This window comes from Oncorhynchus mykiss, chromosome 25 (genome assembly GCF_013265735.2).
Source record: "Oncorhynchus mykiss isolate Arlee chromosome 25, USDA_OmykA_1.1, whole genome shotgun sequence".
Taxonomy (NCBI): Eukaryota; Metazoa; Chordata; class Actinopteri; order Salmoniformes; family Salmonidae; genus Oncorhynchus; species Oncorhynchus mykiss.
In genome coordinates this window covers 37,294,491-37,366,579 of record NC_048589.1, presented here as the reverse complement: position 1 = coordinate 37,366,579, position 72,089 = coordinate 37,294,491, and the positions used below count along the sequence as shown (strand labels likewise).

Sequence of the window (72,089 nt, the reverse complement as noted above, 5' to 3'; positions counted from 1 at the left end):
TCTGTCTCTATTGCGGTTCTGCTGGTCATTTTGTCACTTCATGTCCAGTAAAAGCCAGAGCTCATCAGTAAGCGGAGGGCTACTGGTGAGCGCTACTACTCCTGTCTCTCCTTCAAGATCCTGCACTACCTTGTCGGTCCATCTACGCTGGACCGGTTCGTCAGCTTCCTGCAGTGCCTTAATAGACTCTGGGGCGGAGGGCTGTTTTATGGACGAGACCTGGGCTCGGGAACATGACATTCCTCTCAGACAGTTAAGGGAGTCCACGGCCTTGTTCGCCCTGGATGGTAGTCCTCTCCCCAGGATTCAGCGTGAGACGCTACCTTTAACCCTCACTGTTTCTGGTAATCATAGCGAAACCATTTCTTTTTTGATTTTTCGTTCACCTTTTACACCTGTTGTTTTGGGCCATCCCTGGCTAGTTTGTCATAATCCTTCCATTAATTGGTCTAGTAATTCTATCCTCTCCTGGAACGTCTCTTGTCATGTGAAATGTTTAATGTCTGCTATCCCTCCTGTTTCCTCTGTCTCTTCTTCACAGGAGGAGCCTGGTGATTTGACAGGGGTGCCGGAGGAATATCACGATCTGCGCACGGTGTTCAGTCGGTCCAGGGCCACCTCTCTTCCTCCACACCGGTCGTATGATTGTAGTATTGATCTCCTTCCGGGAACCACTCCCCCCCGGGGTAGACTATACTCTCTGTCGGCTCCCGAACGTAAGGCTCTCGAGGATTATTTGTCTGTAGCTCTTGACGCCGGTACCATAGTCCCCTCCTCCTCTCCCGCCGGAGCGGGGTTTTTTTTTGTCAAGAAGAAGGACGGGTCTCTGCGCCCCTGCATAGATTATCGAGGGCTGAATGACATAACAGTTAAGAATCGTTATCCGCTTCCTCTTATGTCTTCAGCCTTCGAGATCCTGCAGGGAGCCAGGTTTTTCACTAAGTTGGACCTTCGTAACGCTTACCATCTCGTGCGCATCAGGGAGGGGGACGAGTGGAAGACGGCGTTTAACACTCCGTTAGGGCACTTTGAATACCGGGTTCTTCCTTTCGGCCTCGCTAACGCTCCAGCTGTCTTTCAGGCATTAGTCAATGATGTCCTGAGAGACATGCTGAACATCTTTGTTTTCGTTTACCTTGACGATATCCTGATTTTTTCACCGTCACTCCAGATTCATCTTCAGCACGTTCGACGTGTCCTCCAGCGCCTTTTAGAGAATTGTCTTTTTGTGAAGGCTGAGAAGTGCACTTTTCATGCCTCCTCCGTCACATTTCTCGGTTCTGTTATTTCCGCTGAAGGCATTAAGATGGATCCCGCTAAGGTCCAAGCTGTCATTGATTGGCCCGCCCCTAAGTCACGCGTCGAGCTGCAGCGCTTTCTCGGCTTCGCGAACTTCTATCGTCGTTTCATCCGTAATTTCGGTCAGGTGGCAGCTCCTCTCACAGCCCTTACTTCTGTCAAGACGTGCTTTAAGTGGTCCGTTTCCGCCCAGGGAGCTTTTGATCTCCTCAAGAATCGTTTTACATCCGCTCCTATCCTTGTTACACCTGACGTCTCTAGACAGTTCGTTGTCGAGGTTGACGCGTCAGAGGTGGGCGTGGGAGCCATTCTTTCTCAGCGCTCCCTCTCTGACGACAAGGTCCACCCATGCGCGTATTTTTCTCATCGCCTGTCCCCGTCGGAACGTAACTATGATGTGGGAAACCGCGAACTGCTCGCCATCCGGTTAGCCCTAGGCGAATGGCGACAGTGGTTGGAGGGGGCGACCGTTCCTTTTGTCGTTTGGACTGACCATAGGAACCTTGAGTACATCCGTTCTGCCAAACGACTTAATGCGCGTCAGGCGCGTTGGGCGCTGTTTTTCGCTCGTTTCGAGTTCGTGATTTCTTATCGTCCGGGCTCTAAGAACACCAAGCCTGATGCTTTATCTCGTCTCTTCAGTTCTTCAGTAGCCTCCACTGACCCCGAGGGGATTCTCCCTGAGGGGCGTGTTGTCGGGTTGACTGTCTGGGGAATTGAGAGGCAGGTAAAGCAAGCGCTCACTCACACTCCGTCGCCGCGCGCTTGTCCTAGGAACCTTCTTTTCGTTCCCGTTCCTACTCGTCTGGCCGTTCTTCAGTGGGCTCACTCTGCCAAGTTAGCCGGCCACCCTGGCGTTCGGGGTACGCTTGCTTCCATTCGCCAGCGTTTTTGGTGGCCCACCCGGGAGCATGACACGCGTCGCTTCGTGGCTGCTTGTTCGGTCTGCGCGCAGACTAAGTCCGGTAACTCCCCTCCTGCCGGCCGTCTCAGGCCGCTGCCCATTCCCTCTCGACCGTGGTCTCACATCGCCTTAGATTTTGTCACCGGACTGCCTTCGTCAGCGGGGAAGACTGTTATTCTTACGGTTGTCGATAGGTTCTCTAAGGCGGCTCATTTCATTCCCCTTGCTAAGCTTCCTTCTGCTAAAGAGACGGCACAAATCATCATCGAGAATGTTTTCAGAATTCATGGCCTTCCGTCAGACGTCGTTTCGGACAGAGGTCCGCAATTCACGTCTCAATTTTGGAGGGAGTTTTGCCGTTTGATTGGGGCTTCCGTCAGTCTCTCTTCCGGCTTTCACCCCCAGTCTAACGGTCAAGCAGAACGGGCCAATCAGACTATTGGTCGCATCTTACGCAGTCTTTCTTTTCGCAACCCTGCGTCTTGGTCAGAACAGCTCCCCTGGGCAGAATACGCCCACAACTCGCTTCCTTCGTCTGCGACCGGGCTATCTCCTTTTCAGAGTAGCCTCGGGTACCAGCCTCCGCTGTTCTCATCTCAGTTCGCCGAGTCCAGCGTCCCCTCCGCTCAGGCTTTTGTCCAACGTTGCGAGCGCACCTGGAAGAGGGTCAGGTCTGCACTTTGCCGTTATAGGACGCAGACTGTGAGGGCTGCTAATAAGCGTAGAACTAAGAGTCCTAGATATTGTCGCGGTCAGAGAGTTTGGCTCTCCACTCAGAACCTTCCCCTTAAGACGGCTTCTCGCAAGTTGACCCCGCGGTTCATTGGTCCGTTCCGTATTTCTCGGGTCATTAATCCTGTCGCAGTTCGACTTCTTCTTCCGCGATACCTTCGTCGCGTCCACCCGGTCTTCCATGTCTCCTGTATTAAGCCCGTTCTTCGCGCCCCCGCTCGTCTTCCCCCCCCCCCCCCCCCATCCTTGTCGAGGGCGCACCCATCTACAGGGTCCGCAGGATTTTGGACATGCGTCCTCGGGGCCGTGGTCACCAGTACCTCGTTGATTGGGAGGGGTACGGTCCTGAGGAGAGGAGTTGGGTTCCCTCTCGGGACGTGCTGGACCGTGCGCTGATCGAGGATTTCCTCCGTTGCCGCCAGGTTTCCTCCTCGAGTGCGCCAGGAGGCGCTCGGTGAGTGGGGGGGTACTGTCATGTATTGTCATGTAGTGTCTCTGTCCTTTCCTTTCACCCTGTCTCCCTCTGCTGGTCGTATTAGGTTACCTTTTCTCCCCCGCTTTCCCCCAGCTGTTCCTTGTCTCCTCCTGACTACCTCGTCACCCCGTTTCCCACCTGTTCCCTTTTTCCCTCTGATTAGTCCCCTATATCTCTCTCTGTTTTTGTTCCTGTCCTTGTCGGATTCTTGTTTGTTGTGTTTCATGCCTGAGCCAGACTATCGTCATGTTTGCTGTAACCTTGTCCTGTCCTGTCGGAATCTGCCGGTCTATCTGAGCCTACCTATGTTTGGTTATTAAAGAAGCTCTGTTTAAGTTAGTTCGCTTTTGGGTCCTCATTCACTCACCGTAACAGTCGGAAAATGTTATAGTTAGGGATGAAAATGTCAGTGTTTTTGGTGGTCTTCCTAAACCAAGATTCAGGCTTCTAATGTTAACATGCATGAAAGATAAGGTAGTCACCTGGAATGCATTTAAATTATCAGGTGCACCTTCTTAAAAGTTAATTTGAGGAATTTATTTATTTATTATTGTGTTTGAGCCAATCAGTTGTGTTGTGACAAGGTAGGGGGGTATACAGAAGATAGTCCTATTTGGTAAAAGACCAAGTCCATATTATGCTTCACAGAGTGCTTCACAGAGTTCAAGTAACAGACACATCTCAACATCAAATGTTCAGAGGAGACTGTGTGAATCAGGCCTTCATGGTTGAATTGCTGCAGAGAAACCACTACAAAAAGGAAACCAACAAGAAGAAAAATAGCTTGAGCCAAGAAATACAAGCAAAGGACATTATACCAGTGAAAATTTGTCCTTTGGTCTTATTAGTCCAAATTTGAGACTTTTGGTTCCAACTGTCATGTCTTTGTGAGATGCAGTGTGGCTGAACGGATGATCTCTGCATGTGTATTTCCCACCGTAAAGCATGGAGGAGGAGGTGTTATGGTGTGGGGGTGCATTTCTGGTGACACTGTCTGATTTATTTAGAATTCATGGCATACTTAACCAGCATGGCTACCACATCATTCTGCAGCTATACACCATCCCATTTGGTTTGGGCTTAGTGGGACTATCATTTGTTTTTCAACAGAACAATGACCCAACAAACCTCCAGGCTGTGAAAGGGCTATTTTACCAAGAAGGAGAGTGACGGAGTGCTGCATCAGATGACCTGGCCTCCACAATCTACCGACCTCAACCAATTTGAGATGGTTTGGGATGAGTCGGACCGCAGAGTGAAGGAAAAGCAGCCAACAAGTGCTCAGCATATGTGGGAACTCCTTCAAGACTGTTGGAAAAGCATTCCAGGTGAAGCTGGTTGAGAGAATACCAAGAGTGTGCAAAACTGTCATCTGTGGCTATTTGAAGAATTTCTAATATAAAATATATTTGGATTTGTTTAACACTTTTTTGGTTACTAAATGATTCCATATGTTTTATTTCATAGTTTTGATGTCTTCACTATTCAACAATGTAGAAAATAGTAAAAATAAAGAAAAACCCTTGAATGAGAAGGAGTTCTACACCTTTTGAACGGTAGTTTATATATGAGGGATTGGAAATGCTGCAGACGATTACATTGATAGAAGCCACAATCTATCTGCAATAATAAAGCTGATCTACTCCCTAATTTTTTATAAAAATATTTGCTACTGTCGTCTGGATGTTGAAAATGCTATTGTATTCCATCATTCCATCAGTTTTAATTTTCCAAAATGTATTACAGTACACAATTACTTTCAATATCACATTTATCATAGGTATAAAATTAAACAAACAATTGTTATGGTATGAAACATTTTATTTTATGATGCTATAAACATTTTACAGACAAAAAGTTTTTCATTTTTGCTCCTCTCTTCTCTTAATTCTACTTTACAGTCACTTCCTCCCAAAACTCGCGGAGTAACAGTGTATACTGTGTATAAATGTGTGTGTATACTGTATGAAATTCACCAAAATATATGAAATATGTTAGATGATGTATTATTTTCTGTTACTTCTGTTGGCGTCGTTTCCTTTTGAGACTTATCTGTATCTCCTCCTGGTAACACAGAGAGTGCATAATAAGGGACTAATGCTAATTAATATAAACATAAACAAACATAAACACAAACACAAACATTAACATTAACACAAACATTAACACAAACACAAACATTAACACAAACACAAACATTAACATTAACATTAACACAAACATTAACACAAACATTAACATTAACATTAACACAAACATTAACACAAACATTAACATTAACATAAACATAAACATAAACATAAACATAAACAGTAACACAAACATTAACATTAACATAAACATAAACATAAACATTAACATAAACAGTAACACAAACATTAACATAAACACAAACATAAACACAAACATTAACAGTAACAGTAACATTAACATTAACATTAACATTAACATTAACATTAACATAAACACAAACATAAACACAAACATTAACATTAACAGTAACAGTAACAGTAACATTAACATTAACATTAACATTAACATAAACACAAACATAAACACAAACATTAACATTAACATTAACATTAACATAAACAGTAACACAAACATTAACATAAACACAAACACAAACATTAACATTAACATTAACATTAACAGTAACAGTAACAGTAACAGTAACATTAACATTAACATTAACATTAACACAAACATAAACACAAACATTAACAGTAACATTACCATTAACATTAACATTAACATAAACACAAACATTAACATTAACATTAACAGTAACAGTAACAGTAACATTAACATTAACATTAACATTAACATTAACATTAACATAAACACAAACATAAACACAAACATTAACAGTAACAGTAACAGTAACATTAACATTAACATTAACATAAGCACAAACATAAACATTAACATAAACAGTAACACAAACATTAACATAAACACAAACATAAACACAAACATTAACATTAACATTAACATTAACATAAGCACAAACATAAACATTAACATTAACAGTAACAGTAACAGTAACATTAACATTAACATTAACATAAACACAAACATAAACACAAACATTAACAGTAACAGTAACATTAACATTAACATTAACATTAACATAAACACAAACATAAACACAAACATTAACATTAACAGTAACAGTAACAGTAACATTAACATTAACACAAACATAAACACAAACATTAACATTAACAGTAACAGTAACATTAACATTAACATTAACATTAACATAAGCACAAACATACCCATTTAAGTTCTCCACGTCTTCTATGGTCTCAGGGAAATCGATGCCTCTCATCTCTGGTAATAGCATGACCAGTCCACTGGACAACACGGTCATGACACCTACAGATAGACATGGTACGGTATTGTCAAGCAGTGGAGCTGACCGTTCTGAGATGCAGAGATGTGAGCTGTATATCACAGTAAGATCAATCGTTTGACGTCAAAGTGAGAGTTTAATAATATGTTCTTCATCAATTTATCTGCATGTATTTCTAAAATACAAAATATGCAAAGAAGAGGAGGGCACTCAACAAAGGGGAGTGGTGGTGCAAAGGAATCTTTGCAAAGGAAAAGGCACAAAAATACAAAATAAATGCAAATATATATATATATATATATATATTTGAAAAATGTAAAATACAATTGTGAAATACCATAGAGGAAGAGAGGCAGTTCCTGCCAGATACTGGCCAGTCTGTAGAGCAAGAAAGGGGCAACTATTGCTCCTATATCACTGGCTGATGAGCACACAGACACGCCCAGGTTTCTGTCAAATACAAGCGATATTAGTCTTGATATACAGAACACTACGTCATATCAATACGATTTCATTATTCTCTTCAAACACTCGATCATACAGCAGTGTTTACACATATTCCAATGTGTATTATTGCATGTTACTGTTACGGTTCACATACACTTAGGTTGGAGTCATTAAAACTAGTTTTTCAACCAACCACAAATTTCTTGTTAACAAACTATAGTTTTGACAAGTTGGTTAGGACATCTACTTTGTGCATGACACAAGTCATTTTTACAACAATTCACTGTATCACAATTCCAGTGGGTCAGAAGTTTACATACACTAAGTTGACTGTGCCTTTAAACAGCTTGGAAAATTCCAGAAAATGATGTCATGGCTTTAGAAGCTTCTGATAGGCAAATTGACATAATTTGAGTCAATTGGAGGTGTACCTGTGGATGTATTTCAAGGCTTACCTTCAAACTCATTGCCTGTTTGCATGACATCACAGGAAAATCAAAAGAAATCAGCCAAGACCTCAGAAAAATAATTGAGACTTCCACAAGTCTGGTTCATCCTTGGGAGCAATTTCCAAATGCCTGAAGGTACCACGTTCATCTGTACAAACAATAGTACGCAAGTATAAACACCATGGGACCACACAGCCGTCATACCGCTCAGGAAGGAGACGCGTTCTGTCTCCTAGAGATGAACGTACTTTGGTGTGAAAAGTGCAAATCAATCCCAGAACAACAGCAAAGGACCTTGTGAAGATAATGGAGGAAACAGGTACAAAAGTATCTATATCCACAGTAAATCAAGTCCTATATCGACATAACCTGAAAAGCCGTTCTGCAAGGAAGAAGCCACTGCTCCAAAACCGCCATAAAAAAGCCAGACTACGGTTTGCAACTGCACATGGGGACAAAGATCGTACTTTTTGGAGAAATGTCTTCTGGTTTGATGAAACAAAAACAGAACTGTTTGGCTATAATGACCATCGTTATGTTTGGAGGAAAAAGGGGGAGGCTTGCAAGCTGAAGAATACCATCCCAACTGTGAAGCACAGGGGTGGCAGCATCATGTTGTGGGGGTGGCAGCATCATGTTGTGGGGGTGCTTTGCTGCAGGAGGGATGGTGCACTTCACAAAATAGATGGCATCATTAAGGTGGAAAATTATGTGGATGTATTGAAGCAACATCTCAAGACATCTGTCAGGAAGTTAAAGCTTGGTCCCAAATGGGTCTTCCAAATGGAGAATGACCCCAAGCATACTTCCAAAGTTGTGGCAAAATGGCTTAAGGACAACAAAGTCAAGGTATTGGAGTGGCCATCACAAAGCCCTGACCTCAATCCCATAGAAAATGTGTGGGCAGAACTAAAAAAGCGTGTGCGAGCAAGGAGGCCTACAAACCTGATTCAGTTACACCAGCTCTGTCAGGAGGAATAGGCCAAAATTCACCCAACTTATTGTGGGAAGCTTGTGAAAGGCTACCCGAAACATTTGACCCAAGTTAAACAATTTAAAGGCAATGCTACCAAATACTAATTGAGTGTATGCAAACTTCTGACCCACTGGGAATGTGATGAAAGAAATAAAAGCTGAAATAAATCATTCGCTCTACTATTATTCTGACATTTCACATTCTTAAAATAAAGTAGTGATCCTAACTGACCTAAGACTGGTAATTTTTACTAGGATTAAATGTCAAGAATTGTGAAAAACTGAGTTTAAATGTATTTGGCTAAGGTGTATGTAAACTTCCGACTTCAACTGTATATATGACAGCAGTGTTGTGTTCGAGACCGCCTAAAGCGAGACTCAAGACCAAGACCGGAGAAGACCGAGACCAAAAAAATGGGAGTCCATTTCAAGACAAGACCGTGATTGTAATTTTGTCAAATAATCACCATAATAAGAGTTCTAAATGTCCTGTATTTCTGTGTTCATATTTCACAACAACATCTGGATTCTTAGGACATTTAGAATAGTGAAAAAATGCATTCTGGGGGAAAATAGAGCCACTATACAAATTATTACTAACCCAAACACAGTGGGGAACAATGGGCCTTCTACTCCTTTAGAGAAGGGCTAAGGATTTATACAAATAATTATTATAATAATAATTATCATTATATTATTATTTTCAATGATGTTCTGATTTAATCTCTTGAGGTTTTATTGGAAAGGAAAGCGTTAACACTGAAGAGACTTGTGATCATTGCCCTTGCTAGTTAGATTGTATTGACATTTCCAGCCTTAGTTACATTCGTCCGTTTTTGTCCAGAATATTGAGTCATTGAAACTGAAACAGTGCAACCCGAATGGAGGCAACAAACTATGTACCAGACCAGCTGTGATTTACAACCAGATAGCAATATTTGTTTTGTATTGGTGAATTATATTAATCATGCATTGAACTGCATCCATCTATTCTGACAACAATGCCTTAATGTACGTCATGGAACGTTGAGTCAAATAGGACATATTTTAAAACCTCTTATGGTTATTATTAGTTTTGTAGGATAAATTGGGAATTTTATATTTTTGACTGATGTTATTTATGATTGTCTGTTTGTTTCATATCTGCAAAGTATTTAAAACATTGTCAGTTCCACTTCAAACTCACCGGTTACTTTGTGTGCTAAATGCGACATTGTTGTGCAATGGAAAGTAATAGTTGTACATTTCGGCCCTATCCAATGTAGTAGTGGTGCTGTAACATCATGCTGTGTGTGACTGCTGTCTTTCCATCAGCCCTATCCAATGGAGTAGTGGTGATGTAACATCATGCTGTGTGTGACTGCTGTCTTTCCATCAGCCCTATCCAATGGAGTAGTGGTGATTTAACATCATGCTGTGTGTGACTGCTGTCTTTCCATCAGCCCTATCCAATGGAGTAGTGGTGATTTAACATCATGCTGTGTGTGACTGCTGTCTTTCCATCAGCCCTGTGCAGTGGTGTACTGGTGCCTGGAGATGTGGGTATACTCTAATTTTGCCAGAAAGTTACCAAACGGTCATGTCCAATCAATGTCCAATCAATCATGGAGTGGTTCATGTGGACCTCCCTTGGAAAACCACTGTGCTTGTGAACCTTGGAGGAAGACCAGCAGTGAGAGGTTCATGTAGAATGTAGCCCATAACAGAGAAAGGCCCCCTGAGTGAAAGATCCTGTGTTTTCCTATAGATTTGTCAGATTTTCACTCTCAAAATCACAATTTTGTTTTTATAGAAAAAATGCAAGCATTTGATGGTCTAAGTCCTCAACAATGCTTAAACCACATCAATCTGATTGGGTGGGCCTGTCAGGTCTTGACTCCCCATTGGGTGGGCCTGTCAGGTTCTGGCTGATTTTGGCATGGAATGACATCGGTAGCATGCCCAAACCAGTTGAGAGCTGAACACTCTTGCTGCCTGCAGATTCTGTTGAAACTAGGCTATGTGAATATATTCCACGTGCTTAGCGATTGGGTAAGCTACTTTGTGCACAATTTCTCTTTTGTACTAATCATACACCTCCACTACACTACTTTGATACACATCAGTAGGGATTAAGAAGTGAGTTTACGCAATGCCCACTGACAAAAAGTGGGTACACGGTTATACCTGTGTATACCCTCTACTACACTGTCCCTTTCTGTTTTACAAAAAGTGCCCTCTCTTACATGAGTGCGCTGGTATTACGGATGCTGTCCTTTCAGAATCACCAACCTGTCACTTACTGAAGGCCTATAGGTTTGCCACTTCACAAACATGTCTATAATAGACAAAGCTGTTAAGATATTAATGTTTAAAGAATGGTGTATATGTTTGGACTGGTGAGGCGGTTTTATGTGTTGACTGAATGGAAACGGATAATTCAGAGTTTTTTACTCCGCTGGTCTCAGCTGATCTCGTGAAGAAATTGCGAGTCCTCATTTGCCCGAGACCGAGTCAAGACCGCATGACACCGAGACAAGACCGAGTCAAGACCGCATGACACCGAGACAAGACCGAGTCATAATGTGGTAACGAGACCGAGTCAAGACCGCATTACACCGAGACGAGACCGAGTCAAGACCGCATGACACCGAGACGAGACCGAGTCATAATGTGGTAACGAGACCGAGTCAAGAGCGCATGACACCGAGACGAGACCGAGTCAAGACCGCATGACACCGAGACAAGACCGAGTCAAGACCGCATGACACCGAGACAAGACTGAGTCAAGACCACATGACACCGAGACAAGACCGAGTCAAGACCGCATGACACCGGGACAAGACCGAGTCAAGACCGCATAACACCGAGGCAAGACCGAGTCAAGACCGCATGACACCGAGACAAGACCGAGTCAAGACCGCATAACACCGAGACAAGACCGAGTCAAGACCGCATGACACCGAGACAAGACCGAGTCAAGACCGCATGACACCGAGACAAGACCGAGTCAAGACCGCATGACACCGAGACAAGACCGAGTCAAGACCGCATGACACCGAGACAAGACCGAGTCAAGACAGCATGACACTGAGACAAGACCGAGTCAAGACCGCATGACACCGAGACAAGACCGAGTCAAGACCGCATGACACCGAGACAAGACCGAGTCAAGACCGCATGACACCGAGACAAGACCGAGTCAAGACCGCATGACACCGAGACAAGACCGAGTCAAGACCGCATGACACCGAGACAAGACCGAGGTAAGACCGCATGACACCGAGACAAGACCGAGTCAAGACCGCATGACACCGAGACAAGACCGAGTCAAGACCGCATGACACCGAGACAAGACCGAGTCAAGACCGCATGACACCGAGACAAGACCGAGTCAAGACCGCATGACACCGAGACAAGACCGAGTCAAGACCGAGACAGGTCCCGAGTACTACAACATTAACTACCCGTATGTAATCCAGGTTGTAAAAACGTTAGGTTTGAGCAGCATTAATGACTTGAGTTTGATGTTGTTATTTGGTCCTACTCTCACCTGAGAGGTGTTGGATACAGCTCAGAGTTGGCAAAATTGACCGTCTCAAATCCAATGGCGACAGAAAGCCTCCCAATGATTGCTATGGCTTTCTTCAGCCACAGATAGTCTATAGAAGATGAAAAGAGAAGGGTGAATAGATTAAACTACCCATCATATTTTAACGGCCAAATTAAGCAGAATGGTCATCCCAGAAATGTTAAGGATGGGAATACAACAGATAATCTCATAACGAAAGTAAACGATCAGAAATAAAGAGAGGAACATAAAAACGAATAAAAGGGGGAAAAGCAACTCTCAGAATCCATCATTTTCATTTTCAGTTCTTCACCATGTCAGTTATCATCAGAGTTGTGTAACCGAGTTTTAATTGGTTCTTCACCATGTCAGTTATCATCAGAGTTGTGTAACTGAGTTTTAATTGGTGCTTCACCATTTCAGTTATCATCAAAGTTGTGTAACTGAGTTTTAATTGGTGCTTCACCATGTCAGTTATCATCAGAGTTGTGTAACTGAGTTTGAATTGGTGCTTCACCATGTCAGTTATCATCAGAGTTGTGTAACTGAGTTTTAATTGGTGCTTCACCATGTCAGTTATCATCAGAGTTGTGTAACTGAGTTTGAATTGGTGCTTCACCATTTCAGTTATCATCAAAGTTGTGTAACTGAGTTTTAATTGGTGCTTCACCATGTCAGTTATCATCAGAGTTGTGTAACTGAGTTTTAATTGGTGCTTCACCATGTCAGCTATCATCAGAGTTGTGTAACTGAGTTTTAATTGGTTGACCTCCATCTTCAGCTTGAAATGCCACCACCAGGAGCAACGTGGGATTGAATCCCACCCCAACCACTTCTCACTTTTTCCCCTCTACCATAACATCTGCATTCTGAGCTTAATAATATAATAATGCAGAAAGTGGACAAGTCTCTATTCTCCTATTTCAAATAATACATTCAAATACCAACTCACCTACTGAGACGAAGGGCACTATGAAGCAGGCGACTCCTCCTATGAAGTTAGACACAGCCATGAGAGGTCTCCGTCCAACCCTGTCCACCAACAGGTAGAAGATGAGGCCGGTGGGCAGCTCCACGGCTGCAGAGATGAAGAAATCCCGGAAGATATTGTTTCCAGTGATCGCCAGGCGGAGAACCAACCCTTGGAAAACCACTGCGCTCGTGAACCTTGGAGGAAGACCAGCAGGGAGAGGTTCATGTGGAATGTAGCCCATGACAGAGACAGGGTGATGTTTTTGATTCATTGATCTGAGGACTTCATGTACAGATAAAGTATTATTTGACGGGCGTCACGGAACAGCATGCGGCACTCACCTGGCACAACATCATTTCATTTCCATGGTGATGAGGAGGATGTGTGGCATTTGTTCAATTAAATGCAGTAAAATATTTTTCTCCAGTTGAGTGCAGCATGATATGATACAAACTGCATCTGAATGCAGCCTAGTCTATTACAAATAAACTCTTTGAGTGTAACAGTAAACATCATGTACAGTGCACATTCCTGGCACCAGCCATGACAGTTATTTTGTGTATGTGGTGAATTTTCTAAACTCTTAGTACAAACATCCAAACTGGTAAACACTTGTGTAACGAAACCAGTTTAACATTCAAAACCTTTCATTGTGCATTCATTTTGTTTGTAGACATCACCACACAACCATTGACAAAAAATATATATATATGTGTTGTGGATGGGATAGAGGAAAAGTCACAGGTTCAATCCCAGAGCTCGGCACTGGTTTAAATTTGTTCTGTTTCAACCCTGTCTCAAACCTTAACCCTTACCTTCAAAATTTGGGAATTAATGCCTAAACTTGACCTTCCAAATTTGACGTTTACCCCCGCACTGGACAAACGTTAAATACTTAAGTGAGACCGTGATATCTTGTTGCCCAGTTGGCTTGTCTCTTACCAAGCGTAGATGAGGATCAGAGTGTTTCTCCTCATGTTGGACGTCCTAAACAGATCCATGAATGACGGACGACTTATCTCTGCCTCCTGCTCCTGCTTCTCCTCCAGAGGATCAAACTGAAAAAAGACTGATATGTGATAAGTGATTTGCCTGACGATATGCCTGACGACCCCCCCCCCCCCCCCCCCAGTGTGTGTATAATTGAACCATAACCATACTCAGAAGAGAGCTCCCTAAAGCACAATAAGATGTTTCAGACACTACTCCGAAGAGAGCTCCCTAAAGCACAATAAGATGTTTCAGACACTATTCTGAAGAGAGCTCCCTGAAGCACAACAAGATGTTTCAGAAACTACCCCGAAGAGAGCTCTATGAAGCACAACAAGATGTTTCAGACACTACTCCGAAGAGAGCTCCCTGAAGCACAACAAGATGTTTCAGAAATCAAAAGTAGGCAACCTCTCTAAAATTCTCAGGGACAGTTCTCTTATTGCACTTGGTAATGTTTTTAGCGATCCTCATAGCCTCTTTGGTTCTTCGTTGTGACAACAACCAGCGAGGAGATTCTGGAATGAGCCTGAAATGGAAAATATATTTTTATTCTTTTCTAATAATAATCAGCTTAATTTCATAGGTTTTACTCAAACCCCTGGACACCACACACTATAGCATCATCAAGGTAGATTGCATTTTTATAAAGTATAATTTTGCATTCCAATTTCATAAGTCATGTCACAATGGTTGGTGGCCAGAACAACAACTGTCACCTGTCAGCTGTGTGTGCGTTTGTGTGTGTGTGTGTGTGTGTGACATATTACCAAAAGTAAGTGATGAAGATGAAGCAGGGGAGACTCATGGCCAGCTGCAGGGTTTTCCAGGAGGGCAATAAGTATGCCAAGAGAGGTAGGATGGCCATCCCAGTGGAATAAAAGGTGCGGGACAGCAATGAGACAAACTTCCGGTTGTTTGAGCCAAAGAACTCAATGACTATCAAAGACAAAAACAAGAAAGACCACAATAACAGAAACGTCAAAGCAGGAGCCGGTACAGAACGGAGCACAAAACCTCCCTTATCATTCCTCTGAACACTAATATGGACGCTGACTTTCTACCTAAAAACTGGAAGAACTTGTCCCGATTGGTATTTTTAAATCACCAATGAATGATCTTGAGACTGATTGCCTGACCTGTCAATGTTTTTAATTTGCTGTTTTTGATTTTGTTATTATCTTGTGAATTCTATGGTTTTTACTAGATTACTTGTAGTTTTTTATGTTGTTTGTCTGGTATTCATGTTGTTTGTCTGTATAACGCTCTTGAAAAATAGATTTTAAATCTCAATGAGCCCTTCCTGGTTAAATAAAGGTTAAATAAAAAAAATACATAAAAATAATTATAAAAAACCTTGTATGGACTGTGTTCCTGTGTTCCTGTGTTCCTATTTTTCTGTGTTCCTGTGTTCCTGTGTTCCTATTTTTTTGTGTTCCTATGTTCCTGTGTTCCTATTTTTCTGTGTTCCTATGTTCCTGTGTTCCTGTGTTCCTGTGTTCCTATTTTTCTGTGTTCCTGTGTTCCTATTTTTCTGTGTTCCTGTGTTCCTGTGTTCCTATTTGTCTGTGTTCCTATGTTCCTGTGTTCCTGTGTTCCTATTTTTCTGTGTTCCTTTGTTCCTATGTTCCTGTGTTCCTGTGTTCCTGTGTTCCTATTTTTCTGTGTTCCTGTGTTCCTTTGTTCCTATGTTCCTGTGTTCCTGTGTTCCTATTTTTCTGTGTTCCTGTGTTCCTATTTTTCTGTGTTCCTATGTTCCTGTGTTCCTGTGTTCCTGTGTTCCTATGTTCCTGTGTTCCTATTTTTCTGTGTTCCTGTGTTCCTATTTTTCTGTGTTCCGGTGTTCCTATTTTTCTGTGTTCCTGTGTTCCTGTGTTCCTATTTTTCTGTGTTCCTGTGTTCCTGTGTTCCTATTTGTCTGTGTTCCTATGTTCCTGTGTTCCTGTGTTCCTATTTTTCTGTGTTCCTGTGTTCCTTTGTTCCTATGTTCCTGTGTTCCTGTGTTCCTGTGTTCCTATTTTTCTGTGTTCCTGTGTTCCTTTGTTCCTATGTTCCTGTGTTCCTGTGTTCCTGTGTTCCTATTTTTCTGTGTTCCTGTGTTCCTATTTTTCTGTGTTCCTATGTTCCTGTGTTCCTGTGTTCCTGTGTTCCTATTTTTCTGTGTTCCTGTGTTCCTGTGTTCCTGTTTTTCTGTGTTCCTATGTTCCTGTGTTCCTATTTTTCTGTGTTCCTGTGTTCCTATTTTTCTGTGTTCCGGTGTTCCTATTTTTCTGTGTTCCTGTGTTCCTATTTTTCTGTGTTCCTGTGTTCTGTTTTTGTGTTCCGTGATTTATAATTTTGCATATATTATTAATACATTTTTACTTTGTAAAAACAATGCCCATGTGTTTCAGTGATGTTATATGTGACTGCATTTCTAGTCAACAAAGAGCAGAGAACACCTCCTTTACATAGCAGTATTTCACATTTAATAAAGGCTGGATTCTGGTGCTTCCATACCAGTCACTGTGATTTCAATAAAGAACTTACTAAACACATAGCTGACTGTCCATGCTCCCTTGCAACAGAAGCCCTGGAGAACTCTGAAGAGCAGCAGCAGGGGGTAAGAGGGTGACAGCATCACAACTATCCCTGACACCCCCAGGCCAAACATAGACAGGATGAAACAGGGCTTCCTTCCAAACCTGTTGGAGGGGGAATAATGAAAGTGGAAGAATGCAACTGACATCATTTAAACGATTAAGTAGCATGTCCGAATAACTACTTTTAAGGAAAGGTAGGCTACTACTTCAGAAAGGCAGTAGTAACCTACCTAACTGTGTTTTTACTCTGCTGCATAAGGGGAATGATCCCATAATACCTATACATGTTATCTTGACAGTATTTATTTACAGTAAATAAACAGCTGCTTTGGAGGCATTTACATTGATTGATGCTCTGTATTATTATCATCACAGTGTTGAAACAAAATGCTGGTGTACCTGTCTGCCAAGTATCCAGTGACAAAAGCACCAATGAAGAACCCTCCAGCCAGGGACACCTGAATCAAATCTGCAAGCCATGAATCCTCACACACTAAGGAAAACTGGGATAGATAAAGAAACGAGTAAATACATAGATAACATGATGTATATTGGTGACAAATGCACCTTTTATATTGCTGAGAAAACAGATCCTTGCTCAAGGGGGTGACGTCATGCTTAGTTTAAGATGAAGGAGTGACCCTTCTCACTGATGCTGACATGCTGTCAAATTATCAATGATAAATGTTGCACTTTAACTTTTGTTGGTATTTGTAGTTATCCTGAATAATAGGCTATTCAGTAAATTTACTGACCATGCACTTGCAACAGATTGTAATGAATTCATTCCTGACCCTGACTTGGCTCTAGAACATGTATCCTTCCTATTTGTTTCTCTGGCAGATAAACACACCCCTTTTAAACAATTCAGAGTGAAAGATAGATCTAACTCTTAGTTTTGTTCTGAGTTATCTGAGCTTATTCAGATGAGAAATCAGGCCTGGGCCAAAGACTGTAGTGGACGGGTCATTTTTCAGACAATTGAGAAACAGATGTACTATCTCGATTAAACAAGCTAAATCAAGCTACTTTTAAAGCTCCATCTCTGAATCTGCTGGTGATCCTTCTAAATGTTAGAAAACAGTCAATTGCACTAAAGCTTATAAATTCCTCTCCTTCCCTGCCTAAGCGAGTTTTGTCTGACGCTGGCATCATAAATGAGAAGAATGGGATGAGTGATGCTTTTAATCATCATTTTATCTCAGACGTATTTTTATTTGAGAGAAACCGTGGTCTAATTGACGTTGGTCAGTCAATCGACTGCTCTTCCCACTCCCAGCCTCTAGCTGACTTGTCGGGTAACACATCAACTTCTAGTGAATCTTTGTTTTCATTTCAGCAATTTACTATCTGTGATGTGCTAGATGCCGTGCTTGTGATTGATGTATATAAAACAATCCACTTGGGCTGATATGCTTGATCCGATATGCTTGATCCATTTTCGCAGCAGCTCTCTGCCCCCCTCATTGCTGAACCATTAACCCATTTATGATTTTTAAATATTTGTATGTATTTATTATGGGTCCTTGGCAAAAAAAATGATGGCTGCCTTGGCAAAAACCTATGTTGACAGAGCTCCAGAGTTCCTCCGTGGAGATGAGAGAAGCATCCAGAAGGACCACCATCTCTGCAGCACTCCACCAATCAGGCCTTTATGTTAGAGTGGCCTATGCATATGTAATCGTGTGTTTAGTGCATATGTTATCATGTGTGTGTATAGTGTGTATGTTATCGCTTGTGTGTATGCAAGTGTCTGTGTCTATGTTATCTTTCAAATCTATTCTAAATGTACACCAGTCAAGTTTTAGACCAGGTCATAGCACTATCTCTGCTGCAGCCCTAGTTATAAATGATGTGCTTAATTGTATGGATAAAGGGCAACATTCTGCTGCCCTCAACCTTGACCAGTCAAAGGCTTTGGATACTGATGATCACTCACTGCTAATTCAGAGGCATTTCTTAATTGGCCTAGACCAGGCTGCATGTAACTGGCTAATAAATTACTTGACAGACAGAACTCAATGCATATCTACTGATGGTGCTAAATCAGGTTTCCTGGATATTACAAAAGGTTTGGGTCCTTTACTTTTTAGACGAACAATATCGACATGTCTGTAAAAAAAATTAATCTGTGCAACTTCCAGCACGTGTTGACTGTGAACACTGAGGCAGTACTTGCTTTAAGTTACAGTTCTACTGTGAACACTGAGGCAGTACCCGCTTTAAGTTACAGTTCTACTGTGAACACTGAGGCAGTACCTGCTTTAAGTTACAGTTCTACTGTGAACACTGAGGAAGTACCCGCTTTAAGTTACAGTTTTACTGTGAACACTGAGGCAGTACCTGCTTTAAGTTACAGTTCTTGTAGTTGTGCTCTTGTAGGAAGCAATCACTTCCATTGCTGACTACAAATGATATATAACTGAGCTAATAACTCACTAGCTAGCAAAGGATATGAACAAAACGTGCACATGTGGCTACATGCCGCTCTCTCTTTGATCTCATGACAAGCGCATCTACCTGCGACCGCTCCTGCTGTACAAGTAAAAGACACAGATCCATATATGGCAATGGACTATTTGCATAAAGGCCTACTTGCAGCGCTGATTGGTTATTCCGCACGAGTCTGTGCACAGTACAGCTGAGTCAGGTGCAATAGAATCCAACTCTGATGCGTTCTGCCTACAATAAAATATATTGCATAGTTCGTTTTGTTTCGGTATGTTGCATTGAAAGAGAGGTTAATATTTTGTTGATTCGATCACAATTGTCACAGTTAAGAGAAACGTCGATAGTCTTAACTAACAGGGAAAACTCTAGAAAGTTGCATGTAATTCAATCTGGTGCTTCTCTCTGTGGAGTGATATTTATTCTGTGCTCTGCACGGCAGTCTTGGTGCAGTAGTACTACGTTAGTGAATATAGGTCTAGAGCACCATAAAAACAGTTCTGATGATTTGAGCATATGTACTTTGGATGGTGTCCATATTGATCATGTCCCTGGATAGATGAAACGCTGTCTTTTAAAAAGCATATTGAGGGGTTAATAGAAAATGACTTAAGTAAAAGTGAAAGTCACCCAGTAAATAAGTCTAAAATGATTTGGTTTTAAATATACTTAAGAAGCTGAGAATAAAAATAATTTTCTATAGAAATAGGTTCTGCCTCTCGATAAGTAGTAGAAAGCAGGTTATTCAGTCAAAGTTCCTATCTGTCCAAGACTACGACGACAGCATTTATCACAGGAGGTTGGTGGCACGTTCATTTGTGAGGACGGGCTCGTGGTAATGGCTGAAGCGAAATTATTAGAATGGTATCAAACACACGGTTGCCATTCCATTTGCGACGTTCCAGGCATTATTATGAGCCATCCTCCCCTCATCATCCTCCACTGTCATCTATATGAACACAGCTGCTACTTCATTAAAGCTGTTAGATGCAGTTTATCATAATGCACTGCACTTCATTATGGGCAACAGTTTAGCACTCATCACTGCATTCTAGAAAGTTGGTTGTCCCTCTTTGATGTCATGTGGGGTGATACATTGCTATGTTTTCCTTTACAAAAAAATCCCACTGTACCTAACATCATCACTAAACTTTAGACATACGAGTTACCACCCCTGGTCTCAGGGATGGAGAACTCTGTAAATTCCGTTGGTCTCTACTGAGTTAGGAAAATCAGCTTTTAGTTCTTGCATCATAATTGAGGAACAATCTTCAAAATGTCCTGAAATGTGCTGTTTTGATGCCTATAGGTCAATTCAGAAGGCTGATTGAGGACCTTTTTACTGATGAATATCTTTGTTTTTTATGACCATGTTTTTCTTTCTGCTTGCATTTTGTATTTAAATTGATGGGTGTATTTTCTGTAATTTAGTTCAGGGCTCATCTGTAAAATATACATTTCATCTCACTATGACTCCCTGATAAAATGAAGGTTAAATAAAAGGAATTCATTCATTCATTCGTTCAATTATTTCTTAGTAGAATTTGAGCTCCTGAACTTCCAGACACAGCGGGGTTTTTTGAAGACCAAATTTACCTCTGAAACGATAGTAGTGCGAGACGGATCAAACACCCAGCCGCTATCGCACGCGACTACCGGTAACTGGGTGAGATTAGAAATCAAGGGCCAGTCGATGAGGTCACTGCAATTGCTCTGGCTGCCGTTCCAGAACTTCCAGGCCACATCGAACCTCTGGCAGCGGCTGTAGGTGCCCAATGCGCCCTGTCCCGACTCATCCAACAGCGGGACGGTGAGTTCACGCAGCTCCTTGTCTGTCCAGTCACATTCATCCTGGATGTGCTCTGTCCCGGAGGTCCGGCACCAGTGCACGGGAGTGTTCCCCAAGAACACGACTCCTACGAGGACGAACGCGAAGGTCAGCACCGGCAGAGATCCGAGGACAGTGATTCTCCTTTGGTATGGTCCGTAATCTCCGATGTGGACGAGCAGGTCATCTAAATTCGTCATTGTTTTATTTCTTTATCTTGGGTTGACAGATGTCACTGGTGGCGAAGAGGGCTCATCATCCTTTTAAAAAGAGGGTCAAGTAATTTGACAAGGCAATTCTTTTGTTCAAGTCAATCATTTGGTTAGGTTGACTCCATGCGTAATTGTAGCTTACTACAGATGTAGAATCTTCATTTGATCACTCTGTTGCTGCTGATAATTGTCCTGCACAGCAGGAAATGCAAACTTGTAGCGTATTCAATGTTTAAAAATGCTTTTAAAGTTTGTAATTTCAACTTTGAAATGTCAGACTTGATTTGCCCTAACAAAATGTTAACAACCCGTAAAAAAAACAACAACATTTAATTATAATAATTCACATTTCCTTTTTCTTCAGGATCATTTTCCTGCTGTAGCAAACTGTCTCAAATGAATATCCTACATATGTAGAAGTAGAGGTGGGGCTAGTCTAGAGACTTGTTCAAAGTCCCTCAAAGAGAAGGAGAAGACACTCAAGAAAGGGGCTTCATGACCTAAGCAGAACTGTGGGCTCAGTAGGCTAATGTACATTGAACTTGATGTGTACAGATGTATGATCTTAACTTGATCACCCTGTTGCAGAACTTTTCTGCAGTGCAAGAAATGTAAAACTCGTAGTGTATTTGAGATTTTTTTTTAAGATTCTGCAGGTTGTAAGTTACACTTTGAAATTTCAGAATTGATTTTCCCCAACAGAAATATACATTAATTCCAATCCACATAATAATCCTAATGTCCTGTTGCTACATTATTATTTTCCTGCTGTAGCAAACTGGCTCAAATTAAGATCCTACATCTGTATAGGTTGACAGTCTGAAGTGTTTTCTGCCTGTAGATGACTTCAAGGGAGAGACCTTTTCTTGGTACTCTGCCCATACACTGTACACTATGCAACATATATATGCAACATATTGCATTTAGCCTATATAACATGCAATATGTAACATGAACATTTTACAATATATGTGACAGATATTATACAATAATGAGTTGAACATCAAATGAAAGTAAACATATTCAGAGTCTAAAAATAATGCAGACTACAATATCCCCTCAGACTTATTTATTTCATAAAATCATTTTATAGAACAACTGACTAAATGTCACAACTTTATTTAATTCAATATATAAAGCATGACAATATAACTCACAAGAGTCCATTCGAAGCATTCAAAGGCTGTTTCAATAGGTCATCTTGACTATTTATTTTTGTTATTTTTTAATCCCCCTTCCATGCAGGAGGCCTTTTGTCTTTTGGTAGGCCATCACTGTAAATAAGAATTTGTTCTTAACTGACTTGGCTAGTTAAATAAAGGTAAAATAAAAAATTTAATAAAACAATTTAAAAATCTATCTCGTCTGTCCAGTTGCGCAACATTTCAAGAGAGATACGGACAGCTTGTTTATTTTCCTAACTTGGCCTTGAGTACCGGGGCACGGGACATAATAATAAGACAACCACAAGTCAATACATAACTGTTTTGAGGATTTGTACAGAATGTGAGATTGAATACAAATAAATGCCCCCCAAAAATCCCCTTGAAGTTCATTTCCTTTTTGTCTTTCCTACACACTGCGTTGTCATGGCACCGAAACAAAATAGGAACAATATTCCAGGACGATATTACATTTCTTTATTCGACAAGGACAAACCTCGCATGTTTACAAATGACACCCTAAACCCACATTAAATAGGTAATAAGGTGCCTGGTCAAAACTAGTGCACTAGGCTATAGGGAATAGTGTGACATTTGAGACAGCCCCTGTAGATAACATGGACGTTCAAAGGAGACCTTGTCCTCATATGAAGCTATGTGTTACCCATCTGGATGTAATAAACAGGACTCTTCATTTTGCATGACAGACCATACACGGGTCACTGCTCTTCAGCAGAGTTGCCCTTTTACTACATCTGGCTTTAATGGTCACAACTGTTATTAAAGTCTAAGTTTTATAACTTCTAGATCTTCTTTACATTAAAGGCAATAAAAGATCTGAGGACTCATTTTGAAAGTTGTGTGCTTTGACATATTTCAGATTCACTGAATTCACATTCTCTAAGATACAGCTGTCTTGAATATACCGTAAAGAATAGCGTGTCAATATAACATGCCCAGGTATACTGCTCTTCATAATACAATGTTCTATTAGTATTTTATACATAATGATCACTAGACTAAAAAAAGATACTAAAGAACTACCTAGAAATAATTGACCCAGGTTATCTGTAATCATGAGCTAAACAACAACAATCAAAACTGTGCCGCATGTCTGCACCTTTATGTACCATAGTAGGTACAGTAGAAGAACCAAGCATGGGTACATGACTGACATCTACGGCATCCAAAACACTTTCAAAAAAGGTATACAACAGCAAGCAATTCATGATAACAAATGCAATTGGGGGGGGGGGGGGGGGTTATAAATCAAAGCAAAGCTCTGATATTCAAATTCTATTTATTCAAATGCATAACTTAAAATCTGTAAGCAATACAAAAAAATTATAATTCACAAGGGTATCTGATAAGAAATGAGGGAATATCATATGATTTATCTCTGGACTGATCAGCTACTACAGAACATGTTTGTTTTGTCATGGGTCTTGATAGTCTTATTCAGTGCCTTCAGAAACGATTCATACCCTTTGACTTATTCCACCATTTTTTTGTGTTACAGCCTTTTTTTCTCACCCATTATACACACAATACCCCATAATGACAAAGTGAAAACATGTTTTTCAATTTTTTTTCTCACATTTATTGAAAATAAAATACAGAAATATCGAATTTACATAAGTATTCACACACCTGAGTCAAAACTTGTTAGAGTCACCTTTAGCAGTGATTACAGCTGTGAGTCTTTATGGGTAGGTCTTCGGAGCTTTGCACACCTAGATTGTACAATATTTGCCCATTGTTCTTTAGAAAATTCTTCAAATCTGTCAAGTTGGTTGTTGATCATTGCTAGACAGCCCTTTTCAAGTCTTGCCATAGATTTTCAAGCAGATTTAAGTCAAAACTGTAACTCGGCCACTCAGGAACATTTACTGTCTTCTCGGTAAGCAACTCCATTGTAGATTTGGCCTTGTGTTTTAGGTTATTGTCCTGCTGAAAGGTGAATTAATCTCCCAGTGTCTGGTGGAAAGCACACTGAACAAGGTTTTGCCTGTGCCTAGCTCCATTCCGTTGAACTTTTATCCTAAAAACCTCCCCAGTACTTATCGATTACAAGCATACCCATAACATAATGCAGCCACCACTATGCTTGAAAATATGGAGAGTGGTACTCCGTAATGTCACGCCCTGACCTTAGAGAGCCGTTTTATATTTCTATTTGGTTAGGTAAGGGTGTGATGTGGGGTGGACATTCTATGTTTTGTTTTCTATGTTTTTTTATTTCTGTCACGTTCTGACCATCGTTCTTGTGTGTTTTCCTTGTTTTAGTGTTGGTCAGGACGTGAGCTGGGTGGGCATTCTATGTTGTGTGTCTGGTTTGTCTATTTCTATGTTTGGCCTGATATGGTTCTCAATCAGAGGCAGGTGTTAGTCATTGTCTCTGATTGGGAACCATATTTAGGTAGCCTGTTTTGTGTTGGGTTTTGTGGGTGATTGTTCCTGTCTTTGTGTTTGTGGCACCAGATAGGACTGGTTCGTTTTTTTTTCTTCATGTTTCTTGTTTTGTAGATTGTTGTATTTTCATCTTTATTAAAGATGTACAAAACTAACCACGCTGCATTTTGGTCCGCCTCTCTTTCACCAGAAGAAAACCGTTACAATTTCTATGTTTTGGCCGGGTATGGTTCTCAATCAGGGACAGCTGTCTATCATTGTCTCTGACTGGGAATCATACTTAGGTAGCCCTTTTCCCTCCTTTCAGGGTGGGTAGTTATCTTTGTTAGTGGCACTATAGACCTGTAAGCTTCACGGTTGTTTTTAATTTCTTGTTTTGTTGGCGACATTTTAATAAAAGTAAAATGTACTCTCACCACGCTGCCCCTTGGTCTCCTTCCGACGACAGCCGCGACACGTAATGTGTTGTATTGAATTTGCCCCAAACATCAAATGTTGTATTCAGGACAAAAAAAATCATTGCTTTGCGCCATTATTTTTCAGTTTTACTTTAGTACCTTGTTGCAAACAGGATGCATTTTTTGTAATATTTTTTATTCTGTACAGGCTTCATTCTATTCACTGTCAATTAGGTTAGTGTTGTGGAGCAACTACAATGTTTTTGATCCATCCTCAATTATGCCCTATCACAGCCATTCAACTCTGAAACTATTTTAAAGTCCCCTTTGGCCTCATGGTGAAATCCCTGAATGGTTTCTTTCCTCTCTGGCAACTGAGTTAGGAAGGACACCTGTATCTTGTAGTGAAAGTGTTATTATTAACTTCACCATGCTCCAAGGGATATTCAATGTCAGCTTTTTTTGTTTTTTTAAACCATCCACCAATAGGCACCCTTCTTTGTGAGCCATTGGAAAAACTCATTGGTGTTAGTGGTTGAATCTGTGACTCAAGACATTTAAACTTTTCATGGTTTATTCATTGATAGAAAATTCAAAAAACATAATTCCACTTTGACATTATGAGGTATTATGTTAGGCCCGTGACAAAAACATCTCAATGTTATCCATTTTAAATTCAGTCTGGAACACATCAAAATGTGAAAAAAGTCCATGGGTGTAAATACTTTCTGAAGGCGCTGTAAAAGATTGTTAGACCATGTGAGATTTGGTTCTCGCTTCTGAGATTAGTTTAGCTAGGTACTGTAGTCTCCTAACAGCTGCTGTTCTTCTCTGGCACTGGAGACCACGGTCCAGGGGTATTCAAATCTTACTCTACAAGTACTGCTGTTCTACCTCAATAATTAATTGCGCCCACCTGGTGTCTCAGGTCTAAATCAGTCCCTTATTCAAGGGGAAGAATTTAAAAAAGCAGTGATCTAGCTTCAATGTCCTTGGGACGTCACAAAATGTTTGCCTTATTAATCAGTCATCAGGACATTGTGTCATGGTATGCTGGAGGTTTTGTCTGGTTCCCGGTTGTTCCTGGGGATGTCCCCAATTAAGTTTTTAGGACATTCTTGGGATGTTGTCTCATGGTCCCCTGGAGGTTTTGCCTAGATCCCGGTTTGTCCCGTGAACGTTTTTAGGACGTTCTTGGGACGTGATGTCATGGTTCCCTAAAGGCCCCTTGAATGTTCTTGGGACCTTGTGTCATGGTCCTCTGGAGGTTTTTTGTCTAGTTCCGGGGACGTCACCTGATTGTCGCAAAAAAATATTCTCCCCACCCAAAAAACTGACCCAGGACACGTGCGCCCTAGTTTCATTACACATCACCCCTTGTTACTGTTGCCAAGGACAACAAGACCCTGAATGGTGAACCACTGATCCAATCACATCTCTTTGTCTTTGGGCAACACTAGGGACACACACACAGTGCTTTTAACATAGTGTTTTCAATTTACAAATATGACCAACTTTGACTACATTGTGTATGTTTATTCATAAAGTAATGATTCATTGACATGTTCTCAGCTGGCATTTAAACTCACATCCTCTTGGTTCATGGCATTCTAATCTCCTTCCTATACCACCTTGTTTGTACTGAAGACTGATTTCATCTGTAGGCTTATCCCTACACTTTGCACTTCAATGTAACTATCATCTTTGTTAAAAAAAATACACAGAAGAAAAACTATTATATTTATCTTATCGATTCAGGAGTAAGGATAAAACAGAATAATATACAGTACCCCAACAGCATACTTTTAAAAATCTAGACAAGTCAGTTAAGAACACATTTTTATTTACAATGATGGCCTACCACGGCCAAACCCTAACGAAGCTGGGCCAATTGTGCACCACCCTATGGGACTCAGCCGGTTGTGATAGAGCCTGGAATCAAACCAGGGTCTGTAGTGACACCTCTACCACTGAGATGCAGAGATGCAGTGCCTTAGACTGCTGCTCCACCGTGGAGTATGTACTGCAGGTCTGTCTATAGGACTGTCCATATGTCCTCTACTGCAGGTCTGTCTATAGGGCTGTCAGTATGTACAGCAGGTCTGTCTATAGGACTGTCAGTACATACTCTACAGCAGGTCTGTCTATAGGACTGTCAGTACATCCTCTACAGCAGGTCTGTCTATAGGACTGTCCATATGTCCTCTACAGCAGGTCTGTCTCTAGGGCTGTCAGTATGTACAGCAGGTCTGTCTAAAAGACTGTCCAAATGTCCTCTACAGCAGGTCTGTCTTTAGGGCTGTCAGTACGTCCACTACTCCAGGTCTGTCTATAGGGCTTTCAGTATGTACTGCAGGACTGTCTATAGGACTGTCAGTATGTACTGCAGGTCTGTCTATAGGACTGTCAGTATGTACTGCAGGTCTGTCTATAGGGCTGTCAGTATGTACTGCAGGTCTGTCTATAGGACTGTCAGTATGTACTGCAGGTCTGTCTATAGGGCTGTCAGTATGTACTGCAGGTCTGTCTATAGGACTGTCAGTATGTACTGCAGGTCTGTCTATAGGACTGTCAGTATGTACTGCAGGTCTGTCTATAGGACTGTCAGTATGTACTGCAGGTCTGTCTATAGGGCTGTCAGTATGTACTGCAGGTCTGTCTATATGACTGTCAGTATGTACTGCAGGTCTGTCTATAGGACTGTTAGTATGTACTGCAGGTCTGTCTATAGGACTGTCAGTATGTACTGCAGGTCTGTCTATAGGACTGTCAGTATGTACTGCAGGTCTGTCTATAGGACTGTCAGTATGTACTGCAGGTTTGTTTATAGGACTGTCAGTATGTACTGCAGGTCTGTCTATAGGACTGTCAGTATGTACTGCAGGTCTGTCTATAGGACTGTCAGTATGTACTGCAGGTCTGTCTATAGGACTGTCAGTATGTACTACAGGTCTGTCTATAGGACTGTCAGTATGTACTGCAGGTCTGTCTATAGGACTGTCAGTATGTACTGCAGGTCTGTCTATAGGACTGTCAGTATGTACTGCAGGTTTGTTTATAGGACTGTCAGTATGTACTGCAGGTCTGTCTATAGGACTGTCAGTATGTACTGCAGGTCTGTCTATAGGACTGTCAGTATGTACTGCAGGTATGTCTATAGGACTGTCAGTATGTACTGCAGGTATGTCTATAGGACTGGCAGTATGTACTGCAGGTCTGTCTATAGGACTGTCAGTATGTACTGCAGGTCTGTCTATAGGACTGTCAGTATGTACTGCAGGTTTGTTTATAGGGCTGTCAGTATGTACTGCAGGTCTGTCTATAGGGCTGTCAGTATGTACTGCAGGTCTGTCTATAGGACTGTCAGTATGTACTGCAGGTCTGTCTATAGGACTGTCAGTATGTACTGCAGGTCTGTCTATAGGGCTGTCAGTATGTACTGCAGGTCTGTCTATAGGACTGTCAGTATGTACTGCAGGTCTGTCTATAGGACTGTCAGTATGTACTGCAGGTTTGTTTATAGGACTGTTAGTATGTACTGCAGGTCTGTCTATAGGACTGTCAGTATGTACTGCAGGTTTGTTTATAGGGCTGTTAGTATGATCTATACAGCAGGTTTTGCACACACCTACTCATTCAAGGGTTTTTCTTTACTTTTACTATTTTCTACATTGTATAATAATAGTGAAGACATCAAAACTATGAAATAACACGTGGAATCATGTAGTAACCAAAAAAGTGTTGAACAAATCAAAACTTATTTTATATTTGAGATTCTTCAAAGTAGCCTGGCTCTCATGAGGACCGCCACATGAAAGGAAGACCCAGAGTTACCTCTGCTGCAGAGGATAAGTTCATTAGCGTTACCAGCCTCAGAAATTGCAGCCCAAATAAATGCTTCACAGAGTTCAAGTAACAGACACATCTCAACATCAACTGTTAAGAGGAGACATGGTCGAATTGGTCGAATTGCTGAATGGTCGAATTGCTGAAAATAAACCAATAAGAAGAAGATACTTGCTTGGGCCAAGAAACACGAGCAATGAACATTAGACTGGTGGAAATCTGTCCTTTGGTCTGATGAGTCCAAATTTGAGATTTTTGGTTCCAACCGCCGTGTCTTTGTGAGATGCAGAGTAGGTGAACGGATGATCTCTGCATGCGTGGTTCCCACCGTGAAGCATGGAGGGGGAGGTGTAATGTGTGGGGGTGCTTTGCTGGTGACACTGTCAGTGATTTATTTAGAATTCAAGGCACACTTAACCATCATGGCTACCACAGCATTCTGCAGCGATACACCATCCCATCTGGTTTGCGCTTAGTGGGACTATCATTTGTTTTTCAACAGGACAATGACCCAACACACCTCCAGGCTGTGTAAGGGCTATTTGACCAAGGAGAGTGATGGAGTGCTGCATCAGATGACTTGGCCTCCACAATCCCCCGACGTCAACCCAATTGAGATGATTTGGGATGAGTCGGACCGCAGAATGAAGGAAAAGCAGCCAACAAGTCCTCAGCATATGTGGGAACTCCTTCAAGACGGTTGGAAAAGCATTCCAGGTTAAGCTGGTTGAGAGAATGCCAAGAGTGTGCAAAGCTGTCATCAAGGCAAAGGGTGGCTACTTTGAAGAATCTCAAATATAAAATATATTTTTCATTTGTTTAACACTTTTTTGGTTATTACTACATGATTCTATGTTGTTTCATAGTTTTGATGTATTCACTATTATTTTACAATGTAGAAAATGTTTAAAAATAAAGAAAAACCCTTCTGACTGGTACTGTATATCAGCCTACTCCCAGCTGTATAAAGTCCTCAACAACATTCTGCATTTCCTTACATGTAGAGCGAGATAGAGAGCAATAACAGTAGATAATCTGTGTAACTTCTGTGTGTGCTGTTCAAAGGTTAATATAATGTGATGAATGAGATAAAGTTGATTATTACTAAATGCATTGGCTCTAATAAAGTTGATCTCACAAAGGTGTTTACATTCAAAGTTAATGGTTCTCATTAGGAAAGGTAGCATTGCTAGATGTCTAACTGGTAGTTTCTCGTCCATAGTTCCTCAGCTTCCTTTTTCTTGTTCACAAAGAGGCTGGTGGTGAATAATAATCCATGTATTTTATTGTTTGTAAACATATCTGGTAATCACGTACAATAATAATCATTTAATCTATGTAGGCTAGAAGCTGCATCACCAGTGCCTGAAAGACTGGGCTTTAATTTAGTATCAGCACACAAGTGAATATAAATGATTTATGAATGGACAAGAACACGTTTTTATTGTTTATTGTTAAAAATTCCATTCAAACAAGTTATGATCACATGGTCTCCATCTCTGATTGTAACTTACTGTAACTACACCGACCCTAGTCTAGTCAACTGACTCCATATCCCTATCTCTCTGCTCCTGGGCTTCGTCTTCTTCAGCTGCTGTCTTGTCTCCGTTACACCCCTCTATGTGATTCTTCTCTGGGGCCTTGGTTGCCTCGTTACTGGCCTCTGGGGCCTCAGTGTGTCCATGTGGCTCTGTGGTGGTCTCCTCCTCTTCCTCGTTGTCAAAGAATTCAGGCGGCACGACGTTGGAAAGGGTGAAGGACATTTGAATCTCCTGTAGACGGGCCTTCTGGGCCTTCAGGTCAGCCAGCTCTCTGGTCAGGGGGGTTGCAGGAGCGGGATTTTCAGTAGCAGGAGTTACGACTGCGGGGGTCTCTATAAGAACAGGGGTTACGACTGCGGGGGTCTCTATAGGAGCAGGGGTTTCAGGAGCAGGGGGTTCAGTAGCCCTCGGCTTTTCAGAGGGTGTCTCACTGGGCTTTTCAGTAGCAGGTACCCCTGGATTCTCCTTCTCTTTTGTCTCCACTACACTGGTGGCAGCCGCTGGATTGGCTTCCTGGAGCTTATGAGAGAGACTGTTCCTCTCCTCCTGCAGTGCCCGGCACAGTTTCTCCAGCTTCTGAGTCTTCAAGGTGAACAGCTCAAACTCCTTCTCCTTCAAAGTTTTCTGAATGGGGTAAAAAGATATAGGGTGAGATTCGTCAAGATAAATCACAGCCATCATCCCAAATGTCCTTCTATTCCCTATGTGGTGTCTATAGCAAATAGGGCTATGGTCAAGAGTAGTGCACTGCACGAGGGAATAGGGTGCCATTTGGTACGCAAACACGATCTCCACCATGAGTCAAAGAAGATCTACAGTCATATTTAAGTCTTTGTTGCTTGTTTGTCTTTCATGTCTTTGATAGAGGGGGAACATAAAAGCACACTGGGTAATGGATGAAACGCGTATGGTGTCTTACGTCTGTGAGCATGTCGATAAGAGCTTTGTTGCAGCCCTCGAAACGGCTTTTCCATTGGATAGACTCTTTCTCCAGCTTCCTCATCTTCTTGGACATCTACAAGACAACAAAAAAAAGACAGTTCAATTTAAAAGTAAGGGATAATCAACAAGGGGCTATGCGCTCTACGGAAAATAATGAACTCCGTGGAAGGTATGTTCCACGACACGCTTGCAGAGTTCAACCAACCTTCCACGGAGTTGCATTATTTTCCAGAGAACGCATAGAGCCCAGAGTTGATTATCGCTGTTATACAATGGCTATAATTGAACACATTTGCCGCTAGAAATTTGTTCATTTGCACGTAGAAATCTGTTAAACATCTACTGAAATAGCTCACAAGTATACTAGATACGACAGTAACTGTCAGCTGCTAGTTTAGCTAACCAAACCATCTGTCCTAGCTTGCTATTATGAATATCGAATTTGACAATGCCAATAATGTTTTCAATTTGACTTTTGCTTTCAAAAGCAGCTCAAACAAAGAACATGTAAGAATGAACTATAGCCACCTACCATGCATCTACCGTGCTTTATTTAAGAAATAAGGCACGGGGGGGGGGGGGGGGGTATATTGACCATATACCACAAAGCCATGAGGTGTCTTATTGCTATTATAAAATGGTTACCAACCTATTTAGAGAAGTAAAAATAAATGCTTTGTCATACCCGTGGTATACTGTCTGATATACCACGCTATCAGCCAATCAGCATTCATGGCTCAAACCACCCGGTTCATAATGGGTATTATACCCATGGTTCTAATCCTGAATGCTGTATGGTTAAAACTGCTTTCCAGCCTCTGGGTCTGACATATACAGACCCAGATTCGATCCCAGGCTGTGTTGCAGCCGGCTGTGACCGGGAGACCCATGAGGCGGCGCACAATTGGCCCAGCGTCATCCGGCTTAGGGGAGGGTTTGGCCTGCCAGGATGTCCTTGTCCCATTGCGCTCTAGTGACTCCTTATGGTGAGCCTGGTGCAGTGCATGCTGACTTCGGTCAACAACAGTTGTACGGTGTATCCTCCAACACATTGGTGCAGGCTGGCTTCCGGGTTTAGCGAGCAGTGTGTCAAGAAGCAGTGCGGCTTGGCAGGGTCATGTTTCGGAGGCTCTCGTGGCTCTCGACCGTCGCCTCTCCCGAGTCCGTAGGGGAGTTGCAGCGATGGCACAAGACTGTAACTACCAATTGGATATTCTTTTAATTAAGAAAACACATTCCAGCCGGTGTCTATTCCACAAGTTACCACCGGCTAAATCTATGACGTTAAAATGTCTATTTACAATCCACTGTCTCATCAGCCCAGCCAGGGAAATTATAAACTTGATCTGCACTACAAAAGGCATCTAGACATTATCTCACATTTCTTTTAGACTAACATTTAGCGTTCAACAGCGGAAATTTGTTTAAACCTTGTTTTCTGTCTCTCCGACCTTTGCAACATTGTTTCAATATTCAAATTCGATCTCCAGCTGTCCCATAGTAATGAACGTGTCTGGATGAGACACACAGGCAGGCAGCGTTTCTCAGCCAGTCAAAATCATGAATCAGCTGGCATCATCAAAACCAAGTGCAGCTAGTTTGCAGTCTTTCCAGCTTCAGTTCGAAGTGATTGTGTTAGCTGTGTTGTTGGCTAGCTCCCCTGAACAAGACAAGTTTGCAGATTTTCTATGCCAGCCGAAATCGCACCTCATTAGGTCATTGTTATGGATGTACCCAAATAAATGTCACTAGAAAACAGCTTAAACAAATGCAAATGCAGCTACTTAGCGTTTTTTCTGGCTGTACTTTTTTACGTGACTGTAAGTAGCTAGCAAACAAGGGATGAGAACGTCGCCAGCCAGTATGGCAATGTAACATTTAGAACCAACGACTGGGTCCCGTCCATAGATACAGAACAAAAAGACTGAACGACTGGGTCGTGTCTCTGGCAACCGTACCAATAGAACGAACGACCAGCCGGCTTTGGTAACAACCCTACATTTGTGAGTCGGGACTATATCTTTTGGATGAAATAGTATGAATAAATTCATAAAAATAACGTTTTTAATGAAAATACGTCAATTATTATTTGAATATGTTGGTAACCCGTTGTATGAAAGTGATAATGCCCTCAAAGCCGGTGTTTGGAAGATGTATTGGCACGGTTTGCTCTAACAACACCCATACCAATATCCTCCAAACACCAGCTTCTCGGACATTGTCACTTCAATAATGCAAGCTCTAGAATGCCCTTAGAGCCAATCAGATATTAGTATTCAACAATGCCATGGTATAAATAAATGGAATGTATTTGTGCCATGGCAACACCATTGGTCTCATAAGATTATACATAAGGTCATCACTATAGGAGATATACTGAGAGTAAGCATTTGGCTACCTTCTCCATGTCCTGTCTGAAGCTGGCGTACACTCCATTGCTCTTTGACACCGTCCCCTGGATTTCATCAAACTTTTCGGAGTACATGGAAATCTGGAGGGAGAAATGAGAAAGTTAAGTGTGTGCAGCAGTATGTAAAAGAGAGAGAGAGAGGGTAGGGGAGACAGACAGAGAGAGAAAGAGGGGAGAGAGAGAGAGAGGGAAGAAAGACAGAGATAAAGAAACCGTCTCCATTTACCTGGGCCTGCATCCCTTCCTCTTGTTCTTTCAGAATCTGCACCTTCACCTGCGACCGTGCAGCCTTATTTATCAACTTCAAAAAATGTAAAATGAAAATATATCAGTTGTGAATTCTTTGCCTTGTCACTGAATAACATTTTTCCATTATGTTTTTTAATGTGTGTAGCTTATTCCATGCACTGATCTTCAATAATAGACAGCATATGAATACACTGTATGTGATGAAACTCTTCTCATAGTCAATATGACCTGAAAATAAAATATTTTTAAATTGTGTAAAAATCTATTAAGTCAGTCAAGTGCTGCAAGATGCTAACTTACGTGGTCTTTCTCTCGCTTGTGCTTCTCCTCTCCCTCTGCAATGATCATGTTTGCCTGTTCAAGTTTAGTTTCCAACAGCTTCTGCTGCAGGTCTCTATGTTTAAACACCTTTTCCAGGTTCTGTGAGGTAACAACAGGTAGATTGGGCCACTTTCACTGAGACAAACACTACACAGCGTTTCCACAGGAAAAGAGTGGCAATGGCTGGTTTGTATCATTGGTGTATTCCTAGTGGTAATATTTTTGCTTGAAATGTGAACTTTGACATCCCATAACCCGAGCCAAGCTCATCAGACACTAACAATAATGAGAAATGAGACAAATGAACCACTGAGCATGGCCTTGACTCAAGGAGGAGCAAGCTTATATTGTCACACAGTGACCCCTATTGTTGCATGGGCCTGTTGTGTTCAATCATGATGGGTTTCTATCTCAGTTGAGTATTGGATTGATTATAAGTGTGTGAAATGTGTGTGATGTGAAGTGTGTGTGATGGATGTTAGAAAAATACACAAAAGTTGTGTACAATTTAATACTAACATTGTAACATTTGATTTATTTTAAAGCATCTTTGAGATTATCATTGTAATGAAAAACACTATTTAAAATACATGTGTGATTGTGTGTTAATAGACAGTACCAGTCAAAAGTTTGGCCAAACACTTACTTACAAGGTTTTTTTTAAAACTATTTTTCTACATTGTAGAATAATATGAGATTCTTCAAAGTAGCCACCATTTGCCTTGATGACAGCTTTGTACATTCTTGGCATTCTCTCAACCAGCTTCATGAGGTAGTCACCTGGAATGCATTTCAATTAACAGGTGTGCCTTTTTAAGTTAATTTGTGGAATTTCTTTCCTTCCTAATGCATTGAGCCAATCAGTTGTGTTGTGACAAGGTAGGGGTGATATACAGAAGATAGCCCTATTTGGTAAAAGCAAAGAGAAACGACAGTCCATCATTACTTGAAGACATGAAGGTCAGTCAATGCAGAAAATGTAAAGAACTTTGAAAGTTTCTTCAAGTGCAGTCGCAAAAATCGTCAAGCGCTATGATGAAACTGGCTCTAATGAGGACCGCCACAGGAAAGGAAGACCCAGAGTTACCTCTGCTGCAGAGGATAAGTTCATTAGAGTTACCAGACTCAGAAATTGCAGCCCAAATAAATGCTTCAGAGTTCAAGTAACAGTCACATCTCAACATCAACTGTTCAGAGAAGCCTGCTTGAATCAGGCCTTCGTGGTTGAATTGCTGCAAAGAAACCACTACTAAAGGACACCAATAAGAATAATAGACTTGCTTGGGCCAAGAAACACAAGCAATGGACATTAGACAGGTGGAAATCTGTCCTTTGGTCTGATGAGTCCAAATTTGAGATTTTTGGTTCCAACCACCATGTCTTTGTGAGATGATGTCTTTGTGAGGTGACTTTGTGAGTAGGTGAACAGATGATCTCTGCATGTGTGTTTCCCACCGTGAAGCATGGAGGGGAGGTGTGATGTGTGGGGGTGTTTTGCTGGTGACACTGTCAGTGATTTATTTAGAATTCCTTTGTGAACAGATGATCTCTGCATGTGTGTTTCCCACCGTGAAGCATGGAGGGGAGGTGTGATGTGTGGGGGTGTTTTGCTGGTGACACTGTCAGTGATTTATTTAGAATTCAAGGCACACTTAACCATCATGGCTACCACAGCATTCTACAGCGATACACCATTCCATCTGGTTTGCACTTAGTGGGACTATCATTTGTTTTTCAACAGGACAATGACCCAAAACCCACCTCCAGGCTGTGTAGGGGCTATTTGACCAAGGAGAGTGATGGAGCGCTGCATCAGATAATCTGGCCTCCACAATCATGCGACCTCAACCCAATTGAGATGGTTTGGGATAAGTTGGACCACAGAATGAAGGAAAAGCAGCCAACAAGTGCTCAGCATATGTGGGAACTCCTTCAAGACAGTTGAAATGCATTCCCCATGAAGCTGGTTGAGAGAATGCCAAGAGTGTGCAAAGCTGTTTTCAAGGCAAAGGATGGCTACTTTGAAGAATCTCAAATAGAAAATATATTTGGATTTGTTTAACACTTTTTTGGTTACTACATGATTCCACATGTGTTATTTCATAGTTTTGATTTCTTCACTATTATTCTACTATGTATAACACTGAATGAGTAGCTGTGTGCAAACATTTTACTGGTACTGTAAGTAAACACATTCAGTTTAAACTGCACTACAATATCCAGAACGTTTGTAACAGGGCTCCGTACCGCCTCTCTTGCGTCGTACTGGGAGATGAGGCTCTTGAGTTTCTCTGCCAGGTCACTGTTCTCCTGACACAGCTTGGTGTTGCGGGTACTGTGCTCCTCGATCTGGACCTGGATGTCCGTCAGCGTGCTCTGGAAGTGAGTGGTGATGTCCTTCCTCTTCAGGTCGTCCTCCCTACACCTCTGGAGGGTCTCCTCCTGAACAATCACAGAATACAAGATGATGCACCATTAGGGTTTGTCCCCAATGGCACCTTATTCCCTATGTATTGCACTACTTTCTGGTCAAAAGTAGTGCATTACATAGGGAAAAGTATGCCAGTTGGACTCCCAGACAAACTCGTGTAAGGAGTGAATACACAGACAGTGTATTTACATACTAACCATACACCTGCCATAACATTTTAACTTAGTGAGGGCCACTAGTTGTTGCATCAGACCCGGATCAAATAAATATGTACAAGTATTTGAGATACACTTTGATTTAGCTTGATGTTTGAACATTCAAGGCTAATCCATTGGTTCCATTTTAAAGGGCAAAGTAAATCAATAGCAGTTCAGTTATTTCAAAGTAGTATTTGATGCAATTCTGGTTGGCGGTACTAGTCAGTGGATAGTGGAGTTAGTGGATTTGGCTATTTCAGACACACCTGTTGTTGACAGGTGTATAAAATCAAGCACACAGCCATACAATCTCCATAGACAAACATTGGCAGTAGAATGGCCTTACTGAAGAGCTCAATGACTTTCAACGTGGCACCGTCATAGGATTCCACCTTTCCATCAAGTCAGTCACTCAAATTTATGCCCTGCAAGTGTAAGTCCTGTTATTGTGACGTGGAAACGTGTAGGAGCAACAACGGCTAAGCCGCGAATTGGTAGGCCACACAAGCTCACAGAACGGGACCGCCGAGTACTGAAGCACGTATCACCTAAAAATCGTCTGTCCTCGATTGCAACACTCCCGACCGTATTCCAAACTGCCTCTGGAAGCAACATCAACACAAGAACTGTTTGTCGGGAGCTTCATGAAATAGGTTTCCATGGCCGAGCAGCCGCACACAAGCCTAAGATCACCATGCTCAATGCCAAGCGTCGGCTGGAGTGGTGTAAAGCTCACCGCCATTGGACTCTGGAGCAGTGGAAACGGGTTCTCTAGATTGATGAATCACGCTTCACAATCTGGCAGTCCGACGGACGAATCTGGGCTTGGCAGATGCCAGGAGAATAATGGTCTGTGGCTGTTTTTCATGGTTTGGGGTAGGCCCCTTAGTTCCAGTGAAGGGAAATCTTAACACTACAGCAAACAATGACATTCTAGACGATTCTGTGCTTGCAACTTTGTGGCAACAGTTTGGCAAAGGCCTTTTCCTGTTTCAGCATAACAATTCCCCCGTGCACAAAGCGAGGTCCATACAGAAATGGTTTGTTGAGATCGGTGTGGAAGAACTTGACTGGCCTGCACAGAGCCCCCACCTCAACCTTATCGAACAAATTTGGGATGAATTGGAACTGCGAGCCAGGCCATATCGCCCAACATCAGTGCCCAACCTCACTCATTTTCTTGTGGCTGAATGGAAGAAAGTCCCAGCAGCAATGTTCCTGTCAGGCGTGTGCGTACTTGTGGTGAAGTCAGGTGCAGGAACAGGCGCACACTTTATTTTGGCAGGAGAAAGATTACAGACGGGCGCAGCTGCTTCAAAAACCTCCAGCCAACAAGGCAAAGTGTAAAGCGCACAAAAACAGTCACAAATCGTAAATGTTTAACAATTCAAACAAGCTTCGTGAAAATACACGGAAATAACGCACGCCAACCTGGCGCGTTACAAAACACTTAACACACAAACAATTTCACACAAAGACATGGGGGGGGGGGGGGGCAGAGGAATAAATACATGCAGTGTGATTAGAGAATGTAAACCAGGTGTGCAAAACAAGACAAAACAAATGGATAAATGAACAATGCAGCGGCGATGGCTAGAAAGCCGGTGACGACGAACGAACAAGGAGAGGAGCCGACTTCGGAGGAAGTCGTGACAGTTTCAACATCTAGTGGAAAGCCTTCCCAGAAGAGTGGAGGCTGTTATGGCAGCAAAGGGAGGACCAACTCCATTTTAATGCCCATGATTTTGGAATGAGATGTTCGACGAGCAGGTGTCCACATACTTTTGTAGTGTAGTGTCATGTAGTGTAAATCATGCTACAATGAGAGGCTCACCTTGAGGGTCTTGTTGTGTCTCTGCAGCTCCCTACACAGGGACTCCAACTTGCTGCGGGCCAGAACAGCCCTGCTGTGTTCACTCTGGAGCTGGTCCTTCTCTTTCATCACCTGGAGAAGCTTCTTCTGCAGAAACTTCAGCTGCTTCTGGTCACCCCGGTGCTCATCCAGCTACACACACACACACACACACAAATAAAGACACAGAAACACAAACCCACACACATACATCATTTTTCCTCTTCACAAACAAAACAAATCTATGTAGTATAAAGTGCATTCTGAAAGTATTCAGACCCCTTAACTTTTTCCACATTTTGTTACGTTACAGATTTTTTTTCTCATCAATCTACACAATTCCCCATAATGACAAAGCGAGAGAAAAAAAATGATTTTTTTGCAAGTAAAAAACAGAAATACCTTTTTTACATCAGTATTCAGACCCTTTGCTAAAAAAAATCTAAATTGAGCTCAGGTGCATCCTGTTTCCATTGATCATCCTTGAGATGTTTCTGCAACTTGATTAGAATCCACCTTTGGTAAATTCAATTGATTGGACATGATTTGGAAAGATAATTTGGAAAGGCACACATCTGTCTATATAATATCCCACAGTTGAAAATGCATGTCAGAGCAAAAACCAGGCCATGAGTTCAGATGAATTGTCCGTAGAGCTCCGAGTCAAGATTGTGTCAAGGCACAGATCTGGGGAAGGGTATCAAAACATTTCTGCAGCATTAAAGGTCCTCAAAAACACAGTGGCCTCCATCATTCTTAAATGGAAGAAGTTTGGAACCACCAAGACTCTTCCTAGAGCTGGCCGCCCGGCCAAACTGAGCAATCTGGGGAGAAGGGCTTTGGTCAGTGAGGTGACGAAGAGTCTGACCGTCACTCTGTCAGAGCTCTAGAGTTCCTCTGTGGAGATGGGAGAACCTTCCAGAAGGACAACCATCTCTGCAGCACTCCACCAATCAGGCATTTAGGGTAGAGTGGCCAGATGGAAGCCACTCCTCAGTAAAAGGCACACAATAGCCTGCTTGGAGTTTGCCAAAAGGTACCTAAAGGACTCTCAGACCATGAGAAACAAGATTCTCTGGTCTGATGAAACCAAGATTGAACTCTTCGGCTTGAGTGCCAAGCGTCATGTCTTGAGGAAACCTGGCACCATCCCTACAGTGAAGCATGGTGGTAGCAGCATCATGCTGTGGGGATGTTTTTCAGAGGCAGGGACTGGGAGACTAGTCAGGATTGATGGAAGGATGAATGGAGCAAAGAGATACTTGATGAAAACCTGCTCCAGAGCGCTCAGGACCTCAGACTGGGGCGAAGGTTCAGCTTCCAACAGGACAACAACCCTGTGACGCTGTACAGTGACGCTCCCCATCCAACCTGACAGAGCTTTAGAGGATCTACAGAGAAGAATGGCAGAAACTCCCCAAATACAGGTTTGCTGAGCTTGTAGCTTCATACCCAAGAAGACTCGAGGCTGTAATTGCTGCCAAAGGTGCTTCAACAAAGTACTGAGTAACGGGACTGAATACTCATGTAAATGTGATATTTCGTTTATTTTCATGCAAAAATGTCTAAAAACCTGTTTTCACTTTGTCATTATGGTGTATTGTGTGTAGATTGATGAGGGGAAAAAACTATTTAATCCATTTTACAATAAATCTGTAACATAACAAAATGTGAAAAAGGTCAAGTGGTCTGAATACTTTCTGAATCCACTGTACGTCTAGACCAGAGATGGCCCACCTTTTGAAAACCCTCGGATTAAATGTTATATTTATTTGGAATCAGTCGGGGTCTCTGTTTAATGTTGCGAAATATAATAGTAGAATACACAAGGTGCAATTTCGAAATGTTGTTGTGCATCAGCAGTTCTCTCTTGTTATGTCAGTCACTGATAGTCACTCAATTAGCCCATGTCAGCTAACATATTTTAGATCAGTACGTTAGTCTAGCGGCAAGCTATCTTAATTTGGTAATCCCGGTTGAATTACCACCCGGGGGGCCTGGATTGATTTTATTAGTCAGTCTCACTCAGATATCACACTAAAAACTACAAACATTTCTCTCCGCTGTCATGACGTGCCCTGTGGGAAGGATCATAGCTCTCTCTCTCTCTCTCCCTCTCTCCATCTCTCTCTCTCTCTCTCCCTCTCCCCCTCTCTCTCTCCCTCTCCCTCTCCCTCTCTCTCAAACTGCCACACCCCTTCACACAGGGTGTGAACAGTCTTTAGACATAGTTTCAGGCTTTTTGGATATAAAGAGAATCTTTATGGAACAAAACAAACATTTATTGTGTGACTGGGAGTCTCGTGAGTGCAAACATACAAAGATCATCAAAGGTAAGCAATTATTTTTATTGCTTTTCTGACTTTCGTGACCAATCTACTTTGCTGCTAGCTGTTTGTAATGTTTTGTCTGCTGAGAGCTGTCCTCACATAATCACATGGTTTGCTTTCACCGTAAAGCTTTTTTGAAATCTGACACGCCAGGTGGATTAACAACAAGCTAAGCTGTGTTTTGGTACATTGCACTTGTGATTTCATGAAAATTAAATATTTTTAGTTATTTAATTTTATTTTGGCGCTCTGCAATTCACCGGATGTTGATGAAAATGATCCCACTAAAGGGATCGGTGCTCCAAGATTAAAAAACAACAAGAAAATGATGCCGTCTGGTTTGCTTAATACAAGGAACTTGAAATTATTTATACTTTTACTTTTACTTTTGCTACTTAAGTATATTTAAAAACAAATACTTTTAGACTTTTACTCAAGTAGTATTTTACTGGGTAACTTTCACTTTTACTTGAGTCATTTTCTATTAAGATGTCTTTACTTTTACCCAAGTATGACAATTGGGTACTTTTTCCATCAGCACTAACTCTGAAGCATGGATCAACACTACCTCATGGATCAGCATGCCCCGCTCACCAGCTCAGCATGTTTCTTGATGATGGCCTCCAGTTTCTGCTCTGGAGTGCCGAGCTTGTTCAAACTCTGCATCAATAGCATGGCCTCTTTACCTGAACAGAGATCATGTTATAGTACAGTTAATAACACAAAAACTATTGATACACTGTAACACTAGAACTATTGATACACTGTAACACTGGAACTATTGATACACTGTAACACTAGAACTATTGATACACTGTAACACTGGAACTATTGATACACTGTAACACTAGAACTATTGATACACTGTAACACTGGAACTATTGATACACTGTAACACTAGAACCATTGATACACTGTAACACTAGAACTATTGATACACTGTAACACTAGAACTATTGATACTGCAACACTAGAACTATTGATACTGCAACACTAGAACTATTGATACACTGTAACACTAGAACTATTGATACACTGTAACACTGGAACTATTGATACACTGTAACACTGTAACTATTGATACACTGTAACACTAGAACTATTGATACACTGTAACACTAGAACTATTGATACACTGTAACACTGGAACTATTGATACACTGTAACACTAGAACTATTGATACACTGTAACACTGGAACTATTGATACACTGTAACACTAGAACCATTGATACACTGTAACACTAGAACTATTGATACACTGTAACACTAGAACTATTGATACTGCAACACTAGAACTATTGATACTGCAACACTAGAACTATTGATACTGCAACACTAGAACTATTGATACTGCAACACTAGAACTATTGATACTGCAACACTAGAACTATTGATACACTGTAACACTAGAACTATTGATACACTGTAACACTATAACTATTGATACACTGTAACACTGTAACTATTGATACACTGTAACACTGTAACTATTGATACACTGTAACACTGTAACTATTGATACACTGTAACACTGTAACTATTGATACACTGTAACACTAGAACTATTGATACACTGTAACACTAGAACTATTGATACTGCAACACTAGAACTATTGATACACTGTAACACTGTAACTATTGATACACTGTAACACTGTAACTATTGATACACTGTAACACTGTAACTATTGATACACTGTAACACTGTAACTATTGATACACTGTAACACTAGAACTATTGATACACTGTAACACTGTAACTATTGATACACTGTAACACTGTAACTATTGATACACTGTAACACTGTAACTATTGATACACTGTAACACTGTAACTATTGATACACTGTAACACTAGAACTATTGATACACTGTAACACTGTAACTATTGATACACTGTAACACTAGAACTATTGACACACTGTAACACTGTAACTATTGATACACTGTAACACTAGAACTATTGACACACTGTAACACTGTAACTATTGATACACTGTAACACTAGAACTATTGACACACTGTAACACTAGAACTATTGATACACTGTAACACTGTAACTATTGATACACTGTAACACTAGAACTATTGACACACTGTAACACTGTAACTATTGATACACTGTAACACTAGAACTATTGACACACTGTAACACTAGAACTATTGATACACTGTAACACTGTAACTATTGATACACTGTAACACTAGAACTATTGACACACTGTAACACTGTAACTATTGATACACTGTAACACTAGAACTATTGACACACTGTAACACTGTAACTATTGATACACTGTAACACTAGAACTATTGATACACTGTAACACTAGAACTATTGATACACTGTAACACTAGAACTATTGATACACTGTAACACTAGAACTATTGATACACTGTAACACTGTAACTATTGATACACTGGAACACTGGAACTATTGATACACTGTAACACTGGAACTATTGACACACTGTAACACTAGAACTATTGATACACTGTAACACTAGAACTATTGATACACTGTAACACTGTAACTATTGACACACTGTAACACTAGAACTATTGATACACTGTAACACTGTAACTATTGATACACTGTAACACTGTAACTATTGATACACTGTAACACTAGAACTATTGATACACTGTAACACTAGAACTATTGATACACTGTAACACTAGAACTATTGACACACTGTAACACTAGAACTATTGATACACTGTAACACTGTAACTATTGATACACTGTAACACTGTAACTATTGACACACTGTAACACTGTAACTATTGATACACTGTAACACTAGAACTATTGATACACTGTAACACTAGAACTATTGATACACTGTAACACTAGAACTATTGATACACTGTAACACTAGAACTATTGATACACTGTAACACTAGAACTATTGATACACTGTAACACTGTAACTATTGATACACTGTAACACTGTAACTATTGACACACTGTAACACTGTAACTATTGATACACTGTAACACTAGAACTATTGATACACTGTAACACTAGAACTATTGATACACTGTAACACTGTAACTATTGATACACTGTAACACTGGAACTATTGACACACTGTAACACTGTAACTATTGATACACTGTAACACTGTAACTATTGATACACTGTAACACTAGAACTATTGACACACTGTAACACTAGAACTATTGATACACTGTAACACTAGAACTATTGATACACTGTAACACTAGAACTATTGATACACTGTAACACTAGAACTATTGATACACTGTAACACTGTAACTATTGATACACTGGAACACTGGAACTATTGATACACTGTAACACTGGAACTATTGACACACTGTAACACTAGAACTATTGATACACTGTAACACTAGAACTATTGATACACTGTAACACTGTAACTATTGACACACTGTAACACTAGAACTATTGATACACTGTAACACTGTAACTATTGATACACTGTAACACTGTAACTATTGATACACTGTAACACTAGAACTATTGATACACTGTAACACTAGAACTATTGATACACTGTAACACTAGAACTATTGACACACTGTAACACTAGAACTATTGATACACTGTAACACTGTAACTATTGATACACTGTAACACTGTAACTATTGACACACTGTAACACTGTAACTATTGATACACTGTAACACTAGAACTATTGATACACTGTAACACTAGAACTATTGATACACTGTAACACTAGAACTATTGATACACTGTAACACTAGAACTATTGATACACTGTAACACTAGAACTATTGATACACTGTAACACTGTAACTATTGATACACTGTAACACTGTAACTATTGACACACTGTAACACTGTAACTATTGATACACTGTAACACTAGAACTATTGATACACTGTAACACTAGAACTATTGATACACTGTAACACTGTAACTATTGATACACTGTAACACTGGAACTATTGACACACTGTAACACTGTAACTATTGATACACTGTAACACTGTAACTATTGATACACTGTAAGACTAGAACTATTGACACACTGTAACACTAGAACTATTGATACACTGTAACACTAGAACTATTGATACACTGTAACACTAGAACTATTGACACACTGTAACACTAGAACTATTGATACACTGTAACACTAGAACTATTGATACACTGTAACACTGTAACTATTGATACACTGTAACACTGGAACTATTGACACACTGTAACACTATAACTATTGATACACTGTAACACTGTAACTATTGATACACTGTAACACTAGAACTATTGACACACTGTAACACTAGAACTATTGATACACTGTAACACTAGAACTATTGATACACTGTAACACTAGAACTATTGATACACTGTAACACTAGAACTATTGATACACTGTAACACTAGAACTATTGATACACTGTAACACTGTAACTATTGATACACTGTAACACTGGAACTATTGACACACTGTAACACTAGAACTATTGAAGCTGAATAGAACCAAAGAAGAAGAAGAAAATAACCCACCAAGGCTTTTCAGCATCTTCTTCTCTAGTTTCTGGTCCTTGGCAGAGCTCTTCTTAGTGACCTGCTCCTTCAGCGCCTCCTCTTCCACCTCCTCCTGCTCCGTGGGCTCCTCGCTGGCCTCCTGGTAGGTACTGATGATGTCCTCTAGCTGCTTGCTCAGGTCCTCTGTCAAGTCCACCTGACCCTGACCCTGGGCTGGCTCCCCCTGGCCACTCACCTGACAAGTCTCCATTCTGATAGACTAGCAACGAGAGAGAGAGAATGATACAGCATATAATTAGAATGACTAAAACTAATGTGGTTATATTCTAGTTCAATGTTTCTATGAAGGATGGTCATTAAGGAGACAAGACCTAGAGACTATGCGCTATTACACAAACTCACAATGCAAATCCCCCGATTGGTTCCTCATGCTCGGGTAATAAAAGCAATAAAATACGCTGAGTGTACAAAACATTAGGAACACCTTCCTAATATTGAGTTACACTCTCCTTTTGCCCTCAGAACAGCCTTAAATAGTTGGGCATGGACTCTACAAGTTGTTGAAAGTGTTCCACAGGGATGCTGGCCCATGTTGACTCCAATGCTCCCCACATTTGAGTCTAGTCGGCTGGATGTCCTTTAGGTGGAGGACCATTATCGATACACACTGGAAACTGTTGAGCGTGAAAAACGCAGCAGCGTTGCAGTTCTTGACACACTCAAATCGGTGCACCTGGCACCCACTACAATACCCCTGTTCAAAGGCACTTAAATATTTTGTCTTCCCCATTCACCCTCTGAATGACTCACGTACATAATCCATGTCTCAATTGTCTCAAGGCTTAAAAATCCTTATTTCACCTGTCTCCTCCCCTTCATCTACACTGATTTGAAGTGGGTTTAACAAGTGACATCAATAAGGGATCATAGCTTTCACCTGAATTCACCTGGTCAGTCTACGTCGTGGAAAGAGCACGTGTTCCTAATGTTTTGTCCACTCAGTGTATACTAATATACTTCTACTATTATACTACTGCATAAGGGGAAAACATTCAAGCCAAGGTCAATCCAAACTTCAACAGAATAGCTTTAACATCATTTCCAATATTATTAAATCTGTTTTCTCTTGATGTGTATCTATTTAATGACCCTAAATGACATAGTCAATCAGATTCACAACTTATAATATATCAACTGAAGTCTGGTGGTAGAGCTTGACTGTGGCCTGTTTATGTGCATATAATTAGTCTGCTGCCTGGGTGCAAAGCCTCTACTCATTCTCCACTTCCCGCTGCTCAGTGCTTTCACAGGCAGAGCTGAGTTGTCAGAGCACTTGCCACCTGTTCTGGGCACACATGCTATTTTAGGAACTTCTTAATATGGTCATGTTATTTATTTATTTCAAAACCTCACTTTAGTTGGTGTAAATTGTAGTAGTATATGGATTGATGAAACTAATACCCAGAACAGTGAGTACACAGCAGAGTTGCAGTTGCATTTTGCCCAGAAGAAGTAACACATCTATTTTTATTGTAATCCTATATTCCACAGCTTCCTGTCTAAAAATGGGACTCTTTTGCATGTGTGTGTATTTCTAATGAATCTTTCAGATAGAGCAGTGTGATTGGACATCGCCCTCCAAGCAGCCTGCCTAATCCATTCCACCAATGACTTTTGGAACCGAACACTCATTTGATACAACAGTAGGCCTATATTGTAATTGACAAGTTCACGTAAAAATGTCAAAGAACAAGTGGTCCACCGCAACACAGACTGTACACTACTTCACAAATATGACGAATCTGTTACCCATTCCAAAAAATACAAATAGCTTATCCAAAATACTTTCAAACAAATCCCCACAATGCCACAGGAACACCCATGAAAATAGTTCTGTCTACATCCCACCCAAAACACAAAACGCATACGAGATATTGAAATGATTCTTACCGGAAGGTCCTGGAAGGTCTTACCAGAAGGTCCTGGGTATATGAGAAAGACAAGGAGAAATGAGAAGGAGGAAAAGAGCGAGAGAGAGAGGGGGGGGGGGGGGGGGTCTGGCCCACATATAGAACAGCTGTGAAAAGACCTCAAAATAAACCCCAGGGACACAACTGACACCAACACAGAGAGAGGGACAGGGGAACATACTGACACAAACACAGAGAGGGACAAGGACACAACTGACACCAACACAGAGAGAAGGACAGGGACACAACTGACACCAACACAGAGAGAAGGACAGGGACACAACTGACACCAACACAGAGAGGGACAAGGACACAACTGACACTAACACAGAGAGAGGGACAGGGGAACATACTGACACCAACACATAGGGACAGGGACGCAACTGACACGAACACAGAGAGAGGGACAGGGACACAACTGACACCAACACAGAGAGAGGGACAGGGGGACATACTGACACCAACACAGAGAGGGACAGGGACACAACTGACACCAACACAGAGAGAAGGACAGGGACATAACTGACACCAACACAGAGAGGGACAAGGACACAACTGACACCAACACAGAGAGAGGGACAGAGGAACATACTGACACCAACACAGAGGGACAGGGACGCAACTGACACGAACACAGAAAGACAGGGGAACTTACTGACACCAACACAGAGAGAGGGACAGGGGAACATACTGACACCAACATAGAGAGGGACAGGGACAAAACTGACACCAACACAGAGAGAGGGACAGGGGAACATACTGACACCAACAGAGAGAGAGGGACAGGGACACAACTGACACCAACACAGAGAGAGGGACAGGGGAACATACTGACACCAACACAGAGAGGGGGACAGGGACACAACTGACACCAACACAGAGAGGGACAGGGACACAACTGACACCAACACAGAGAGAGAGACAGTGGAACATACTGACACCAACACAGAGAGAGAGACAGGGACACAACTGACACCAACACAGAGAGAGTGACAGGGACAAAACTGACACCAACGCAGAGAGACAGGAACAGGGACACAACTGACACCAACACAAAGAGACAGGGACATAACTGACACCAACACAGAGAGAAGGACAGGGACACAACTGACACCAACACAGAGAGAAGGACAGGGACACAACTGACACCAACACAGAGAGGGACAAGGACACAACAGACACTAACACAGAGACAGGGACAGGGGAACATACTGACACCAACACATAGGGACAGGGACGCAACTGACACGAACACAGAGAGAGGGACAGGGACACAACTGACACCAACACAGAGAGAGGGACAGGGGGACATACTGACACCAACACAGAGAGGGACAGGGACACAACTGACACCAACACAGAGAGAAGGACAGGGACATAACTGACACCAGCACAGAGAAGGACAAGGACACAACTGACACCAACACAGAGAGAGGGACAGAGGAACATACTGACACCAACACAGAGGGACAGGGACGCAACTGACACGAACACAGAAAGACAGGGGAACTTACTGACACCAACACAGAGAGAGGGACAGGGGAACATACTGACACCAACAGAGAGAGAGGGACAGGGACACAACTGACACCAACACAGAGAGAGGGACAGGGGAACATACTGACACCAACATAGAGAGGGACAGGGACAAAACTGACACCAACACAGAGAGAGGGACAGGGGAACATACTGACACCAACAGAGAGAGAGGGACAGGGACACAACTGACACCAACACAGAGAGAGGGACAGGGGAACATACTGACACCAACACAGAGAGGGGGACAGGGACACAACTGACACCAACACAGAGAGGGACAGGGACACAACTGACACCAACACAGAGAGAGAGACAGTGGAACATACTGACACCAACACAGAGAGAGAGACAGGGACACAACTGACACCAACACAGAGAGAGTGACAGGGACAAAACTGACACCAACGCAGAGAGACAGGAACAGGGACACAACTGACACCAACACAAAGAGACAGGGACATAACTGACACCAACACAGAGAGACAGGGGAACATACTGACACCAACACAGAGGGGGACAGGGACACAACTGACACCAACACAGAGAGAGGGACAGGGGAACATACTGACACCAACACAGAGGGACAGGGACGCAACTGACACCAACACAGAGAGACAGCGGAACATACTGACACCAACACAGAGAGACAGGGGAACATACTGACACCAACACAGAGACAGGGGAACATACTGACACCAACACAGAGGGGGACAGGGACACAACTGACACGAACACAGAAAGACAGGGGAACTTACTGACACCAACACAGAGAGAGGGACAGGGGAACATACTGACACCAACATAGAGAGGGACAGGGACAAAACTGACACCAACACAGAGAGAGGGACAGGGGAACATACTGACACCAACAGAGAGAGAGGGACAGGGACACAACTGACACCAACACAGAGAGAGGGACAGGGGAACATACTGACACCAACACAGAGAGGGGGACAGGGACACAACTGACACCAACACAGAGAGGGACAGGGACACAACTGACACCAACACAGAGAGAGAGACAGTGGAACATACTGACACCAACACAGAGAGAGAGACAGGGACACAACTGACACCAACACAGAGAGAGTGACAGGGACAAAACTGACACCAACGCAGAGAGACAGGAACAGGGACACAACTGACACCAACACAAAGAGACAGGGACATAACTGACACCAACACAGAGAGACAGGGGAACATACTGACACCAACACAGAGGGGGACAGGGACACAACTGACACCAACACAGAGAGAGGGACAGGGGAACATACTGACACCAACACAGAGGGACAGGGACGCAACTGACACCAACACAGAGAGACAGCGGAACATACTGACACCAACACAGAGAGACAGGGGAACATACTGACACCAACACAGAGACAGGGGAACATACTGACACCAACACAGAGGGGGACAGGGACACAACTGACACCAACACAAAGAGACAGGGACATAACTGACACCAACACAGAGAGAGGGACAATGGAACATACTGACACCAACACAGAGAGAGGGACAATGGAACATACTGACACCAACACAGAGAGAGGGACAATGGAACATACTGACACCAACACAGAGAGAGGGACAATGGAACATACTGACACCAACAGAGAGAGAGGGACAGGGACACAACTGACACGAACACAGAGAGGGACAGGGACACAACTGACACCAACACAGAGAGAGAGACAGGGACACAACTGACACCAACACAGAGAGAGGGACAGGGGAACATACTGACACCAACACAGAGAGAAGGACAGGGACACATACTGACACCAACACAGAGAGAGGGACAGGGGAACATACTGACACCAACACAGAGAGAGGGACAGGGGAACACACTGACAGCAATAGAGAGAGAGACAGGGGAACATACTGACACCAATAGAGAAAGAGAGACAGGGGAACATACTGACACCAATAGAGAGAGAGACAGGGGAACATACTGACACCAATAGAGAGAGAGAGAGAGAGGGGGGGGGGAACATACTGACACCAGTAGAGAGAGAGAGGAGAACATACTGACACCAGTAGAGAGAGAGACAGAGGAACATACTGACACCAATAGAGAGAGAGAGAGAGAGAGAGAGAGAGAGAGAGAGAGAGAGAGGGGGAACATACTGACACCAGTAGAGAGAGAGAGGAGAACATACTGACACCAATAGAGAGAGAGACAGAGGAACATACTGACACCAATAGAGAGAGACAGGGGAACATACTGACACCAGTAGAGAGAGAGGCAGAGGAACATACTGACACCAGGAGAGAGAGAGAGAGAGAGAGAGAGAGAGAGAGAGAGAGAGAGAGAGAGAGAGAGAGGGAACATACTGACACCAGTAGAGAGAGAGAGCGAGGGGAACATACTGACACCAGTAGAGAGAGAGACAGAGGAACATACTGACCCCAGTAGAGAGAGAGACAGAGGAACATACTGACACCAGTAGAGAGAGAGACAGAGGAACGTATAAATGTCTTTCCTTGATGAGGACGTCCCACAATGAAACCACACAAACGTATGCTTCCAAGATTGTAATGACCTAAAGACAAGAGTGAGGTTGATATTGACCAAGACACTTTAAGGACTTTGCAACAGTACAATTTAGCTCTATACATGAGACAACCAGCAATCCTGTTTTACTCACTCTGCAGCAACCAGCAACCATGTTTTACTCACTCTGTAGCAACCAGCAACCAGCAACCATGTTTTACTCACTCTGCAGCAACCAGCAACCAGCAACCATTGTTTACTCACTCTGTAGCAACCAGCAACCATGTTTTACTCACTCTGCAGCAACCATGTTTTACTCACTCTGTAGCAACCAGCAACCATGTTTTACTCACTCTGCAGCAACCGGCAACCATGTTTTACTCACTCTGTAGCAACCAGCAACCATGTTTTACTCACTCTGCAGCAACCAGCAACCATGTTTAACTCACTCTGTAGCAACCAGCAACCATGTTTTACTCACTCTGCAGCAACCAGCAACCATGTTTTACTCACTCTGTAGCAACCAGCAACCATGTTTTACTCACTCTGTAGCAACCAGCAACCATCGTTTACTCACTCTGTAGCAACCAGCAACCATGTTTTACTCACTCTGTAGCAACCAGCAACCAGCAACCATCGTTTACTCACTCTGTAGCAACCAGCAACCATGTTTTACCCACTCTGTAGCAACCAGCAACCATGTTTTACTCACTCTGTAGCAACCAGCAACCATCATTTACTCACTCTGTAGCAACCAGCAACCATGTTTTACTCACTCTGCAGCAACCAGCAACCATGTTTTACTCACTCTGTAGCAACCAGCAACCATGCTTTACTCACTCTGTAGCAACCAAAAACCATCATTTACTCACTCTGTAGCAACCAGCAACCATGTTTTACTCACTCTGCAGCAACCAGCAACCATGTTTTACTCACTCTGTAGCAACCAGCAACCATGCTTTACTCACTCTGTAGCAACCAGCAACCATCATTTACTCACTCTGTAGCAACCAGCAACCATGTTTTACTCACTCTGCAGCAACCAGCAACCATGTTTTACTCACTCTGTAGCAACCAGCAACCATGCTTTACTCACTCTGTAGCAACCAACAACCATAATTTACTCACTCTGTAGCAACCAGCAACCATCATTTACTCACTCTGCCGCAACCAGCAACCATGTTTTACTCACTCTGCAGCAACCATGTTTTACTCACTCTGCAGCAACCAGCAACCATGTTTTACTCACTCTGCAGCAACCATGTTTTACTCACTCTGCAGCAACCAGCAACCATGTTTTACTCACTCTGCAGCAACCAGCAACCATGTTTTACTCACTCTGCAGCAACCAGCAACAGAATTCATAGAGAGCTGAGACATTTTATGACCAATATACACACGAAATCCATTGTATAATTGATAATTGTGTTTAGTAACAGTGGCTGGATTAGAAATGATTGTATTTAGGTGCAAGTCCGCCCCTTTGTCAGAGTAAGCGCTGTCTGTAGTGACTATTCCTCACCAGAGGATGTCAGTAGAATATGAAACATGAATCTATCTATCACTCTATTCTATAGTTCTCCCTGCCAGAGGAGTGATATAATCTGAAACCTCACTGGGCTCGCTCTAATCCTAAACAACTGTAGATTATGCTATAGATTATGTAGATGGTTTTGGACATTCATTATCGACCAGCACAAAGGTAAAGCTTTAAGGAGACACATTACTGATAATGTTATTAATACTCGGTTCAAAATAATCTGCAGTACGTTCACATTCATAAATGATTGAGAACGAAGTATATTCATTTAAAAGCCATTTAAAATTAATTTCATTAAGACAGAAATAGAGAAAGAACTTTCTCTGTGTGAATAACTAAACAAGGGAATTATCTGCCATGTTTCTTTCATCTTTATTTAACCAGGCAAGTCAGTTAAGAACAAATTCTTATTTTCAATGACAGCCTAGTTAACTGCCTGTTCAGGGGTAGAACAACAGATTTGTACCTTGTCAGCTCGGGGGTTTGAACTTGCAACCTTCCGGTTACTAGTCCAACGCTCTAACCTCTAGGCTACCCTGCCGCTCATCTAGGTACCTTGAGATGAATGCCCTAACTGTAAGTTGCACCGATAAGAGCCTCTGCTAAATGACTAAAATGTCAATGTAATTAGCCACGGAGCTTCTGCTTCAATATGTGATGGGTAAAGGATCTGTGATTTAACACAGACTTTAATAAACACGAGAAGCAGAGTTCAATAGATATGACATAGTGGAATAAAACACAGACGATACTCTGCAACCGCAAACACACTGAGTAAACAAAACATTAAGAACACCTGCTCTTTCCATCACATTGTCTGACCAGGTGAATCCAGGTGAAAGCTATGATCCCTTATTGATGTCACTTGTTAAATCCACTTCAATCAGTGTAGATGAAGGGGAGGAGACAGGTGAAAGAAGGATGTTTAAGCCTTGAGACAATTGTGACACGGATTGTGTATGTGTGTCATTCAGAGGGTGAATGGGGAAGACAAAATATTTAAGCGCCTTTGAACAGGGGTATTGTAGTAAGTGCCAGGTGTACTGGTTCGTGTCAAGAACTGCAAAGCTGCTGAGTTTTTCACACTCAACAGTTTCCTGTGTGCATCAAGAAGGGTCCACCACCCAAAGGACATCCAGCCAACTTGACACAACCGTGGGAAGCATTGGAGTCAACATGGGCCAGCATCCCTGTGGAACGCTTTCACCACCTCGTAGAGTCCATGCCCTGACTATTGAGGCTGTTCTGAGGACAAAAGGGGGGGTGCAACTTAATATTAGGAAGGTGTTCCTGATGTTTGGTGTACTCAGTGTAGTTCAGTAGCAGGAGAGATGATACAAACTGATAATCTGCAGTCAAAGGAAATCCAACAGGAAGTCATATCTATTGGTTGCAAGACTTTCTACTTCAACCGTCCTCTCTGTATACACACATAACATCACCCTGTAGCTATATGCTACATACCAGACAGCATGTACATCGAGTGGGTCCAGCGATAGCTACCCCAGACATTCTTGTGAGAGGTAAAGTTGATTATAACACCGTGCTTGTAATGTAAACATGTCGAGTTGTGTGTTTCAAATCAGTCCACTAACTCATGCCTCAACGGTGAACCTGTAAATGTCAAAATGTCAATTTGCCATCATTCCTGTTAACTTCCATATTGGAAATGCAGCCATTATTTATTTATTTTTTACCTCTGAAAAGATCATCTCAGTCGTTTATCTCTGTACCTACAATTCTCATAAAAAGTCATGTGAATTCAACACTGGAAAAAAATGGTTTAAAATTGGACGTAAAGGAAATGTGAATTTCAAGGTACGTCGGTACAGGTCGTTACAAACTACTCAACCCACCCCATCTTCTTTACCAAAAATTAAAATGTAAAGTAAAATGAATTCACACTTGAAATTAAAGAGGAGTTAAACTTATGTGCCCTGTACGTGCACACAGATAACAATCACTTCATAGTAGTGGAATGTTTGAAGTGACACTAGAACACATGATTGTTTTTTTATTTCTCCTTAATAACCATCTCAGTCAGATATAAAAGTTAGGATGAAAGTGCTTATTTAAATTCACAAAAAGGTTCAAAGGCCAGAATAACGAACAACGATTGCTTAAAGCCATAAGTTATAATGCATGGACGTGACTTCATGAGCATCTCACAAGCCTCTCACAAGCCTCTCACAAGCATCTCATGAGCATGGGTCAGTGAGACACACTGTTGCATAAGTGGAGATCATATACAGCATATAAATAGTAGACAAATATTTACCATCAGCAATAAAAGCATACTTTTCTAATATATAAAGACATCTTACAGTAAACGTATGCACTTCTCTATTTGTGCAATAGCAAAAACTCATGCGTTTGTTCAAAAAGCTAAAAACACAACATTGAGAATCTGCAACATAACAAATATGTCAAATAGATATATTTTACATAAAATGTAGCTAGAAAAACAGCAATTTAATTCCACAAAGTAAAAGCAAATTTTTTTTTTTGTGCAATTTCTTTGTTGATAATAACACTGTCACGCCAGACAATTCTGATTCAAAGTTCCTTAAACGTGATATTCTCTTTTTCCTCGCTTAATACGATTATTTAAAACATTATGTAGAAAGCAAAGAAAAGGCACAGATCTTTGCTTTTCAATCAAAAGCACCAAACTGGACAAAAAGCAAGTCTACACTAAATTTGGTCAGATTCCGTTTTCAAATACTTTCATATTATATATATATATATTAGATACTTTCCCCGTTATTTCCTTTCCAATTTCTCTCCAAGAATCAAATTCTTAACTAATCACTCGATATGAATACAATTTAAACAACAAGCCTATTTTGAAAATAGTACACATATGCATTTATATGAATAAATGTGTTAAGATTGGGTTATGGGGTATAATAAATATAAATGATTCTGTTTGTGTGCAAGTGTATGCAAGCATAATTAACGTAGAAGCATTATCTTTAAATCCCATATATTGCACCTGTGTCCACTACTTCAACCGTCCTCTTGCTTATCCTTTGCTGCGAGGAACTCCACTGACCTAAAAGTTCAAAAAAATTCATAGAGAGTATAAAGTCTCTGTTTTTAAAGGTTTGTTTTCCTCTCAGATATAGATCATCGTATGGTGAGGGGAGGGGAATGTTAAGACACATGAACGTTGCATTACTAACATGAAGAAACCTGAAGTAACTGAAACTGAGAGAAGAATCCCCCAACACCCAACCAATGGGGTCTGTCTGTCTGTCTGTCTGTCTGTCTGTCTGTCTGTCTGTCTGTCTGTCTGTCTGTCTGCCTGCCTGCCTGCCTGCCTGCCTGCCTGCCTGCCTGTCTGTCTGTCTGTCTGTCTGTCTGTCTGTCTGTCTGTCTGTCTGTCTGCCTGCCTGCCTGTCTGTCTGTCTGTCTGTCTGTCTGTCTGCCTGTCTAGTGGAATGAGGTTGAGAGGAACTGTGGACATAGCCTGGTTCCATATCTATTTGTGCTGTCTTGCCAACTCATATGTGACCAGAGAAGTTGGCGTGACCATAGCAGTTGTCAAGACATCGCTAATTGATCTAGAACCATGCTAGCTGAGGACTGGACGTTGGATGGGGGGGCTCAGCTGCTCCTGGAGGAAGCACCAAAGAACGTCCCATATGAGGAAAGGCCCAAATGGTACACTATTCCTTATATAGTGCATTACTTGTGACGAGAGCCTTCTGGTCAACAGTAGTACTTTATATAGGGAATAGGGTGCTATTTGGGATGCAACCCCAGTCTATAGATGCTCTTCGGAGGTGATCCTGAGGGAGGCGATGGCCTTGGTGCAGGTCTGAAGAACCTCTTCCTGCTTAGGGTTCCTGACCATGAGGACAGAGACAGGGGGGTTCTCCTCCTCAGAGTCCCGGGGTGTCTGGAGGGGGGACAGCCTCTCCCTCTCCATCCCGGTCTCCCTCTCCATCTCCCTCTCCATCCCCCTCTCCCTCCCCTGCTGCCGGGCTCCTGAGTCCTCTGCACCGAGGGCTGCCAGACGAACAGATCCCTCCTTAGTGCTGTCCTGGTGGAGCTCAGTCTTTTGAGGGGATAGGGCTGACAGATGGGTCCGGTCAGAGCTGCAGGAGGGCAGAGAGCGCAGTACCTGGATCCCTCCGATAGGCACCATGGGTAGGAGAGTCCCAGCCTGCTGCTGAGAGTGTAGGGGGAGGTGGCTGAAGAGGTTCTGACGAGGACAACTGGAGCAGGCGGACCCAGGCAGGCAGGGAGGCACGCTTCTCCTCTGATCCTAAACACAACAAGTTATAGTGACAATCAGAAGACACGTATCTACAGTTTCTTTCTAAAAAAAACAAGTTTGAAATGACAATCAAGAAAAAAATTCATGGACACCATTGGTGAAAAAAACCCATTGTGATTAATAAAGGTTTAACATCAAGAACACTGAGTTGAAATGAAGTCAGTTGAAATGAAGTCAGTGCAGCTAGTTTTGATGGACAAGCATATACCAGTCAATCTAAACATATACTAGTCAATGAAAACATACTGTAAACAACTATATTACATACCATATCCATTTCAATGGTTTCTCCCTGCTGGACCAGTTCAGCCTTGGCTTGCTGCCTGGTTTTATCCCCAGAGTCTCTATGTTGTGAGCCCCCTCTACGTGGAGACACAGCCCTGAGCACCACCCTCTGTCTCCTCCCAGCCAGGTCCACTCCACCTGGGGACAGGGGCCTCTCCATACAGGCCGGAAAGAGGTGCTGGATGGGGGTGAGGTTGGGGGAGCTTGGCCTCAGCGGGGAGGTGTCCCATCGAGGTGAGGAGCGTCCCCGGGGGGAGAGGTCTCTCCGGGTTGAGGGGTAGCCGAGGCGGGAGTTAGGCGGTTCCCTCAGAGGGGACTCCCAGCCGGGGGACAGCAGACAGGTGGGGTAGGGGTCAAAGAACAGACAGCCCTGGTCAGGAGACAGCATGGCCAGGCTACAGTCTTCCTTGTCCAGGCTGGAGGCCAAGACAGTCCTCCGGTCTGGCCCTGTCCTCCTGACAGTGGAGGGGGGATGGGGATGGGGGTGGACATCGATGCCTGACAGGGTGGAGGTGGGATGGGGGTGGATATCGACGCTAGGCAGGGTGTAGGTTGAGAGGCAGCTGGGGAGGGGATGGAAGGAACTGAGGGGACAGCCATGGACGTCTGACGACACACCCTGGATGACAGCGGCAGCTGTGACCGACAGAGAGGCTACGCCACAGGGCTGAGGGCTGGTGCTCCGGGAAAGGATCTTGGGAGTAGAGTCACCGTCGTAGTCGTCCTCGTCCTCGTCATCTTCGTCGATATCGTCGATCTCTTCATCCATGCCATCGGAGTCGTCTGCGTCTGAGAACTGGTGTTTGGCTGAGCTCAAGACCCCGGTCTTCAAGTCTTGCTGGATGTCATCTGCATTGTTTGAAAGAACAACAAGTAAAGACAAAGGATACATCACTTGTTTCTGTCATTCTTTCTGTGGTACAGTTACCATGGGTTACACAATCAGTTTTAAATATCTGAATAACTCCCTGGTCATTGGTCAATATCTTACCAGATTCCAGTGTCTCTGTATCATCCACTGTGACTGACACACCAAGCTCAAGACACTTCTTCATGTGAGCCTTTGACTTCATATGCTTGGTCAGATTTCCTGTGAGTCAAACATGTTAAAGATTCATTTAGCTGATTATCTTTTTATCATTATCATTCAATTGTACTTTTTTTTGGGGGGGGGGGATAAATGTTACTGTTGTCATCAATGCAATCATCATTCAATCTAGTTGATTTGATGAATCCCTTTTTAAAATCAGCAGTCGTCACAAAGTTAATCTCTCGTCTCATTCGTCTGTAAGAAGAAGGGAATCCCACCTTTAGTTTTGAAAGCGAAGTTGCAGACCCTGCAGACGTAGGGCCGGACGTCAGTGTGGGTGCGTATGTGTTTCTTCAGCATGCTGGGTTTCTTACAGCGAATGCCACACTCCTCACAGATATACTTCCCCCGGCCTCGGCCCCTCACGTACACATAGTCCTCATTAGACTTGAACCTGAGGGGAGGAAAACCATCCTTAATGCGATGTTCTATATCAGGGTGGTGTCAGACTCATTCCACGGAGGGCCGAGTGTATGCTGGTTTTTGCAGTTTCCTTTCAATTTGATTAGTTAGGAACTCCCATCACCTGATTGTCTAGGTCAAAAATTGGACTCAATGATCAGAATTGATCAATCAAGTACAAAGGAGGAGCAAAAACCTGCAGACACTTGGCCCTCCATGGAATGACATGTGTTTTATATTATACGTAGCTATAGACATGCAAGGTAAGTGAAAACAGCTATTCAATCTAATTCCAGGGATCTCTTTTAAAGAGGTCTTCTGATTTCAATGGGACTACCAGGTTAAATAAAGTTTAAAAAAATAATTTGTACCACCAGGCATAACCCCTTTATAAAACATGTACACATTACAAACTAACATTCAAAGTAATATTATAGCGCTTATTGATTGATGTGATATTATCATAACAGACCCTCCTTCAAATATTTTTATCCGGGTTGGTGTTGATGTTGGTGTTGGTGTTGGTGTTGGCACTGCTGTTTGTTTCGAGGAGACCTCCCTCTCTTTCCAGTCCTCCTTCCCGGCTTTTACCCTGCAGCTGGCATCCTTCACTTTCCTCCCATAGGAGCTCCCTTCCAGCTCTTTGAGCTGCGGTTTGCTCTGTAGCTAAATGAGACAGATAAATAAACGTTAATAAAAAGAATAAATAAAAACAATTCTGTGAAACATTAAACATTCCGTGAACATGCAGTTTAGGTATAGAAGAAAATGTATAATATGGTTACAATTAGATTATGTATTTATAATGTAACTTGATTCCAGGATTGGAAACATTCAATATAGATGTTTATGGAATAATGAATAATGAAATAATCAATCAATGTTCTCACCAGCCCGAGCCTCTGCCTCCATAAGAGTGAGGAGGAGACCAGCTTCCCAGTCCCAGGTTGGTACATGGCAGCCATGGTGTACACCCATGTGTTAGTCGTCTGTTTGGAGCGGAGCAGAGCCAAGGTGGCACTGGTGTTGAGGTTAGGAGGGTTGGGGTTATGGGAACTGATGCACCACGTAGCGTACACAGAGGACAGGGGAGAGCTGCTGTGAGTGCTGTTTGGCTTGGTGTAGTTCAGATAGCACCAACTCACAGCTGTCATTGTGCGGAGACTTGGAAATTGAGATATCCGTTTGGTGTTTTCCCCGTCTGAGATGAGGATGCCCTGACCTTTGACTAGCTGCACCAGCACCTCCATCTGTGCCTTGCTGTCCATGCCAGACTCATTGAAATCCTTTAGAGAAAGCAGAGCATGTGGATGTAGGCTTGCTTCTGTTGGCGAGTTATCCATAGGGGAATCAGGACTTTCTGACCCTTGTTGCTGAGGTGAGACGAAGCTTCCACTTGCTGGCTCGTTATGAGAATGAAGCGCTGATGAGACAGACAAAGAGGATTTTGAAGGAAAGCCTGACAGTGATGCTCCCTGGTTGGTGTCACTTTGAAACTCTGACTTTAAACTGTGCTTGTTCTCTTCAGTCACATTATAATTCCCTAATTCCACAGCACCCAACTCCTCCACTATCTCACCGTACATTTTCTCCTCTTTGACGCGTTTCTGCTGTTTGACCTCCATGAACAGGTCCAAGCTGCTGGCCGGAGACAACATGCGTTTGTTGGATCCACCACTGGACCCACAGTTGGTGGTGGAGATCGTCCTGGAGGTCAGGGAGAGAGGGATGCCTGTCTTCAGCTTAGCTGGGGGCAGATCTAGAACGTGAACCTGGACTGGGCTGGTCAACAGTCCTCGAGGGTGTCCTAATAATATATTAGATGTATCCAAATTCGTGGCTAAATTTGCGAAGTGAGAAGTGAGTAAAGAGGTTCTGGTGGAGTTAACGCTTTCGAACGGATCATCTACAATTTGGGACACAGTGGTGTATGTGATGCTACCATAGGATGGCACGTGAGTCTGGATTCTAACAGGAACTAGGAGACCAGAGTGTGACGGCTGAGGGGAGAACATTGGCAGACACTGAGAGTGCAGAGCGGTGGATGAGAACGACAGGGCACTGCTGAGGTACTGAGGAAGAATATTTAGCGGAAGGACTGGATGTGCAAATTCAAGGTTAACATTCAAGGACTCCTGTCTTACCAAGTTACTCCGTCTGGGCTCCGAGTAGCTGGCGCTGAGTTCCGCATGTCTAACTTTGGCCGTTGGAGAGAGACTGCCGTAGTCAAATGATACGCTGCGGACCTCTGGGAGCTCTCTGCACTGGGAGTGGCACGGTGCCTGTTCTGAAGAGGTACGTCTCATTTCATGTTGTTGACGTTGGTTCAGGACAGAGAGGGAGTAGCCGCTTCCTGGCACCGCTAAGAACTCCAATGCTTTGCCAAACTCATCCTGTCTAGCCGCCGGGGAAGCTGGCTTGGGGATAACCTCTCTCTCTTTCTCCTCTCGGTCAAACGAGAAGCTGGAGCAGTAGGATAGGTTGCTGTCTTGACTGGGGCTCCGGGAGAGGCTCGTACAAGCCGACTCAAAGCTAGACTCGCCAGAGGAGTGCTCCAAGTCAGCTAAGCGCAGTCTCTTCTTCTTCGGAGGGAGTTTCTCTGGGGGGAACTGAGACAGGGTTTCACTCCTCTGAGGCCATTGGAACTCCTCTATATGTCTATCGGGCTCCTTCGCCTTCACCTGTTTCACCTCAGCTGATTTCTCTTTCTCTGGACTGTCTGGTTCTACAGTCACCCTGATCTCTGGGACCGGTATGTTAGACTGACGGACTAGCTTAGGTGTCATTTGATACGACTTATCTAATAATCTACTGTCACTCAACTGGTGTGCAAAGATCTCAGTCCTTTTGTGCATCTCTCTAGTTTCGCTTTGCTCCACCACCTCCATTGAGGACGGCTTATCCCGGTAGTTGTAAGAATCTGACTGTTCAGAGAGAGACCTGGTAAGGGAGTTAGTGTGTTGAATCACAGAGATGACGTTACCTAAAGATCTTCTCTCTTCTCTCTCTCTCTTTTCCCACATTTCCCTTTCCAGTCTATCACGTTGTGATCTATCCTGTGTGTGAACGCTTTGGGCATGTCCTTTCACTGAGGATGTAGTGGTTAGAGCACCTTGCGAGGTTTGCTTTGAATCATAGTCCCTCATCTCTTCAGAGTGGTCACAGTCCGTGTGATACTGGCCTCCTACATCCTCCTCCTCCGCAACACACTTTTCCTTTCGCCGTTTCCTCGTCGCATATTCCATCGCTTGCTTTTGTTGGATGATGAAACTGTCCACCTCCACTCCGAGGTTGGAAATATCAGAGATGTTTCCGTAGTGGTCATGAGGTCCATCGTGTGCAGAGTGTTCAAAGGCAGCCTGTCTCGTAAGTCTCCTAATGCCTCCAGGGGACGCCCTTTCATCAAAGGAGTGGCTGCCTCGCAGGCCTTGTGACATGTCCTGACATGCCACCGAGGACGTGGGCATCGAGTTGCTCCGGACCAGCTGTCCAGAATCAGAGAGCTCTAGTTGAGCCTCCTTAATGTCCTCCCTTGTAAATGAATGTGTGTTTATTCTGATCGATTCAACCATTGATTCCTTTTCTTGTGTGAATACGCGGGAAACACCTCGCTCCGATGTCTTACGATCACTCGTTAAGTCTGTCCTGCAAGTCACAACAGTTATGGCCTGTTGTTTCGGGTTCGGCTTGTAACACTTTCCAAACATTATCTCTTGATAGGACTTGGCGTTTGTGTTGGGAGGACCACCTGTTTGGTGTTCAGCACTCTCAGAGCGTGAGAAGTAGCCTGAGTCTGTGCTGCCTTTGCTTCCCTGGCTAGGCAGGGAGAGAGATGTGTCAGTGTCACTGCTCCTTTTCTCTGAGAGCCGGAGTGCCAGCCTCTGCTTGATGGCGCTGGATTGGATTGCATGGCTGACCTGAGAAACAGCTGGAGCAGCATTGATCTCCAAGAGCCTGGGTGAACCGTCCTCAGATAATGTTGATGCTAATGTAACTCCCTGTTTCTGGGCAATGAGATTCAGTACTTTAACAGCAGTGGTGCTATCTGGTTCCTCCACTGAAACAGTGTCCAAGAGCGATGAATCATCTTCGTCCGTGTCCGAGCTCTGCTCAGCATCAGAGTAGAACTCTCCTTCTCCTTCTAAAGATCCCCGGTCCTCCATGTTGACATTGTAAGAACCCAGTTCTGAAAATGGCACTGTCCCAGCTTTGACCGAGTGAGCATGAGATTTTCTGTGTTTGTATAAATTGCTCTTGGTTTTGAAGGAGAAACCACAGGGCACGCAGGGGTAGGGTCTCTCCCCAGTATGTGAGCGAATATGCTTCTTAAGTACGCTGGGTTTGGCACATGCCCTCCCACAATAATCACAAACATACTTCCCAGGTCTCTGTTGCTGCTTCTGCTCCATCTTACTACACACCTCCTTGGATAGTTCCTCTATTCCTGACTGGGAACAGTGTTGGAGAGACACGGGTAAACTGGGGGAGCTCCTCTGAGGAGAGGGCCCTCCACAGCTGACAAGTGGCAGTGCAGAAAGCAAGTGATCTGCTGTTTTCTGTCTAGCAAAGGGAACTGTCTGTCTCTCCTGTGGTGGATATGAGGTTAATACGTTGTAATGAGGATGACTGCAGGGTTGATCCTGTAATTGGCGTAGTGATTTCCCTTCTAATTGTCTGAGTTTCCCTGAGTCAGACATATCTGTTGAACAATATGTGGTTCTACTCTGGTCCTCCTCAGGTTCTGGGCATAGATGCCACCCCTCCCCTTCCGAATCAGCCGAGGGGGGTATTTTAGTTTGGGCAATCATAGGTTCTGGTGCTGCTGACTTTCTCTGGGGAACTGTCTTATTCAGAGCCTCTTTAGAGCTTTTCACCTCTGCAGTAGTTTCTAGTGACTCCATGACGATTCCAATGTCACCTTCCTCTTCAGGGTTGATTTCCTACAGATGATAAAGTCTGTTATGTTACTGTAGTAGTAATATTCGCAGATGTACACTGGTTGCAGGAAAGGGTCATCTGGAAAAAAAAAGAAACAGAATAATTATTTTTTTGTGAAATTACAATACTTCACAATATTACATTACATTACATAGTTCACAGTATTACATTAAGGACACACATGCATTGTCCCTACCAAATACCAGTAGACGCAAAAATAGCACAACTACTTACTTACAAAAATACTGTAGTTAACGTGCAACCCCCTTCCTGTTTCCCCCTTCCTGTTTCTCCCAACAAGAAACATAAAACAGATCATATCACCACTTAGGGACCTTTATAACCTCACAGACAAAAAATCATTTTCCAAAATAGTTCCTCCTTCAACTAAACTTGGTGCATAATGACCAGTGATCATGGCAGGAAATGAAAGAATAACCATGCTCTTTTACTAGACTCTCTCAAATACCTGTACCTCATCTAACCCCTGGCCAGTGCACTACAATGACAGTGTGTATGTTTACCTGGACGCTAAACTCATCAAAGACACTTGATATGTGTACTGTTTATTATCTCATCCTATACCTCAGCTCCACATTATGGGACTACCTGTGTTTCTGCTCCATTACACTATGTCTGCACCCCAAATGGCACACTATCCCCTATATAGTGCACTACCCATAGGGCTCTGGTCAAAAGTAGTGCATTATAAAGGGAATAGGGTGCCATTTTGGATGAACCCTATAGCTCCATAGCAGGGTATGTAATCTTGTCTTAAATCTCAGCTCTACACCTTGGGGCAGGGTATGTAATCTTGTTCTATACCGTGGACCAGGGTATGTAATCTTGTCCTAAATCTCAGCTCTACACCTTGGACCAGGGTATGTAATCTTGTTCTATACCGTGGACCAGGGTATGTAATCTTGTTCTGTACCGTGGACCAGGGTATGTAATCTTGTTCTGTACCGTGGACCAGGGTATGTAATCTTGTTCTGTACCGTGGACCAGGGTATGTAATCGTGTTCTGTACCGTGGACCAGGGTATGTAATCTTGTTCTATACCGTGGACCAGGGTATGTAATCTTGTTCTGTACCGTGGACCAGGGTATGTAATCTTGTTCTATACTGTGGACCAGGGTATGTAAACTTGTTCTGTACCGTGGACCAGGGTATGTAATCTTGTTCTGTACCGTGGACCAGGGTATGTAATCGTGTTCTGTACCGTGGACCAGGGTATGTAATCTTGTTCTATACCGTGGACCAGGGTATGTAATCTTGTTCTGTACCATGGACCAGGGTATGTAATTTTGTTCTGTACCGTGGACCAGGAATGTAATCTTATTCGATACCGTAGACCGGGGTATGTAATCTTGTTCTGTACCGTGGACCAGGGTATGTAATCTTGTTCTATACTGTGGACCAGGGTATGTAATCTTGTTCTGTACCGTGGACCAGGGTATGTAATCTTGTTCTGTACCGTGGACCAGGGTATGTAATCTTGTTCTATACCGTGGACCAGGGTATGTAATCTTGTTCTGTACCGTGGACCAGGGTATGTAATCTTGTTCTATACCGTGGACCAGGGTATGTAATCTTGTTCTATACCGTGGACCAGGGTATGTAATCTTGTTCTGTACCGTGGACCAGGGTATGTAATCTTGTTCTATACCTCAGCTCTAGATCGTGGACTAGGGTATGTAATCTTGTTCTATACCGTGGACCAGGGTATGTAATCTTGTTCTGTACCGTGGACCAGGGTATGTAATCTTGTTCTGTACCGTGGACCAGGGTATGTGATCTTGTTCTATACTGTAGACCAGGGTATGTAATCTTGTTCTATACATCAGCTCTAGATCATGGACCAGGGTATGTAATCTTGTTCTATACTGTAGACCAGGGTATGTAATCTTGTTCTATACGTCAGCTCTAGATCGTGGACCAGGGTATGTAATCTTGTTCTAGACTGTGGACCAGGGTATGTCATCTTGTTCTATACATCAGCTCTAGATCATGGACCAGGGTATGTAATCTTGTTCTATACTGTAGACCAGGGTATGTAATCTTGTTCTATACGACAGCTCTAGATCGTGGACCAGGGTATGTAATCTTGTTCTAGACTGTGGACCAGGGTATGTCATCTTGTTCTATACGTCAGCTCTACATTGTGGGGCTTCATGGTATGCTGGGTCTCAGAGGGAACATCATTCTCATCTTCTCAGTATCAAAGGCTGTGTGCTCTTTAACGAGGTTATGTAAGATTATCTGGTTCAAACCCTCTGAGCTACTCTTAATTAGGACAGCCTATGAGCTACGTTTTCTCTTTCTGTTCCACCCTACTGCTCTCTCTTTCTGTTCCACCCTACTGCTCTCTCTTTCTGTTCTACCCTACTGCTCTCTCTTTCTGTTCCACCCTACTGCTCTCTTTCTGTTCCACCCTACTGCTCTCTTTCTGTTCCACCCTACTGCTCTCTCTCTTTCTGTTCCACCCTACTGCTCTCTCTTTCTGTTCCACCCTACTGCTCTCTCTTTCTGTTCCACCCTACTGCTCTCTCTCTTTCTGTTCCACTCTACTGCTCTCTCTTTCTGTTCCACTCTACTGCTCTCTCTTTCTGTTCCACCCTACTGCTCTCTCTTTCTGTTCCACCCTCCTGCTCTCTCTTTCTGTTCCACCCTACTGCTCTCTCTTTCTGTTCCACCCTACTGCTCTCTCTCTTTCTGTTCCACTCTACTGCTCTCTCTTTCTGTTCCACTCTACTGCTCTCTCTTTCTGTTCCACCCTACTGCTCTCTCTTTCTGTTCCACCCTCCTGCTCTCTCTTTCTGTTCCACTCTACTGCTCTCTCTTTCTGTTCCACTCTACTGCTCTCTTTCTGTTCCACTCTACTGCTCTCTCTTTCTGTTCCACTCTACTGGTCTCTCTTTCTGTTCCACCCTACTGCTCTCTCTTTCTGTTCCACCCTACTGCTCTCTCTTTCTGTTCCACCCTACTGCTCTCTCTTTCTGTTCCACTCTACTGCTCTCTCTTTCTGTTCCACTCTACTGCTCTCTCTTTCTGTTCCACCCTACTGCTCTCTCTTTCTGTTCCACCCTACTGCTCTCTCTTTCTGTTCCACTCTACTGCTCTCTCTCTTTCTGTTCCACTCTACTGCTCTCTCTTTCTGTTCCACCCTACTGCTCTCTCTTTCTGTTCCACCCTACTGCTCTCTTTCTGTTCCACCCTACTGCTCTCTTTCTGTTCCACTCTACTGCTCTCTCTTTCTGTTCCACCCTACTGCTCTCTTTCTGTTCCACCCTACTGCTCTCTCTCTTTCTGTTCCACCTTACTGCTCTCTCTCTTTCTGTTCCACTCTACTGCTCTCTCTTTCTGTTCCACCCTACTGCTCTCTCTTTCTGTTCCACCCTACTGCTCTCTCTTTCTGTTCCACCCTACTGCTCTCTCTTTCTGTTCCACCCTACTGCTCTCTTACTGTTCCACTCTACTGCTCTCTCTTTCTGTTCCACCCTACTGCTCTCTTTCTGTTCCACCCTGCTGCTCTCTCTTTCTGTTCCACCCTACTGCTCTCTCTTTCTGTTCCACCCTACTGCTCTCTCTTTCTATTCCACCCTACTGCTCTCTCTCTTTCTGTTCCACTCTACTGCTCTCTCTTTCTGTTCCACCCTACTACTCTCTCTTTCTGTTCCACTCTACTGCTCTCTCTTTCTGTTCCACTCTACTGCTCTCTCTTTCTGTTCCACCCTACTGCTCTCTTTCTGTTCCACCCGACTGCTCTCTCTTTCTGTTCCACCCTACTGCTCTCTCTTTCTGTTCCACCCTACTGCTCTCTTTCTGTTCCACCCTACTGCTCTCTTTCTGTTCCACTCTACTGCTCTCTCTTTCTGTTCCACCCTACTGCTCTCTTTCTGTTCCACCCTACTGCTCTCTCTCTTTCTGTTCCACCCTACTGCTCTCTCTCTTTCTGTTCCACTCTACTGCTCTCTCTTTCTGTTCCACCCTACTGCTCTCTCTTTCTGTTCCACCCTACTGCTCTCTCTTTCTGTTCCACCCTACTGCTCTCTCTTTCTGTTCCACCCTACTGCTCTCTTACTGTTCCACTCTACTGCTCTCTCTTTCTGTTCCACCCTACTGCTCTCTTTCTGTTCCACCCTGCTGCTCTCTCTTTCTGTTCCACCCTACTGCTCTCTCTTTCTGTTCCACCCTACTGCTCTCTCTTTCTATTCCACCCTACTGCTCTCTCTCTTTCTGTTCCACTCTACTGCTCTCTCTTTCTGTTCCACTCTACTGCTCTCTCTTTCTGTTCCACTCTACTGCTCTCTCTTTCTGTTCCACTCTACTGCTCTCTCTTTCTGTTCCACCCTACTGCTCTCTTTCTGTTCCACCCTACTGCTCTCTCTTTCTGTTCCACCCTACTGCTCTCTCTTTCTGTTCCACCCTACTGCTCTCTTTCTGTTCCACCCTACTGCTCTCTTTCTGTTCCACTCTACTGCTCTCTCTCTTTCTGTTCCACCCTACTGTTCTCTTTCTGTTCCACCCCACTGCTCTCTCTCTTTCTGTTCCACCCTACTGCTCTCTCTCTTTCTGTTCCACTCTACTGCTCTCTCTTTCTGTTCCACCCTACTGCTCTCTCTTTCTGTTCCACCCTACTGCTCTCTCTTTCTGTTCCACCCTACTGCTCTCTCTTTCTGTTCCACCCTACTGCTCTCTTACTGTTCCACTCTACTGCTCTCTCTTTCTGTTCCACCCTACTGCTCTCTCTTTCTGTTCCACCCTACTGCTCTCTCTTTCTGTTCCACCCTACTGCTCTCTCTTTCTGTTCCACCCTACTGCTCTCTTACTGTTCCACTCTACTGCTCTCTCTTTCTGTTCCACCCTACTGCTCTCTTTCTGTTCCACCCTGCTGCTCTCTCTTTCTGTTCCACCCTACTGCTCTCTCTTTCTGTTCCACTCTACTGCTCTCTCTTTCTGTTCCACTCTACTGCTCTCTCTTTCTGTTCCACCCTACTGCTCTCTCTTTCTGTTCCACCCTACTGCTCTCTCTTTCACTATTTGTTACATCCAGGGATTTCTCTCCTTGTTAGACTGTTACATCCTACTGCTCCTTCTCTCTTTGTTACACACACACACACACATACACACACACACACACACACACACACACACACACACATTTGTCAAACAGACCGGAGAGATGATACAAATCCAAGGTGACTCTTAAGATGCAGAGATAAAATACATTAAATCAAAGAGGCTACGCTTCTACTGCAAGAATGTCCAAATAATATTTAAATGGGAAGTACTTTGTCCTCCCACTTGACACAGGGCTAAACACTACAGCTATCTGATAGGGTTTGTATTCCTCTCCTAGACAGACAGACCAAAGTGGAGAATACAGTATATACTGTATACTGTAAAAGGTGACTTCTTGATACATTCTACAAGGGCAGAGGTGACAACATTTAAAGCCTTGAGCAGGAGGGGACAGGGGATCTCTCTCTCTCCTCAAGGTCATTCTGACCTCATAGCTAGGTATGTTTCCATCCTAAAGCAATAAGAGGAGGGAACTACGAGTGCAGGGTGTCAGGGAGATAAGCCTGCCTCACTGAAACAATACATACCTCTCTTCTGAACTACACTACAGATATAGAGAGGGAAGGACACAGCCTGTACTGTATGCAGGCTACACTTCCCAACCTCTGCTAAGTCATATTTACTAGTTCCTTCAGCAGATATAGACTACACTTCCCAACCTCTGCTAAGTCATATTTACTAGTTCCTTCAGCAGATAGACTAACTTCCCAACCTCTGCCAAGTCATATTTACTAGTTTCTTCAGCAGATATAGACTACACTTCCCCACCTCTGCTAAGTCATATTTACTAGTTCCTTCAGCAGATATAGACTACACTTCCCAACCTCTGCCAAGTCATATTTACTACTTCCTTCAGCAGATATAGACTACACTTCCCCACCTCTGCTAAGTCATATTTACTAGTTCCTTCAGCAGATATAGACTACACTTCCCAACCTCTGCCAAGTCATATTTACTAGTTCCTTCAGCAGATATAGACTACACTTCCCCACCTCTGCTAAGTCATATTTACTAGTTCCTTCAGCAGATATAGACTACACTTCCCAACCTCTGTTAAGTCATATTTACTAGTTCCTTCAGCAGATATAGACTACACTTCCCCACCTCTGCTAAGTCATATTTACTAGTTCCTTCAGCAGATATAGACTACACTTCCCAACCTCTGCCAAGTCATATTTACTAGTTCCTTCAGCAGATATAGACTACACTTCCCCACCTCTGCTAAGTCATATTTACTAGTTCCTTCAGCAGATAGACTACACTTCCCAACCTCTGCCAAGTCATATTTACTAGTTCCTTCAGCAGATATAGACTACACTTCCCCACCTCTGCCAAGTCATATTTACTAGTTCCTTCAGCAGATATAGACTACACTTCCCAACAGACCTCTCTTTTAGGAAACAATCAATTTCTTGTGTAGGTAAAGCCAATGGTCGTGTATGTACACTAGTATATATAATTCATGGTATATCCAAAAAGTTCACAGGAATATGGCAAGTGAGTACTACTATAGGAGGCAGTTGGGTGGTAAATCAGTGTGTTTTGAAATTATTGTGGGTTGGCAGTTGGGTGGTAAATCAGTGTGTTTTGGGTTGTTTGTGGATTGGCAGTTGGGTGGTAAATCAGTGTGTTTTTTGAATGTTTGTGGGTTGGCTATTGGCATGTGAATGTGCTGCTTGCATGTGTGTGATTGAGCATGCACTTGTGCTTGAGTGGTTGAGAGGAGGGGGTTGACTCTTAGAAGGTTTCTTTATATTCAAGATACCGTATGCTTATACATTTACACGCTCATAAGACATAGTACAGCAACACTGCTGAAGCATGTTGCATGGAGACAATGGGAAGCATACTGTACATAGGTTATGGAAAACGTCATTACAATGCCACTGCATCACGTTCAGCTACACAGAGGAGTCTAACACTAGCCCCTCATCCATACATTTTATAAGGAAAACACATCGAGTCGGGGACACTGAGGCAGAAAGCCCATTGCATGACAGCATGCACAGAACACAACATGCAGAATTAACACCGATGTAAGATGTTTTCTATCCTACTGTTTTTCAAATAGTCTCTCCACAAGCAGCAGACAGACGGACATGCAGATGTCGAATATAATCCTCAAACAAACCTGACATTAGTATACTCTCTTCTTGTCCCACATCGCCAGTCACATGTCACATTCCTCATATTGCAAATTACAGCTGTCCATTCTCCACATCCCTGGGCTATAGTAATAGCATAAGCAATTATGATCAGATTTAGCGAGGGTAAAATCGTATCAATCAGACGTTGCAGCCGCTGATGCTGGCTGACTGAGCGTACATTAGGAGATCTATTGATGTGAGCTAGTCACCAGAGAAAATACCCAAGCGTGACGCGGGACCCAGGCACAGAAATAGCAAGGGGCCCAGTGAGGGATTACACAACAGCCCACGGTTTAGGACACTTTCTCCAACACAGCAGACAGATACACAGTCTCGGTGTGGGGGGAAAACACTGTTGTCAATACTCTGCTTTTACCAATGGTTGGCACACAACAGACAGCCACATCTCAGCTAGAGGTTCAAAACACAGCAGACAACTTCAACTTTAGAATAGTAGAATATAATAGAATATTCAGGAC

The 72,089-nt window shown here is 42.8% G+C and overlaps 3 protein-coding genes across 3 annotated transcripts; all 3 read right to left on the bottom strand.

Annotated features, from left to right (window-relative positions):
• Nucleotides 1-5,213: 5,213 nt before the first annotated feature.
• oct2 (organic cation transporter 2) lies at nucleotides 5,214-21,342 on the bottom strand. Its single transcript, XM_036963051.1, has 11 exons — nucleotides 20,779-21,342; nucleotides 17,134-17,237; nucleotides 16,682-16,836; nucleotides 14,923-15,091; nucleotides 14,564-14,681; nucleotides 14,105-14,220; nucleotides 13,142-13,356; nucleotides 12,172-12,280; nucleotides 7,106-7,218; nucleotides 6,692-6,791; nucleotides 5,214-5,474 (listed from the first exon to the last, which is right to left on the bottom strand). Exons 1-11 carry the CDS (start codon nucleotides 21,208-21,210, stop codon nucleotides 5,459-5,461), a joined length of 1,647 nt encoding a protein of 548 aa, XP_036818946.1. The 5' UTR covers nucleotides 21,211-21,342; the 3' UTR covers nucleotides 5,214-5,458.
• Nucleotides 21,343-30,475: 9,133 nt separating this feature from the next.
• On the bottom strand, nucleotides 30,476-47,897 carry txlnbb (taxilin beta b). The gene is made up of 10 exons (XM_036962906.1): nucleotides 47,780-47,897; nucleotides 45,848-46,088; nucleotides 41,909-42,000; nucleotides 38,967-39,137; nucleotides 36,752-36,946; nucleotides 34,484-34,603; nucleotides 34,161-34,235; nucleotides 33,923-34,015; nucleotides 31,502-31,597; nucleotides 30,476-31,206 (listed from the first exon to the last, which is right to left on the bottom strand). Exons 2-10 carry the CDS (start codon nucleotides 46,077-46,079, stop codon nucleotides 30,577-30,579), a joined length of 1,704 nt encoding a protein of 567 aa, XP_036818801.1. The 5' UTR covers nucleotides 46,080-46,088; nucleotides 47,780-47,897; the 3' UTR covers nucleotides 30,476-30,576.
• Nucleotides 47,898-55,379: 7,482 nt separating this feature from the next.
• On the bottom strand, nucleotides 55,380-71,826 carry hivep2b (HIVEP zinc finger 2b). The gene is made up of 7 exons (XM_021585354.2): nucleotides 71,595-71,826; nucleotides 60,331-64,456; nucleotides 59,913-60,106; nucleotides 59,257-59,432; nucleotides 58,940-59,038; nucleotides 57,932-58,797; nucleotides 55,380-57,651 (listed from the first exon to the last, which is right to left on the bottom strand). The coding sequence occupies exons 2-7, from the start codon at nucleotides 64,339-64,341 to the stop codon at nucleotides 57,148-57,150; spliced, it is 5,850 nt and encodes a 1,949-aa protein (XP_021441029.2). The 5' UTR covers nucleotides 64,342-64,456; nucleotides 71,595-71,826; the 3' UTR covers nucleotides 55,380-57,147.
• Nucleotides 71,827-72,089: the final 263 nt, after the last annotated feature.

What these genes read in the sequence shown, in the direction of transcription:
- oct2 (XM_036963051.1), bottom strand. Translation starts at nt 21,210, where the DNA reads ATGACGAATTTAGATGACCTGCTCGTCCACATCGGAGATTACGGACCA. An exon ending in GCACTACTATCGTTTCAGAG is followed by an intron (nt 17,238 to 20,778) that starts GTAAATTTGGTC and finishes TATCTATCCCAG; the next exon opens with TTTTCCTTAGTGTGTGAGGA. An exon ending in AGTGCCCTTCGTCTCAGTAG is followed by an intron (nt 12,281 to 13,141) that starts GTGAGTTGGTAT and finishes CATCTTCTATAG; the next exon opens with ACTATCTGTGGCTGAAGAAA.
- txlnbb (XM_036962906.1), bottom strand. Translation starts at nt 46,079, where the DNA reads ATGGAGACTTGTCAGGTGAGTGGCCAGGGGGAGCCAGCCCAGGGTCAG. An exon ending in TCAAGAAACATGCTGAGCTG is followed by an intron (nt 39,138 to 41,908) that starts GTGAGCGGGGCA and finishes GTGTGTGTGTAG; the next exon opens with CTGGATGAGCACCGGGGTGA. An exon ending in AGTACGACGCAAGAGAGGCG is followed by an intron (nt 34,604 to 36,751) that starts GTACGGAGCCCT and finishes GTTACCTCACAG; the next exon opens with AACCTGGAAAAGGTGTTTAA.
- hivep2b (XM_021585354.2), bottom strand. Translation starts at nt 64,341, where the DNA reads ATGGAGTCACTAGAAACTACTGCAGAGGTGAAAAGCTCTAAAGAGGCT. An exon ending in ATAAAAATATTTGAAGGAGG is followed by an intron (nt 59,433 to 59,912) that starts GTCTGTTATGAT and finishes TCCTCCCCTCAG; the next exon opens with GTTCAAGTCTAATGAGGACT. An exon ending in CTTCGCTTTCAAAACTAAAG is followed by an intron (nt 59,039 to 59,256) that starts GTGGGATTCCCT and finishes TTTGACTCACAG; the next exon opens with GAAATCTGACCAAGCATATG.